The sequence below is a fragment of the Sarcophilus harrisii genome, chromosome 1 (assembly GCF_902635505.1).
Source record: "Sarcophilus harrisii chromosome 1, mSarHar1.11, whole genome shotgun sequence".
Classification (NCBI taxonomy): Eukaryota; Metazoa; Chordata; class Mammalia; order Dasyuromorphia; family Dasyuridae; genus Sarcophilus; species Sarcophilus harrisii.
The window spans coordinates 20,249,693-20,321,781 of NC_045426.1; positions in this window are offsets into that span (position 1 = coordinate 20,249,693).

Genomic DNA, 72,089 nt, shown 5'->3' on the forward strand with positions numbered 1-72,089 from the left:
GTAGAGCACTTATTGGAGACACTACAAAGGTCTTGGTCAGCTATAGGTTACATTAAATGGCCTCGAAAGTTCTTCTAGCTCTGATATTACAGCCTTATTTTTGTTAATGACTTAACATAAAACATTGACAGAGCCACTTCATTACTTGGTCTCTCAATTTTATGTTCTGTAAAGTGGGGATAATGATCTATCTTCTTCCTTTTAGCAAAGGAGTCTGGAATACAAACATACCAACTCATTACATGACATGGCAATGATTTGTAATAGTTGAAACCAAGAATTTAATCTACCTTTTAAATAGCTAATTCAAAGTTGGACAATTAGTGGATAGAGTGATAGAATCCAGGTCTAGAGTCAGGAAGAACTGAGTTCAAATATGGCCTCAGATACTTACTAGTAATGTGACCCTGGGCAAGTCACTTAACACTGTTTTGCCTCAGTCTCTTCATCTGTAAAATGAGCTGGAGAAGGAAATGTCAAACCAGGTTAATACAATCCCAAGTGGGGTCATTGGATATGACTAAAAAATAACTGAGCAGTTTAAGGAAAGGGGGAATCATCTCATATTTTTAGACAAGTTTTCAAGCCTTCTGTTTCCTGTTCTAAGGCAGAGATTGCTTAGAAAAAAAATCTTCTTTTACTTTGGCCTCTCTTTTTTTTTTTTTTTGGAAGTTATATTCCATGAATTTTTTGAAGGGGGCATACCACATGTAGTACTAATCCTCCCAGTTCTCCTTCATAATAAAGAAATCAACTTAAGCAAATCCAACAAGGTAATGACTGTCAGATGGGTGTGTGTGTGAGCACTTAATATCCACAATCCCTTGCCTGGTTATCAAAAGAAAGGGAGGAATATTTCATTATTTCTTCTTCATGTTCAATATTGGGCATTGATTACTTAGAAACTTGCTTCTTTTTACAATTCTTGCCATCATGAATCTGTAAAATCTCTTGGTTCTGCATTCTATGCTCTTCAACAGTTCATCTGGATCATCCCATGTTTCTATGGATTCCTCAGATTTGCTGGGTTTTTTTTTTACTGATTAGTAATATTCCATGGTATTGTATTCATCATCAACCAGTTTAGTCATCTGTCGACAGACCAGCACCAAGTTTTCAGTCACGAAAGGGATGCTACAGATATGTTGCCTGTTTTTGTTCTTTTTGACCACTTTGGGTTATATGTCTAACAGTGGATTCCCTCAGTTCATATCAGAACTCCATGAAGTTGGATGAGAAAAAAATATATATCTTTATTCTAATGTAATTAATAGTCTGTTTGCCTATATATTTTATTTTATTCATTGATAAGCATTATTTTAAGGTTGAGTCCAGGGGTTTCACCAAATTAACCAGAGGATTCTATGAGACAAAAAAGTTTTAAGAGCATCTGCTTTATCCTATCTTTTGACAATATTTTTTCTAGGCCTTTAATTACCCTTAATTTGAGGAATGTTCTATCTAAAAATCACCCCTAGTACACAATAAACAATAACTTCTGTCTTTCTCTCTGAGTGTCTCTCTCTCCTCTCTTTTTGTCCTGTCTGTCTTTCTCTGTCTTTGGCTCTGTCTCTCTGTCTTTGCCTATTTCCCTTTCTGTCTCTGTCTCTCTCTCTTTTTCTTTCTTTCTCTCTCTCCCATTTTCTTCTTTCTTTTAGACTTAATTTTCTGAGAGGGTGAGTCACTTGTCCCTGGTCATTCAGCCATCACACTACCCCCTCTGAGGTTTAGGAACAAAATGCTATTTAATTCCATTTGTTTGGATTTAGACTAATGAAAAGGAAATTCTTGTGTTCTGGGTTGGGATGGGAAAGGGTTCATCCCAGGATATTTCTTCCTATGGCACTGGAGTAGAAGGCAGGAAGTTCCATAATTCTAGATATTATGAAACAAGATCCCAAAAGATGAGGACATTAGTGTAACTTAAGGGAGTATTATATAATTCCTATCTAAGGAATTGAGAAGGGAAAGGATTCTGCAATGCTTAAAATGCTCGTTTAACTCACTTTGGGCAAGGATTGGTGCATTGAGAAAAGCAGAAGAATGCTCCTGGCAGCCATGCTTCCATGGAACATAGACCATGTGTGTCCTACTCTTTGACCTCTGGCCAGAGAAGGCATGATGGCAGATTGTTCATATTTCTATTTACCTACGTTTTTATCATCAATTTTTCACGGGCTGAGGCAGAAGCATGAGCTTGAGGTTTGCTTTGTGAAGGATCAGCTGACCTGCCCACGCTAAGGGAATGGCCTGAGTTCATCATAATGAAACAGAATATTTACCCATTCTCTTATGAGACTTTGTGGCAGAGTTTATAGGGAACCAGCCAGGAGGAGCAGAGTTCAAGTCTTGTTTCTAGCTGTGTGAATCTGGGCAAATCACTTAATCCAAGTAGATATCCAAGACGGAATTGCAGAGAAAGTACTCCATTTCCTCATCTAAAAGGTTATTATACCAATGAAATAATAAGTCCTGTCCCTTTCCTTTTGCTAGAGAGCTAGCATGCCACCACCACCACCACCACCATCACCATCATCATCATCATCATCATCACTATCACCACCATCATACCTAGCATTTCAATATTGCTTTACATATGGCAGCTAGGTGACACAGTGGACAGATTGTCAGGCCTAGAGTCATGCAGATTCCACTTTATGAGTTCAAACCTGACCTCAAACACTTACTAGCTGTGTGACTCTGGGCAAGCCACTTGATCATCTTTGCCTCAGTTTCTTCATTTGGAGAAGGCAATGACAAACCGCTCCAGTGTCTTTACTCAATGAGTTGGACATGATTGAAAAGCCGCTGAACAAAAAACATCTCATTTCATCATCATGATGAAAACCCTATGAAGCAGGTGCTATCATCAGCCCCATTTTTCCTCAGGAAACTTGAACTTAGAAAGATTAAAGATCAAATAGCTAATTAGTGTTCAAATCAGGATTTGAACTCAGGTCTTCTTGCCTCCAGGTCCAACACTTTATTCATTGTGCTTTTTCACTGCTTAGTGAAAAGGAGCTAGCTCCTGAGTCAGGGAATTCCTTAGTTAAAATCCATCCTCTGACACTTATCAGGTGTTTGTAGGCAATTTACTATAACTCCCTAGGTTTCAATTTCCTTATTTGTAAAATCAGGATAGTAATTTTAAGGAGAGCAGTGATATCTGTAGGAATGTCAAATGAAATCATCAGATCTACCCCACTCCTAATTTGTGAGAGTGAAGCCCCAAAGTTAGCTCATAGTGTGGAGAAAGCTACCAGATGTATGCAATGCCCACATCATAAGACTTTTGAGGGATTCAATTAAGCTGATGGATACAGAGTTCTCTGCAAATCTTCAAGTGCCATCCAACTGAGGAATATCATCCTGGAGCTGTTTTCTGTGAGCAGCAGGCACAGAGGCACAACTGAGCAGTCTGTGTGCTCCGAGGATCAGTCTGGATCTTTCTGAAGTCACCTGTCAATTCACTTTTGATTTGCCTTTTCCAGCTTTAATTAGGCTTCACTTAACATTGACAGGGCATGATCCTGTCTTCTTCCAAGAGAAGGAAAATAAGACAAAGTACAAATGAGGAGGAGAGAAAGTAAGAAGAGAAAAACATTGGAGCATAAATATAAAATAGGAAGGGATCTTAGAAACCCTCTCACTTTATAGAAGAAATTGGATCTGAAGGAAATGAAGGGACTTGTTCCAAGTCTTACAGCTTGTAATGATGATAATGCTGATTATGATGATGATAGGAACTTTAAAATTTGTCAAATACTTTCAAAATATAAACATCAGAGATAAGGTTTGAACTCAATTCCTCTGATTCCAGACTCAATGCTCCTTCATTGCCTCAGTTCAAGATTTATTACTAATTGAAATTTTGTTTTGCTTTTAATTTCTTCAGAATGGAAACTCCATGAGGGTAGGGAAGGTGTTTTCATGAGTTACAGTCTTTCATAGTGATGCTAAGTAAAAAAAAAAAAAAAACACTGTATACAGTAGATATTAGGCAGTTCATTCTTATTCTCCATAGTATTCTCCCTGTGAACTAAATTCATTTGCATTACTAATTAGCAAAACACAGACAATGATAAACTTCTTAATTCATCAATCGGTGACAAGGTAGATAGAGTGTATTCTGATAGTCCAGCAATGTGTAACATGGTAAACAGAGGTTCTGTCTGAGATTTCCTTTGGAAGTCTGGGTTTCAAATGAGGGTCATCCTCATTAGCTCAACTAGGTCTTCATTTGTTTTTAAGATATAGGAGTATTGAATTAGAGCTGGAACGACTCTTTAAGCTCATCTGGTTTGATTTTCTTATTTTACACATGAGAAGATTCAGTTCAAGGACAGTGAAATGAATTGCCTGAGATTCTACAGGGAGTATGGCCAAATTAGGAGCCCCTGCCATGCTTTTTTTTAATCTCTCAAAGTTTGTAGAGTTGGATGAGAGGGTTCATTCCATTCCTGGAGAGATATTTGCATGGAAAAGAGGCAGTGGGTTCCTATGCAACTCAAATTCCAATGTAGACACATCATTTAATACATTTAAAATGTATTAAATATAGATCACTATTCTAAATATGGTTCTCATGGAAGTTATAGTAGGAGGGAAAAATACATACTCAGAAATCTCTATGCAGAAAAACCTAGGTTTTCCCCTGGCAAGGCTTTTCTTCCAGCAGACATAATAATAAGGCAAGAATATAAACTAAGAAGGTGGGGAAAATAATCTTGCCTCCTTCATTTAACTTTTGTTCTTGCTCAGATTCATTTGAATGCCAAGACAGAAAGACTCAGGAATTTCTAACCCCAATTCTGGCAGCTGTGTGGGAAAGGATTGGGATCTTAGATAAAGAGATCAAAAGATAAGACTTAACTGTCTAGGACAGCTCTCACCAGATTTTGTTAGCTGGTTGTGATGCTTCCTAGCTGGTCAATAGAAAATCCAGCTGTTTACCCACATATAATACACAATGATGTATGAAAAAATGCATTGCAAAAGTGTGGACTCTGTTGAGTGAGGACTAACCATTAAAAGGAGGATGGGATGAATGAAAATGGGATTTTAACGGATAGGGGGAAATGTAATAAGGGGAAGGAAGGCATTTTAGGTATGTGAGGAAAACCATGAGCAAAGGCACAGGAGCAGGAAAATGCTGCAGAGTCTGAGCGACCCAGAAAATAGTTTAAGGAGATAATGTATGAAAAGCATAACACTGCAAAATTTAAAGTTAATGGCACCTTATATACACCAGCTCTAAAGCACAACTATTAGCATGAGGCAGTATAATACAATGGTCAAGGTAGCAGGAGCAGCAGCTCTAATAATATTAGCATTTATATAGCACTTTAAACTTTACAAAGGACTTTATATTCATTATTAACTAAGGGATCAGTGAGAATACTTGAATTAAAATTTCATTTTTTTGTTCTTTACTACACATGGAACTTTGAACAAGTCTCTCCACTCCATTGGGTCTCAGTTTCCTTATATAAATGGAGGAGGTTGGACTAGATGGCCTTTTCTGCTCAAGAGATAGAATCCTATCAGCCTCACCATCCTTTACTAGCTTTTTACTACTACTAGAAGGGGGGGGTCTAGTCAATTTACTAAATGATTCTCAAAGACCACTTTTGTTTTTGCCAAGATGAGCTGAATTCTTTTTGATTACACAAGAAACTGACACAATAAATAAGCCATTTGGTAACGAATTAGCATAGACATTTCTGTATTTTTCTCTGCATTCTCTCTTCTCAACAAATACAGATGCACAAATATCCATTTATACTTTCCAATCCAAGCTTCCAAATGATGCCCACCTCTAACCATCAAATCTCTGCTTAGCTTGCCTTACCTGGATTTGGTCCTGTCCATGCTTATGTTTCTTTATGTATTGTTATCTAAGGAAGAGTGGAATATGATATATGCCCCAAAGTGTCTCATCCATCTCTGATCTGGTGCCTCCACATCTCAGATGGCCAGACTGAACAAAAGCCAGGGGGAAAAAAAGCAACCTATGGTCCCATTTATTTTTCAGGGATTCATGTGAAATGTTAGTAGATTATCCTATCAATCTTTGGTCAAAAACAATTACTTCTCTCTTACCTCTACCTCTTCAATAAATGACACCACATTTCACTTTCAAGAGACACCTTTGAAATGCGGATGTCTGGAGCTGTGAATAGACTTCTAAACACAATGCAAGCTAAGGACAAGATTTAATCCAAAGAGATTGATTATAGGATATGCTGTAAGTAGCAAAGGACGCAGACTTCTAAGAATACTAACATTTCTTTTCAAAACAGTTTTCCACTCACCAGAAATTACAGACACTGTCACATAACATTGTTACCAACAATGCAAATTATATACATTTTACTCAGCGATGGGGCTTTAACTGGTAGCAGCTGGGGAAAAAAGGTCTGCAAAAAGTTTCCTGCTTTAATAAGACTTTCCCAGTATTGAATGATTTTATGAAGGCTTGGGAACATATGGTTTAAATGCATTGTCTCTGCATTCCATTAGGCTTTGAAGGCTTGATAATACAATGATGTCATGGACCAATCAAACGATGGAGTTTTACCAGAGACAGCTGGGAAGAAAAAAGAGATTATGAAAGAATGTATAATTCTATGGATTGCCGTGACTTGAGTAACTGATGTAATAAGGAAGTTCACTCTTTTGACCAAGGTCATGGGGTCAGATTTTGGGAAAAGTATGAAATTAAATTTCATTTATTGAAAATATTTATTGATTGATTGACTGTTTGGTGTTTGGCTGATTGACTATTGGTAGACAAGTATCCCTGTAGTCTATTGGGTGATTAGAGAAAGCCAATTTTTACCTTTTTCTTTCAGCCCTTTTTTTTGAAGAATTAATCAGTCATACTCTGTTTTTTGTTTGTTTGTTTGTTTTTGTTTTTGTTTTTGCTGAGGCAATTGAGGTCAAGTGACTTGCCCAGGGTCAAACAGCTAGGAAGAGTCAAGTGTCTGAGACCAGATTTGAACTCAGATCCAAGGCTGGTGTTCTATCCACTGTGCCATCTTGCTGTCCCGAACCATACCCTGTTATAATTATCAGTCCCCCACATTTTTCAAAGGATATTAATTCTGGAGCTGGAAGAGTTCTTTAAAAACTATCTACTCTAACCCCATCACATGGGGTTAACTCTCAAAAGAGCATGCATCATTATTGATTGTCCAGGTTGTCCAGGACAGAGACTCTGAATTTGGCTCCTCTTAAATATTCTTTTCATCTACATGCTAAGTATTCTTTGATAGCTCATTTGCCTAGCTCTTCTTATATTCATACTCCATCAATGTACACACATATTTTCCTATTTGTGACTTCTTCATATTTGTAATTTCTCATGATGCAATAATTATTTGATAATATCCAAATCAATCAAAGAATGATCACTTATTGAGCTCTTATTGTTGTTACTAGGTTATGTCCTAGGCACACAGAAATTCAACATTCCCATATATATAACTACAAAATAAAAACAAGGTCTTTTTTTCCAGAGTAGAGAAGCATTAGTAGCCGCAGGAAGTTTATGGGAAAATCTCATAGAAAGTCACATATGAAATGAACTTAGAATGAAAATAAGGTTTCCTAGAGGTAGCGATGAAGAGAGAATGCACATCCAGCATGTATGGGGGATAGTCATTGCAAAGGGATTGACAAGAGAGATGAAATTTTGCATTTGAGGAAGAGCAAGAAGATCAAGTGTCTGGAATTTGTTCAATCACTTCCCAATAATTCTAATTAATAAATAATTTAATAAATTAATTAATAAAAATTTCTAATTTTTATTGATATTAAAAATCTGTTATGGATGTCTTATTATATAGGGGTCCTTTTTGTCTTTGACTTCCTTGGGAATATGTCTAATAGAGGTAACATTGCATCCAAGAACATGAGTAATACTGTGTCTTTTCTTGTATAATTGTAAGTTATTAACTAGAATATTTGGGCCAGTTTCCAATGCTAGTGATGCATTGTTATGCTTTTCTTACCACAGCCCCTCCCACATTGAATATTTATATCTATTGACATTCCCATCAAGTTGTTGGGTCTGAGATAACCAGGCAAGAAGTTGAATGGTCAGTGGCCTATCTGTCTTCAGCTGTCACCTAACCTACCCCATAGAAAAGAGATTGGAGTCTATCATTAAAGATTTTAGAGGAAAAAATATTCTTTTCTGTTTCTGCCTAAGGGCAAGGTTCAGATAGGTCTTGTTAAGCCTAGATATAAGGAGCAAATTAGGTGTATTTGGCTTGAATATTAGGTGAAGTTAAATCCCAGAAAATTATGCTGGGGATGTGGGATGATTGGGTATAAACATTGAATTGGTTATACAAACCCAGGGATCAGTTACCAGAAACTCAGGGAATAAAGTAAAGAGATACAAGGTAAAGTCAGGATCAGAAATATGAATCAATGTTAGAGAATCAATAGTGTTCAAAAATAGGGACAAAGATTGGATTTAGTATCCGATAAATTGAGAAAGGTCCAAGTAAAAAGCAATCTGTCATACTCAGCATCTTGTGGGCACATGATGTTTTCCTGCTCAGGTGCATGAGGCTAGATCTACCATCTGGCTTCCTTTTAAATAAATGACTTTGGTCTGCTCTAAGTACACGGCAAAAGAAGGTGGCTAGCCTCATGGCTTCTGTGTTGTATAACCTAAGATCATGTTCATGGGAGTTGGGAGGCATTTAGGATTAGGGTTAACCCTAATTAGGGTGTTGCATAAGTGGGTCATCAAAACATTACATGGATCTCAAATATTAAAGTTGAGGCTTGTGTCATGAGGTTTCCTCAATATCTAAACAGCTCTTCGAGACACAATATGGTTTGAATGAAAAATATATCGTTGTTGGATTTGGAGGTCCCAAGATTGAATTCTTACTTCTTACTAGTTGTGTGATCTTGGCAAAATAATTTATCTGCTCTGAGTCTCAGTTTCCTCATCTATAAAAGGAAGAATTTAGACTTTAGAACTTCTAATGTTTTCAAGATTCCTAAGACCTACAGTTGAAATGCTGTTGTGATTAACATGTACTCATGACCTACATATCATCTATGTACGAGCAATATATTTTTAAAAACACCCCTTAGGATCTTTGTCTTCAGCTTTCCAACAGAGCTTTGGCTTTCTTCATCCTCTCCGCTATACATCCACTGGCTCCTGATTCTGGGTTCTTAGATTCACTCTCAGATGCTGATTGATCGGACTTTTCACTGGGGGATTGGTAAGAGGCTGAACCATGACATTCATTATTCATCACGGGCCTTCCTTAAGTCAGTGAGAATAGGATTTTCCTTCTTTCAAGCAGCCCATGGGGTTGATCCATATAAAATGAAAGGGCTGAAGTTTGGTTACCAGCAGATTTACCCCACCCAGCTGCTTACATTTTTCTTCTTTCAAATGGACTCCTTTTAGATTCATGTGTTTTAATTACAATGATTATTTCTGATTTAGCTGACAGGTAATAATCCATTTGTATCACATTTGTTATGTTATAATAAGAATATGAGATCAATTGAGTAGGGGATAGCTAAAAATGATTTGTATGTTGGAATTTTAAGGAAAAGATATAAGAAGAAGGAAGGGGATATAATGCTGTTTGTGAACATCACTTAAGAAAACATATGCTCCAATACTTCAATGTTTATGATTCATTGTTATGGGTTGCAATTAGCCCCTTGAATAGGATTAATTGCAGTCCATTATTGCTTTCTCATTCTTTCTAACAGAAATCTTTCTATATATATATCATTCACATGCAGGTCATCACTTTATCTGTAAATTATATTTTTAAACAGTTGCCTAGAGATATGCTGTGACATATTTAACATGTATAGGACTGCTTGCTATCTGGGGAGGGGGTGGAGGGAGGGAGGGGAGAAGTCAGAACAGAAGTGAGTGCAAGGGATAATGTTGTAAAAAAATTACCCAGGCATGGGTTCTGTCAATAAAAAGTTATAATTATTAAAAATAAATAATAAAACAAATAAACAAATAAATAAATAAATTCCCTCAGGGAAAAAATCCCAGTTGCCTAGAGAACTAAAAAGTAGTGTGACATGCCCAAGATTACACAGACAATACATGTTGGGACTGGGACTTGAAACTAGGTCCTCTTGCCTCTAAAGCTGACTCTTAATTCATTGTGCCATGATGTCTCTTAATTACTTGAATATAATAAAAACTATGAGTCCCGTTACTAAATGAATTATTAATTTTTTCATCATGATGGTAATTGCTAGGTCTAAAGGTCATATGATGAAGATGACCTCTGGCCCTTGTTTACTATACCTGTCTTGAGTCTGTGGGGTGCTGTTGTAGTGCCTCTGAAATCAGCACTATGGATAGCGACATCTGTTTGCTATTTAACCAGGTAGTGGCCTCCCTTTACTTAGGTTTGGTGATGAGATGAAGTAGAGATTTTGATGTTTTATGCATACATACGCATATACACATATATCTACATCTATCTATATTTATATCTATATTTATGCATATCTGTCTCTCTATATATCTAACATCTATATGAAGTATTTCCTCATAGCTTTATGGCAGGATTTTTCTCACTTGTTCTCTTAAAACACTTTAGACCACTTTGCATATACAGTGATACCTTGTTAATTGGTTCCAAAAGTCACAATAAGTGATAGGAAACAATGAGTACCAATTGATTTTTTCCCATATGGAGTACATCTCCAATCAGCCGCCTAACTATCCCTTCCCATCCAATTCTTCAAAGGAGCAAGTGGGGCTTTCAGCCTATCTCAGTCCAGTTCCCCGCTTCTTAACCCAACTCACTTTGTATTCTCCTCTAGTCCATGTCATTTAAGTTTCCAAGGCACAGGGTGTCTGAATGTGGATGCTAATACTATGGTCTCCATGCCCTCTGTAGCCCAAGGCTCTGCCCCTTCTGGGGCTTCCAGGAGTCCTGGGTTCTTTTCTTCTGCCACTGCCACTGCTTTAGTGCCCCACCACTGCTGCTCCTGCTTCTGTTGCTTCTCCTCCTGCTGAGCACAGGGTGGCTCTATGTAAATTTTTTTCTTGGTTACATACATTGAAGCAGATGGGTGCCAGGTACTTTGTTTTCACTTTCTGCATATGCATCATATCTCTTCCTTCCAGTTTACTTACTCCCCAGTAAAATATAAACTTCTTGAGGGAAGGAACTCTCATCTGTGGCTTTGGATTTCTAATGCCTTATCTACACTGAACATTAAGTTGAATTAAATTTAATTGACTTTTTTGAAGCTGATTTATGAGAAACAAGGGAAATCATTAGTTATAAACAAGACATGTCAAATGAATAATAAGTAGATAGGTTCAGTGAATGAATTCATCCTTGGTTCTATTTCCCTTCTGAGCAAACAGACTACCTTGGGCTTTTTTGCATTAGTTATGTTAGAAGAAATCAAATGTGTACTTCTAAAAAGCCAAGTCACAAGGCTTCACAAATATAAGTTTACTTTAAAACTTTAACAAAGAAAGGAGAAACTAACTCACAGACTTCGGGCTCCCGGACTCATTTTTAGGACGTATGAATTTGTTAAGTTGTACAAAGCCCTCATCTCCCAGAAAACATTGAAATGGCTCCTTTAACCAGACTCTTCTCTCTCAGACTTAAATTCATCACAATTCTTTTTTTTTCTTTCATTTTGTTTCTCACAAAGATTTTTTTCTCTTATATTCCTTCCTCCATTTTAAAAGGAAAAGAAAGAAAAATAATCCTCCTAACAAATATGCATAGGAATGAAAATAAAATTCCTACATTTTCCATGTCCAAAAATGTACGTCTCATGTTCCATCTTGAATCTATCACCTCTCTGTTAGAAATGAGTGACAGGCTATATTAACAGTCCTCTAGAATTATGGTTGGACACTGCATTGGTCAGAGTTCTTAAACCTATCAAAGTTGTTAATAATAATTCATCCCTTCTCAAAACCCACCTGCCACCATGGTGTGTAAAATAAAATCTAAATCCTATAGTCTGTCATTCAAAGCCTTCCACTTTCTGGTACAGATCTATTATTCCCATCCTACCATCATCTCACATAATGCTCCTTCAAGTCATCCAGGCTCTACTGTAATATCTTTTTTTTCCATTCAAGGCCCATTTCATCTATTACCTTATTTATAATCATATCTCCTTAGCATTTTCCATTAAATTTTCCCTTGTTACAAAGAGAAAGGCTAAAGTAATCATTACCAACAGAGCCATTGCCTCTAATAGCCTATTTGTTTATTCTTTATCCATAATTATGTCCCACATCACCCCAACTTCTCAACTAATGGAAAGGAAGTATATTTAATAATGTGTCCTCTAGAACTGGTATTGGTCATTGTATTTCATCTGATTTCAGTTGCCTTTTGGGTTTGTTTCCATTTAGATTACTGTGGATATTATGTCTTGTTCTCCTAGTATTGCTTTATTTTCTTTGAATCAGCTCATTCAAATCTTTCCATCCCATTTCTATGCTTATGACCTTTGGGAGCTTGGGCAAGTCAATGAATCTCCATGAACCTGCATTTCCATATCTGTCAAATGAAGGGTCTCTAAGCATCCTTCTAGTTCTGAATCTCTGATCTTAGTTTTTACTGGATTCCTTGTGTTTCTCACATAAAGTAAAGTTCCATGATATTCATATATCACAGTTTAGCCATTCCCCAACTAACAGACATCCATTTGGTACCTACTTGCTGTGAACATTGTTGCTGTTGTTTTTGCTAATATAAAAGTGTTTCTATATTGGACTACTTGCCATATAAGGGAGGATGGGGGGGAAGGGAAGGATTTGGAACACAAGGTTTTGCAAGGGCTAATGTTAAAGAATTATCCATGCATATGTTTTGAAAAATAAAAAAGCTTTAATTTAAGAAGTGTTACTAGGAATATTTTGATATGTAGGGGGTCTGGCTTTCTGGCTTTGTCCTTCTTAAATGGTTTGGGGCAATTCAATTCTTCTTTTTCATTCTAATTGATGATTCCATTTAGGAAATATATATATATATATATATATATATATATATATATTCTTCCCTCTATAGAAAAAAAATATCTAGCATTATGCTGAGCTTCTAGTGAGCTCTGAACTCTTGAGCTTCAAATATAAATGTTTGAGAGAAAGGGAAAATGTTTTCTGTGAAAGACTGCCTGTGAGTATCAACTTAGCTCCAGGACAAAGACTGGGATCGGCTGTGCTTGATTCAAACCCGGGGTGGGGAGAGAATGAAAAGTTCCTCCTGTTCTTTAAGAAGTTTTGCTTTTCAGATTTACTATAGTGTACAGATTAAGTGATGGAGGACTTGCTTTAAGCAAAACTTGGCTATGTTTGGCTTAATGAATACGGCAATAAAAATACATATTCATTTTGAAATCATAAATCATAACAATTTAAGTCATCTGCTTTCTAGTCTTGGTATATTGAAGGGAAAATGTACGTGATGATTCCCCCCCCCCCTTTCTTTTTGAATAGAGGAACATTTTTCTTGGGGGAGGAGACACATCTTCATCCTGCACACTGTGGTGTTCATTTATTTCAGTGGCTTTTTCATCAGGGCTGTAGAATGGTGGTGAGTTTATCATTTGGCACATTAAGAAGAGAGCATTGCTGTGATCACAACACCACAGGAAATTAGTCCATTTTAGAAATGCCACTTCCCTCCCTAAGTGCTCCAAAATATACCATCTATGGCTTGAGCCAAATTTATAGAAGCTCCAAATAATAAGAGTTTCCTTAATCTACCCTGGTTCTCAAACTTCAAATAATCCTTCGCTCTTCTCAGATGTTATCAAATGTCAGTCTTGGCAATTCTACTATCATTACATGTGCTGTAGTCTTTTTTCTCCGCTCAAAGTCTCCATTGCAATATCGACCTTTTCTCACTGTGTTATTACTACTAACAATTTGATTTCCATGTTTGTAAAGCTTAGACCATGTCATTCCTCATGGAGAATGTCTCATATTTCCTCCACATGGCAAATCTTTCAAATGATTTGAGGGCTGCAGTCATGTCTTCTCTAAGCCTTCTCTTCTACAGTTTAATTGTCCCTTATTCTTTAATCAATACTTGTGATTCATGGTTTCAGATGTCTTCCCAGACAGTCACTGTCTTCTGGATATCTTCAATATTGTCAATATTGCTCCCAAAACATAATCCAGAGCTGAAGACAATATTCCAGCGGTGTCCTGATCAGATCACAGTGCAGTGGATATATAGTCTCCATTGCTTGGTATTTCTTTTCATGCAGTTAAATTCCCATTTTAGCTGTCATGTCACCTGGTTGACTTGTAGCTATTTCCCTACACTTGAGCTGTTGTTGCCTCCCATACTCTGTACTTTTGGTTTTGGCTTTTTAGGGGCTCAAATTCAGGGCTTCATAATTACTTTTAGTAATTGCTATCTTATTACATTTGGTCAGCTCTTTCAGTTGAATGAGGTCTTTCTGTGTCCTTATTCTGTATGATACTTGGAAAATATGCTAATTTTACTGCCAGAGGACCTGGGTGCAAATCCTGCCTGTCAGACATACCACCTGTGTGATTTTAGTCACTTAACAACCCTGAAACTCAGTTTCCTCATTTTTAAACTAAAGGGATTGGCATCTGAGGGAATTGCCTCTGAGATCTTTTCAAGTGCTAGATCTAGGATACCGTCCCAGAATATTACTTCTCTGTCTCTCTTTTTCTCTGAACTCTGCATTAATCTATAATTTGATAAACATACTACTTACTTCATCCAAGTCAGTGCCAAATGACCCAGTGAATAATGCAGCTGTCTCATTTCATGGGAAGGCTCCTTCCAGGTTATCCCTGGTCTATTCTATCTACCTATACATATTTCACTATCTTGTCTTTGAAGTTATTAAAGTCATAAAATTCTCATTCTATTTCAACATTGAAAAAGATCTACAAAATTATCCAATATAGCTTCCATATTTTATAGGGAAAGAAGCTCAGGCCCAGAGAGAGCTTGTTTGATATAACAGAGGAGATAGTTATGAGAGCCATGATAAGATTCTAAGTACCATTATCACTCTTGCTTAGATAAAATATCAACTGTATTTAGTTTTTAAAACCTTTCCTAAATTGCGCCCAATTTATCTTTTCATCCTTATTGAATCTTATCCTACTTCCCACACTCTGGGATCCAGTCAAATTGGCCACATCTCTGTTCCGTATATATTCCACTGTAGCTTTTATCTCTATGTGTTTGCTTTGGCTGTTCCCCATGCTCATCCTCACCTCTGTCTCATAAAACCCCCCTGTTAAAAATGTGGCTCAACATCAATTGGAGAATGGTTGGGTAAATTGTGGTATATGAATGTTATGGAATATTATTGTTCGGTAAGAAATGACCAGCAGGATGAATACAGAGAGGCTTGGAGAGACTTACATGAACTGATGCCGAGTGAAATGAGCAGAACCAGGAGATCATTATATACTTCAACAACGATACTATATGAAGATGTATTCTGATGGAAGTGGATTTCTTTGACAAAGAGAAGATCTAACTCAGTTTCAATTGATCAATGATGGACAAAAGCAGCTACACTCAAAGAAAGAACAATGAGATATAACAACACACAATGAGATATAACAACATACACACACACACACACACGCACACACACACACACACACACACACACACACACACTGACTCCTTCAGGAGAATATTATTTACTCTCTTTAGGATTCAGGATTGTTTAATTTATTACCTTTGTATCCCCCATGTTTAATGGAATACTTTGGCAAACTTTTAGTTTCTTCTCTATCCAATGTCCTTCACCCTTGTTATTATGTTTACCCAAAGAGAGTGATTCTATTCTTTTCTTATTTTTCTTTTCATCTCCAACATCAATAAATGCTTGTAGAAAGCAGTGGGTTAGTGAATATGGGAAAGAGAAATGATAATAAATTAAATACAGTCATTACTCTCAAAGACATGATAGATATATCATATAATAGATATGTGAATAATTATAATGCAGAATAAGAATAATTTATATTTAAGAGAAGTACAGCAGATTCATCTGAAAAGAATTTGGGTAGGATGAGAGCTTAATGACTACATAAGTTCAATATGAATTGACAATGAGATATAATACCCTGAAAAACTAATGCTAATATTTTCAAGATTAAGGAGGTCATACTATAACTGCTAACTTCTGTCCAGATCACACTATAGCTGGAGTATTATGTTACATTTTATGCATTACAATTTAAAAAGGGCATTGAAAAAGTGAAAAATATCCATAGGATATTTTTAACGTGGTGGCAAAAGGTCTTAATATAACAATGAATTAAAGGAAGTTGTGATATTTAGTCTGGAACAATTAAGAGTGGTACAAAGCTGGCATATAGTAACTGGGACATCTTCAGACATTCAAAGGACATTTTCAGTGCAATATGAATTTTACTTGTTCTGCATGACCCTAAAGGACAACATAGAATTAGGAAAAAAAGAGTCCAAGATACAAATATAATTTTCCTTTTATGATCTTTCAGGAGATAGTAGGTCCCTCCTCAATGAAGGGTATCCAGCCTAAATAACCAACTAATGGGTATTCTCTAGAAGAGATTCTTTTTAGGATGTGGACCCGAATATATGGCCTTTGAGGTCTTTTCAATTTTTATATTTTGTCATTCTGCAAAAAGAATACTTTAGTTTTTCAAGCAAAATGCTGCTTAAAAACTTTAGTACTGGAATCAGTGTTGGAGATCATAAGATTACCAAAGTAAAGATGAAAAGAACTTTAGAGGCTATCCTATTAAGTAAGGACCACAGAGATGAAGTTATTTGTCCAAGTTTACACAGGGATTAAGTAAGAGCATTGGGATTGCAACGCAAGTCTTCTGTAGCCAAACCCAGTCATTTTTCACCACACTATGCTGTTTCTGAAAAAAATAAACCAATACAACTAAAACAAATATCTCAAATAATCATTCCTGAAATTGGAGCCAATTTAGTTGAATCCCAACTGGAGTTGAGCCTCTTCTCCTACTTCCCCCACACTTCAGGTGGTGTTTTCCATCACTATCAGTTTTTTTTTCCTTTAATTATTATTAACTTGCTCTCAGGCTAATTTTGGTCTCAGAGAGCACAGAGCAAAATAATTTATGGGTTCATGTCCCTGTCTTTGAAATTTATTTATAACTGTTTAGGGATCATATTTTCCAGGAAGGAGGAGGGAGATTTAGCTGAAAGGGGTTGGGAGCAAACTTCAAAAGAACATTTGAAAATAGGAAGCAGGATCACACGTCATCCTAATTAGCGAGGTGGGATAGTGAAAACCCTACACTTCTGTCATGTTGCGACTGTGCAAGAGCAAACTGTGACATTACTTTAATTACAATATATTTATGAGATGAAAGGAATAGCTTTGGTAATCATTCAGGCAGTGTTAGGGCCTTGTTAGGGCAGTGAATAGAGAGTGGTAAATTTGGTTTATTTTATTATTTTAACTTTTATCATCACCCTTTTTATAGCATAGTTATTTTCCCTTTATTCCTTAACTCCATCCCAATGAACATTTCTGTGAAACAAGGAACAAGATTTAAGTAAAGTGAACTGACAGCTAATGTATTTAACATTTCGGATCACATTCCTCATTCTTTCCCTTTACCCAGTACTTCCCTATAGAGAGAAAGAGAATTTGTGTTTTTTTTAAATAGCCTTTTATTTACAGGTTATATATATATAGGTAACTTTACAGCATTGACAATTGCCAAACCTCTTGTTCCAATTTTTCCCCTCCTTCCCCCGACCCCCTCCCCCAGATGGCAGGATGACCAGTAGATGTTAAATATATTAAAATATAAATTAGATTGTGTTTGTTTTTCAAATAGTTTTCCAGGACTTTTGTTAAAATTAAAATTTGTGAGTTTTACCAATTTTTAATTTTTTAAAAAACATTTATTGTAGTCATGATATATATTGTTCTTTGCTTCTATATTCTTCATCCCTTCCTCTCATGTTTCTCTGATTTTCTTGTATTCATTTTTGTGCACAATAATATTCCATTATTCTCACATATTTTGTGAACAATAATATCCATTATTCTCACATTTGATCATTTGATCAACTGTTTCACAGACAATGGTCATATATTTTATGTCCAATTTCTTTGTTAACACAAAAAAGTGCTAATAGAAATATTTTTATCATATGAAAATCCTGTCTGTCATTACCTTTTGAAGAATTTACCCTATAAGGGAAGAACTAAGTTAAAGAATTCTATAACGCTCCTAAAGAGTGTATATTGTATCTGAGGAAATGGTGAGCCACTGAAGTTCTTGAGGACGAGAGTGACATGGTCAGAACTGGTTTTTAAGAACCCAGTTTTTCTAGGGTCTCTTTTGTTTATAGATTCTAAATTTCTTTGTTCCCATGAAGGGAAGGGGAGTTTCTGTTGCTCCCATAGCCACTACCTGGGGTAAATTATCAGAGGGTCATAGATTTAAAGCTGGCAAAGACCTCAGAGGTCATCTATCCATCATTATATTCATTATAGATGAATAGACTCAAGCTCAAAGAGGTAACAACAACTATTTTTGAATACAAATCTCCTGACTCCAAGTCTTTTTTCATCCTTGAGATCATACAAGATGGTTTCAACATACTTTTACTTATTGAAGAGGCAGTACAGTAGAATAATTGGGGAATATAGTCAGGAAGACTAGGTACAAGTCTTACTTCTGGCACATGACCTTGGACAAGTCACAACTCTCTAAGACTATAAATAGCCAAGAACATGCCAGTCTATTTTAGTAGAAAGACTTATCTCATGTTGGAGTTCCCTATACCAGTAAAATCATAGCTCTACATCTTGTCTTTGTCCTTATTTACAAAGTTAATATTTAAAACTATATGATATGGTTTCCACCAGTGCTTATTTTTGTTTTTTTAATGTGTAGTATTTAGTATATAGTTTTTTCTTTTTTCTTTATTTTATTCCAAAATAAAACATTTTCATAACATGGTAGAATAGGAAAAAAAGGGATGATTGCACATGACACTTCAAATCTATTATGTACAACTTGTTATTCCTTTTAAATATATAATAAAGTTATGTAAATTTCTTGTTTTCCTTTTTCCCCCTTCTATTGCCTTTTCTCACACATTAAACATGAATGTGTGTGCATATGTATGTAGGTATATATGTAAAATCCTTTTATACATCTGCTTGTCAGTTATAAATAGTAGTTCCACCCATTCCATTTGTCCATTTGGATTCCCTCTCCCCTCCCAATTTCCACATGTAATTGAATTCTCTTTTTCTATTTATCTTTTATGACTCTGGAGGCTGAAAGCTTGACACTACCATTTGCTGGATGGCTTCTTTGGGACTCTTGAGTGTGTAGTAAGAAGTGTATTCTCCATAGTAAGATAGAAAGAGGTCTGAATCTTCTGAAACTAGGTTTAAACTTTTGATCTTCCACTTGCTATGTCCATGTGAAATGAGTAGCTCTCTTATCCTTTCTAGGCTTCCTATCTCCTCTAACCTATGACTCAATGATTTCCAAATTTCTTTTTCTATGAAATTTTTGTGAGGATCAACACTCTTGGCTTTTATTCTCTATTCTTGTTGACAATGAAAATTCTTTTGTTACAAGTATGTGCTTTGTCTTCTCTTTCATTCAGTTCTTCAAGTTTTCTATCATTTCCTTAGAGTTTTCTGTCTAGGAAAGACTTTGATATATGGTTTGGATTTAATGTCATTTGACCATTTTATCAACAAATTTCATTCATAAACTTGAGACCCTTAGGAATAATTTTAGGTATTTAAAAGTAAGTTCTATCTGATGAGAGCAAAATACGTGACCCTAAAACTAGAAGGTACAACCATTTAGTTCATCTTTCTCATTTTACAGATAAAGAAATCAGGTCCTAGAAGGTGAATTTAAATGTCTATATGTGCTCATATTCCCTGAAAATCCTTGTGGCAGCATCCATGGATGCACACATATAAGTTTTGTGAAGATTATTTCTAGTAGAGGGTCACTGTAGATGTTCTGGTAATTCCCATCCTTGCCCAGACTTTCCCTTCCCTATTTGCCAGGAAGTTGGCAGGATTTTGCTTAATCTATGATTGGTTCTGGCTACAACTACCTGATCTTTTCTCCAATAATGACTGGCTTTTAGATAAGTGAACATGACTTGAGAAACTGATCAAAAATGGGCAAAATCTTGGAGGCAAAAAATAGTAGAAAGTGGCAGAATTCACACTTAGCTTAGCCACTTCCTATTTCCCATGACAAGGGTGAGAAAAAAGATGTGTGTCACAGAATTATATTAGGGCAAAAGTGAAGAAAATACAGTTTTATTTTTCAAATATTTTGCTCAAGGCAGTATTTTCTAATATTCTCACAATGCACTGAACATTTAAGGCAGTTATGGATTTTCCCAAACATTGTGACTCTAGACCCATTACCCAGGCTTTGAGCTATTTCTGTTGATCTTTATTCTTTCCCTGCCCTTTCCACTTTCCTTCTGTACTTCCCATGGATTCATAGAAAAGGATATTTCTGAATTTTATTTTTCTCTGGAGAGAGCTGATATTTTGACCTTTCTAATACCAAATCAAAAAAAAAAAATGCAGCAAACTGCAGCTGAGTTTGAGAACAGAGATTTCATGAAATTCCAAGAAACTTGAGATACATTTGTATAATTGTTGTGCTACAGAGACCACATTTAGTGATTTGTCCACAAATACAGCCAGCCAATGTCCCAAAGATTGGAATGACACAATCAACAAGCATTTATTAATTGCCTCCTATGTGCCAGACACTATGTTAAATACTGATGATAAAAATACAATAAATGAAACCACCTCTGTTCACAAGGAAAAGAGAGTAATTGGTCAGTTCTAAAAATGGATAGGAGACTGGACTTAAGAGTCAAAAAGCCTGGGTTGAAATCCAATTTGAGGCTCTTATTAGCTGTGTGATCCTGGACAAGTCACTTGAAATCCTGAATCTCAGTTTCCTCATCTATAATATGAGAAGAGCAACATCATCTCCCTCACATGATTGTAAGGCTCAAATGAGATAATATTTGTGTTTTGTAAATCTTAACATACTATATTGGTATCAATATACTTTGGTATCAAGTACTGCCATGGTGATCATTTTCCTTGGCAATGATAATGAAGGATGAAGTGGTGGACTGGATGACCTTTAAGGTCTTTTCCAGCTCTAATTGTATGATCCTATGATTCTTTATGGAAAATAAAATGGAAAAGTAGTCTAGTATCTTTGCAAGAAAACTCCAAATGACTGAACAATAACAAATGATCCTTTAAGGAATCTTTTTATAACATGGACTGAGGGTCTGCATTTTGGTTAAACTGAACCTGCTCTATTCAGCAGGACTTCCAGAGAAAATAGCCCTTGGGAAAAAGAGTAAAATGAAATATAATCGTAGAATAGGGCATATACCCGAATGTGGATACTCATAGCTAATTTCAAAGATAATTGTAAAGTATTGAAATGAAAATTGGTTTGCTAGCCTTTCCAAAGAAATGAATACCTACAGTATAGCCTCCTCACCCTACCAGGAAAATTTAATGGCTATTGTCTACAGACCTGAAATATATATATTAATGTATTTGCACTGATAATCTGCACTATTGTCAACATCTGAAATGATAGAGGATAATTGATAATCAAACTTTGTCAGTTGCTTAGTTTTCTTAGAATATGGTGGCATTTTTCAAAATTACTCATTTTGCCCAGATCAACAAACAGCCACAAGATTTTGAAGAAAATCTTTAGCTGAAGAAAGACCCCGTGTTCAGTTACTGCTTCCAGTGTGGTTGCCTTTTTCCCAACACCAAATGTGAGCTTCACTCTAGTAAGATGTGAATTTATATTGCTATTCTACAAAGAGAGAAATTGGATATCATGAAAATATTGGTGATGACATCTTTTCTGAAATACTTATGGTTACTAAATATAATCACCTTAGGGATTTGTATTGAAATAGTGGTTTTTCCTGTGAGAATGTTTAAGGATCTAGCAATCTAAACAAAGAGGAAAGATTTCATTTTTCTTTTTTACCATCATCTAGAATCCCCATTCCAATTGACATTGATATAGTGCTCTAGAGTTTTAAAAGAGCTTTGTACATAGCCCATCTAATCCTTACACTAATCCTATTCAATAAGTATTATAAACATCTCTCATCTCAGAGATGAAAAGTCTCAGAGATGTTGTTAATCAATGGTAATATTCCATCACAAACATATACCACACTTTATCGAGCCATTCCTTAATTGATGGGCATCCTCTCAATTTCCCCTTTTCTTTACCCTGAGAAGAGAGCTGCCATTAATATTTTTGCACATATAGCATAGTTTCCTTTAAAAAAAATCTCTTTTGGTATTCATGCCTAGTAGTGGTATGTACAAATATTTTAATTATGAAGCACACCATATTTATTTAAACTATAACCTGTCCTACTGATATAAAGGAAAGCAGCTGGAACAGATTACTAGCATCAAATTTAGGTATGACTGGGATTTCTTAGTTCCCCATGGTTCTTAAAGGAAGAAACATCAGCTGAGAACTCAACCAACCTTTGTGAGTAGAACCGCTGTTTTTCTTCCTTCATTCCCTTTCTATCTCAATGGTTATTTTTCTTAAAACATATTTTCATTTATATTGTTAAATATTTACAAATTATATTCAAAAAATTTAATATTCACTAAAAATTGAGATCCAAAGTCTTTCTTTCTCTTCTACCACTTCAGAAAGCAAACAACATGATATGGATTAATTGTGTGAAGTCATTCAAAACATATTTCTGTATTAACCCTGTTGTAAAAGAAAATATCCCTACCTCCCACAAAAACCCAGAAAAATAAAGTGAAAAAGTATGCTTCAATCTCCAATCAGATTTCATCAATTCTCTCTCTGAAAGTGGATAGCATTTTTGTTATATGTCTTTTGGAATTGCTTTGGAACATTATCTTGATCTGAATAACTGAGTCTTTCACAATTGATGATTCTTATAATATTGCTGTTACTATGTACAAGATTCTCCCTGTTCTATTCATTTCACTTTGAATCATTTCCTATAAGACTTTACAGTTTTTTTCTGAAATCATCCTGCTCATCATTTCCTATATAGCAATAATATTCCCATAATCACATAATATACCTCATTCACCCATTCTCCAATGGCAGGGTATCCCCTTAATTTCCAATTCTTTGCTACCACAAAAGGAGCTGCTATAAATATTTTTGTATGGTTAAAACTTACCCCCTTTTCTTTGATCTCTTTGGGATATAGATCTATTATTGGTATTTCTGGGCCTAAAATATGCACAATTTTATAGCACTTTGATTTCTAGAATGATTGGACTCAATTGTATTGACAGAACATTAATGACCTTGTGTTTTCCCCACATCCTCTCCAGGACTTTATTCTTCTACATGTTATCTGATAGGTGTTTCTCTAACCAAGAGTGATTTAGAGAATTTTTAAAAATGTGATTATTGATAACTGGTTTTTTTTTCCTACAAAAACTGCCTGTTCATATTCTTTGATTAGTTATTAATTGGAGAATGGCAGTTGTTTTAGAAAAAATAAATTTGGCTCAATCCCTATATATTTGAGAAATGAGGCTTTTGTCAGAGAAACTTGTCAGAATTGGTTTCTGAGTTTCCTGCATTCTTTCTAATTTTGGTTATATTAATTTTGTTTGTGCAAAACCTTTTAATTTCATGTAATCAAAATTGTCCACTTTACTTCCCTTGATTCATTCTATCTCTTGTTTAATAATAAACATTTTTCTTATTTGAGATCTTTCAGGTAATTTTTTTCATGCTTCACTAATTTACTTACATATAATTATATATATATCATTTATTCATTTTGACTTATTTTTGCATATGGTAGAAGATGTTAGGTAAGGCCTATTTTCTACCAAACTGCTTTTCAGTTTTCCCAGAAATCTTTGTCAGATGGTAAGTTCTTTCTTACAAAACTTGGATCTTTGAATTTATCAAACACTAGATTACTAGGGTAATTTACTACTATGTATTGTGTATCTAATTAATTCCACTGAACCACCATAACTATTTCTTAACCCAGTACCAGATTGTTTTGATGATTATTGCTTTGTAATGTAGTTTGACCTCTGGTGCTAATAGGATACCTTCCTTTATATTTTATTTTCATTGATTCCCCCATCTCTGTGTTTTAACAGTTGGCTCTACTTTATTTTTTGCCTGAAAAGCAGGACTTTTATAAAAGCATATTATCCTATCTTAATAGTTTCTTCTACTGCATATACCTGTATGCATTCAGCATCCAGGGTTGAAGTCCACTCATCAAATGTCCTTAAAATTGTATAAAGAAACAGGGAGGGTCAGGTGATGTGTGTATGGGTGGGTGTGCCTACATTTGTGCTGAGGATTATAATGCATCACTATTATTAATGCAGATTGGCTGAAATAAGAGAGAGAAGTAGAAGATAAAGAAAGTTTGAATGTCAGGCCAAAGACTTTAAATCTTATTTATGAGGCAATTGGAAGTCATTAAAATATTTTGGACACTGTTCAGATGCTCAGGTACAAAGAACAAAAAATGAAATGCTCTCTCCTAGCAAGAAGCTTGATTCCATTAGAGGAGATATAAGACATACAATAATATATATATATATATATATATATATATATATATATATATATATGCCTTTTTTAAAAGTGAGAGTCCTAACTAGTGAGGGGAGAGAGTTAAAATAAAGTCCCAATGATCATTTCTGCTGGCCTTTAATCTCCAATGCATCCATGCATTTTGTACTCTATTTTGAGTGGATTGTGACATAGTCATACTTTTTTATCCTGGGACAGCTAAATGATTCAGTGGATAGAGTACTGAGTCTAGACTTAGGAAATCCAATTTCAGATTTAGTTTCAGGGGCTTCCTAGGCCAGTCATTTAACCTCTGCCACAGTTTGCTTGGATTAAAAATGGTAATAATAGCGATTACCTCATAGGCTTGTTGTGAGTATCAAATGAATTAATTGTTTTTTTTTAATTATTAAAGCTTTTTATTTTCAAAACATATGACAATTTTCAACATTCACCCTTGCAAAATCTTGTGTTCCAATTTTTTTCTCCTTTCCTTCCCTCATCCCCTTTCCTAGAAGGTAAGCAATCCAATATATGTTAAATATGTGCAATTTTTCTACACATATTCACAAAAATGTCATGCTGCACAAGAAAAATCAGATCAAAAAGGGAAAAAATGAGAAAGGAAACAAAATGCAACAAATAACAACAAAAATATGAAAATACTATGTTAAGATCCACCCTCAGTTCCCACAGTCTTCTCTCTAGGTGCAGATGGCTCTCTCCATCACAAGGCCATTGGAACTGACCTGAGTCATCTCATTTTTGAAGAGAGCCATGTCCATCTGAATTGATCAGCATATAATTTTGTTTTTGTTGTGTACAATGATCTCTTGGTTCTACTCACTTCACTAAATATCAGTTAATATAAGTTCTCTTCATCCTATTGAAGTCATCCTACTACTCATTTCTTATAGAACAATAATATTCCATTACATTCATATACCATAACTTATTTAGTCATTTTCCCAACTGATGGGCATCCCCTCATTTTCCAGTTTCTTGCCACTACAAAAAGGGCTGCTACAAACATTTTTGTTCATGTGGGTCCTTTTTTCCTTTTTTATGATCTCTTTTGGGTACAGGCCCAGTTGAGAAGGTCAAAGGGTATGCACACTTTGCTAGGCCTTTAGGCATAGTTCAACATTGTTCTGCAGAATGATTGGCTCAGTTCATAACTCCACCAACAATGTATCAGTGCCCCAATTTTCCCATGTTCCCTCCAACAGTCATCATTATCTTTTCCTATCATCTTAGCCAACCTGAGAGGTATATAATGGTATCTCAGAGTTGTCGTAATTGGCATTTCTCTGATCAATAGTGATTTAGAGCATTTTTTCATAGGACTACAAATGGTTTTAATTTCTTCATCTGAAAAGTGTTTGTTCATATCCTTTGACCACTTGTCAATTGGAGAATGGCTTGAATTCTTATAGATTTGAATCAATTCTCTCTATATTTTAGATTTTTGTATATATTCTAGAAATGAACACTTGAATGTAAAGTTTTTCCCCAGGTTAATGATTCCATTCTAATCTTGTCTGCATTGGTTTTGTTTGTACGAAAGCTTTTTAATTTAACATAATCAAAATCATCTAATTTGTGTTCAATAATGTACTTCAGTTCTTCTTTGGCCATAAATTCCCTTCTTCTCCTAGATCTGAGAGGTAGACTAGCCTTTGTTCTAATTTGCTTATAATATCACTCTTTATCTCTAAATCATTAACCCATTTTGATGTTATCTTGATATAGGGTGTTTAGGTGTGGGTCAGTGCTTAGCTTCTGTCATACTAATTTCCAATTTTCCTGGCAATTTTTGTCAAATAGTGAGTTCTTATCCCGGAAGTTGGGTTTTTGGGTTTATCAAACACTAGATTACCATAGTCATTGATTATTGTCTTGTCAACCTAACCTATTCCACTAATCAACTACTCTATTTCTTAGCCAGTACCAGATATTTTTGATGACTGCTGCTTTATATTATAGTTTTAGGTCTGGTACAGCTAGACCGTCTTCATTTGCATTTTTCATTAATTCTCTTGAAATTCTTGAGCTTTTGGTCTCCCTGATTAACTTCGTCAAATACTCTATTTCTTAGTCAGTACCAAATGTTTCTGATGACTGCTGCTTTAGATCTGCTAGGTTACCTTCAACAAATGAGCTATTTGTAAGGCTCTTAGCACAGTGCCTGATACATAGTAGACATTATATAGGAGTTTACTCACTCCTTTGCCTCCTCTGTATAGTTTCTAGTTATTCTTCCATAGAACCTCCCAGAAGGTCATCCCAATGTGTTGAGTCTATCCTTCCAGTCAGTGAAATACTGGAAAATATTTAACAATAAATTCTCCAGGAAAAAAGATTGTAAATGACACACATTAAGTTTAATTTCCATAATTGTTTCCACCATTTTTAAAGTCTATACATTCAATAATCAATTGGTGAAGTAGGGAAATGTCCATCTCCAGTATATAAAGACTTCCCTTGATGGAATGGGTGAATGAGAACTTGTCCTAATGATCATGAAGGTAAGCATTTTGGTTAGACATCAAAGGTGTCAAGGTCATCCTGAGCCATCTTTGTTTATCCTGAGTCATTTCTAGTTATGCTGACTTTTACCTTGCCACTGGACTTTAATGACTCTTGAAGTGAGAGTAAGGCTGATGAATTTGTTTAATTCTGCTTTATTTCAATCTAATTCTCATGCAATCATACAGATTCAACTACTATCTCAATTCTGCTGATTCCAAAATCTATTTTATCCAACTCTAATTTCTCTCCTAATTTCTAGACTTACTTCTATGTCTATTTGAAATCTCAAACTGAGTGTCCTGAAGATATCCTAACTTCTATATATCCCAAATTGAACTCATTAACTCTACTACCTGTCAGTTCTTCCCTCTTGCTAATTTTCCTATCTATCAAGGACATTACTATCCTCTCAGACAGCCAGCCTCACAAACCAAGGTGTAATCTTTGACTGTTCATTCTCACCCACCATGGCCCTCTCTTTATTAATTCTAATGCCACAGCATGTTCTTATTACTCCCTATATTCTCAGTAGCCCCTTAATAAGCCACCCCATTCCCAGTCTATCCCCATGCTGTTCATACTGCTATCTTATTAATCTTCTTTTTTCATAGTTCTGATCATGTGATACAACTCTCCAAAAACCTTCAGGGACTTTTTGTTTACTACTAACTAACTACAATCTAAGTCTTTTAGTTTGGCATTCAATGTCCCCTCTGCCCACTGATTTTTTTTTTTTTATCTACTGCTAGCCTGATTAATATAGGCTTATAATCTAAAACTAGAAGGAATTTAGGTCATCTATTCTAACCTTCCACAAATGCAGAAACTGAAGTTTAGGGAAGTTAAGTGAGTTGCCAAAGTCATACAGATAATAACCATCCAATCAAAATGGCCTGCTTCTCCTGTGTGTGTTTCCCTTTTCCATGCTCACGCTGATGTCTCTCTCTTTATCTTCATCTTTTTTTCTTTCATTCATTCTTTAAGGCCCAATTTAAATTTCACTTCCTCCTAGAAGCCTTCATCTTGGCAAAATAATTGGATCTGGAATCCTAAAACATGGCCTAGGATGATGGATGAATTTAATGTCTCTGGGATTTTGGACACATCATTTAAACTCTCTGGCTCTAAGGGTATTCAGTTATCTAAAGAACGGTTGACCTTTATGATCGGTAAAGTTTTGGCCAATGATACTATGATGAAAATGGTGAAGTCAAATAAGTTAGGATAAGAAAAAGTGGGATAGGCTCTCAGAAGACTTACAGCCTACTGAAATATTTATTCTATCAACTAACACTTAAAATTGGTCAGCACAAAAATAGTATAGTAGCTACCAGTGGCAACCATAAAGGGAGAGCTACACGGCTTCTCTCTGAAGTTGCCCTAGTTGAGAAAGAATTAATCCAATTTCTCCTATGGTCTCCATTTATTTACTCAACAAGATGATCTTCAGGGCTTTCTCCTTTATTTGGCTTCTCACTTAAACCTACCAAGTTTTCATCATGCTGATACTATTGAATTTTTATTTTTCTTAATGACTCCACATTACCCTTTCCTGAGTGATCCTGATAATTTGGTATTCATTTTGAGATTTTCCATTGTAAAAAGTTGTGAGCACAACACTGAGGGCAAATCTTTAGGGAGATCTGAAGACAAGACCAGAGCCATTTACCTAGTTCTGAGCAGCTGACAGACCCAAACAATTAAGCTTGGGGAAACCTGCAGTGCCACCGATATTCTGAAAGAAATGGATAAATTCAAACACCAAAGAAGAAAAGGAACATCACTGAAGAGCAATGGGCTCCCTAACACTAATAGAAGAATAATCTATTATTAGGGGTGGGGGAATAATTGCCCACGGACTCACCTCCTCAATACTTTTTTGTCTAGCCAATACCAACTACGAACACATTCACAGCCGAACCTTGATCCTAACTCAAGGGCTCCAAATAATTCTTCCACTAATATGTGCCTGATGACTATTAGTAAGTCTTGCTAACCTATGTAACTTCCTTGAGAAAGGAAATATTTAATGTTTGTCTTACTATCTTTAGTGTTAGAATACACGAGAGAGCTGTTGGAATACATGGGAGCCACCTGACAGTGTCTGTTGGAGATCCAACCCAGAATGGATCTCCTCTTGTGAGAGGATGATACAAGGAGACTGAGAGGCAGTTGCTGTTCTCTGACCGAGAGGCCGTTGCATTGTCTAACCTCTCTCCACTTCTCTCTGCCTCCAATTTATCTCATTTCCAGTCCACAACACCTGGGTCAGCAAAGGCTGCCCTGCAGCTCCTTCAGCTGTTATGGTCCACAGCTGTAGAGGCTATCGGAGAATTGACCTGCCCCTTAACACTTTAGCATTTAGCATAGTTCTTGGCACATAGTAGGTACCTAATAAATGCTTCCTGATTGAGCTATTGATTGATTCACAGTGACATGGGGCTTCACTTAGCTCAGGTCAAAAGCCAACTCTTTCTGTATCACCCCTATTTGCAGAAATGATGATTTTCTACCAATGGAAGAATGAAAACAACTAAAAGTGGCATTCAAAGCTATTCCATTTATGAGCATTTACTTAAATGTGCCAGTCATTTCCTTTTTCGAGGGTATGTAGTCCCATCAGATGAGAAGTACTGCTAACTTTTTTCCAAATGGATCCTCACTGCTCATACTCTTTGACACCCAATATCTCTGAGTTGACAAAAACAACTCATTTCTATAGCACATTATTGTGTATTCTTTACAACAGTTCAATAAGGCAAGTATTATTATTACTGTTTTATAAATGAGAAAGCCAAGATTCAGAGAGTTTAGGGTTTACTCAAATTTACACAGTTAATAATTTGTTGAGCAGGGACTCCAAGCCAGGTTTTCTGCCTCAATGTTCTTCCCAGGATACCATGCTATAATAGAAGTGTTATAGAAGTGAAACTTCCTGGGATTAGGTGTCCAGATAATTAGGTTCACTTTACATTTTTTTGTGCATTATAATTTTCCTCCTTGTACCACAACTTTTCTAAGTCAACTTAGAAAATAATCTCAACTCAAGTTGAGGGCTTCAATCTTCCTCCCCTCCTTATTTCCATTCTTGTTAATTTTTGTCTTTTCATTTCTCAAATATGAAAAGCATTAAGTTCCTTCCATCTCTTCATTACTTCATTACTTTTCCCTTTCCTTTATTCCTTTTACATTTGTTTATTTTTTTTATTTCAGAAGCTACTCACCTTTATCAGTTTTAAAAGTTTAATTTGTTTAAGAAAAGGGTAAAGGTAATGAATATTATAGAGATGAAGTAATGAAGAGTATCCTCATGATATTTTCTGCCCCACTTCATTTTCCTTGGTTTTTTTTTTTTTTTTTTCTGAGGCAATTGGAGTTAAGTGACCTTGTTCAGGGTCACACATTTAGGAAGTATTAAGTATCTGAGATTGGATTTGAACTCAGATCCTCCTGACTTCAGGGTTGGTGCTTTATCCACTGTGCCACCTAGTTGCCCCTCCTTACCTTTTTTCCTCTAATGACTGATAAAGGTGATGGACTTTTGAAACAAAGGATAAATATGAAAAATAAAGAAAATAAAGGAAAAATATCTATATTAAAATAATCTTCATAAAAAGAAAAAAAGAGCCTTATTATTGGTCTAGATCACACACCTGTTTATTCTCAGCCAGCTTTGATGGGGAAGTTATATAGCTACTGTCTCAGAAACCTGTTTTATCTGAAACTGTGCCATTGGATGACCATGATTATTTGAGCCAGCCCCTACCTCATCTGGGCATGTTCATACAATAAAATTGTAGATTCAGCTTCAAAGTGTGAAGTGTGTATTTTTAATCAGGTCCTTATTTTCAGGGTGCAAATGCTCACACTGGAAATTTAATTATTAGTTCATTCCTGGTCAAGTAACAAAAACTTTGCCCAGGACGACTATTTATAGATTGGGAGAGGGGAGAAAGAGAAGAAGCAAAACTTCTTAATTTTGATGGTTGAGGAACAGGGGAGATTTGGATCAGACTTTTTTCATTAAAGATAGCACTAATTTCATTCTCTTCCCCCCTTTCCTTTTTTACAAGAATGGTTTAAGTTGCAAAGTGACAAAATATCAAAATATAAAATGAATGAATGAAAACCAACATACTTATTAGAATTTTAAATGGGATGAGGTTACACACAAAACAGAGAAAGGTGACAAAATGAATTAGAAAGCAAGACATAGCAATTTTTTTTTAACAAGAAATATGGAAAATGTAAATATTCAAAGTTACACTGAAGATTTAGAATAGTACCTTCACTGAATCTAAAGAAAATTAGAGATGGCATTCACAATCTGTCACAAAGCAATAGTAAAATGGACATGATTAAAAAGGATAAAAAAGAAAATTGCATCATAATTTAAAATGCTGCAAATGATAAAGCAATATTATTATTAAATAAATAATGATCAGCATAGCATGCAAGCACTTAAGTCCAAGACCAGCTGAACTATAGAGAAATACCATAATAATTGGGGATTTCAATAAGCTTATTTCAGACTTAGATCTTATAGAAAGAAGATAGAAATTAAGAATATTAGAAACATAGTTATGATCAATCCGAGGAAACAATGTTAAAACATGAAAAATTATTGTAACAAATGAATATTCCTTTAAAATGATATCTATTTAAAACTGAGCCAATGGTATTTATAGTAGCATAATTATTAGCCTTTATAGTAAGATCAAAGGAAAGGATGCCTGTTGTCATCATTATTTATTATAATATTAGAAATGCTAGTTGCACTAATGACAAGAAAAATGAATTGTAAATAAATATAGAAAAAATAGAAGTAAAATATTCTCTATATGGAAATAATATGATGGTTTACAGACATTCCCAGAATTTCAACCAAAAATTTATTGAAATAATTTCAGTCAAATAGATGTTTAAAAAACAAACTCACAAAGTCATTAGCCTTTCACATGTTGCTGAGCAAAAAAAAGAGATGAGAGAAAAAGTAATTTCTTTCAAAATAACTAAGTAATCCATATGAATACAGGAGGTTACCTCATAAGACATATTCAGGTGTTACTGCATATAAATATTACTATAAATACACTTTATAAGGAAGCAGTAGAAATATAGAAGATTGAAAATAGTTACATCAACGAGGAAACAATGTTAACATGAAATGTTTTAATTGAATATTCCTAAATGATATCATTTTAAACTGAGCCAATGATTTATAGTAGCATAACTTAATTACTTTAGTAAGATCATGACAATGATGCCATTTGATATATGCTATTATAAGTACTAGAAATGCTATGTGCACTAATGACAAGAAATGAATTGTAATAAAGAAAATCAAAGTCTCAAACATATTCTCTATATGCAAATATATGATTAAGACTCCAAATTAACCACAAATTTATTGAAATAATTTATCAGAAAGATGTTTCAAAAGAAACTCAAGTCATTAGCTTCACATGTTAGTACAAAGATGAGAAAAGTAATTTCTTCAAAACTGGGAGATATCATAAGAAGTACTGATGTGGGACTCCAAGCTTTGAGTATAGCCTTCAGGGAAAGTAGGAGATCTAAAAGGAAGAAATGAGGAGAATGAGTGCATTCCAGATTCGGAACAGCTCGAGAAAAGATGTTTGTTGTTAGTTTGTCCAAGTCAAATGTTTAATATGGTAGATCGTTTGGGGCGTAGCTTCGAAGATTTAGGGACATGAAATGACACCGTCTTGATAAGCTATTCTTACCCTCTATGTCAAGCATTGGGGTATGGGTGAGCCTCAAAATAGTCTTGAACTGCATATTGTAATAGATAAGATATAACAACCACGCAAGAAAATTCATGAAAAGTCGCCAAAAGAAAGGTATGAGTACTGGCCTATGGAGGAAGTTACTCACAACTGGGAGATATCAAGAAGTGTCTGATGGAGAGTCTCAAAGCTGAGGGCTGAAGCCATCTCAGGGAAAGCTAGGAGCATCTAAACAGCAGAAATGAGGAATTGCTTCCGATCTGGGACAGCTTGAAGATGGAGTTCCATGAACAGCAGAAGGACGCAGCCCGGGTAGCCTCAATGCGCAGGAGAAGATCCTGTCTCTGCCTAGAGCTCTTCTCTAGGCCGATCTTTCAATTTAGTCGAGACGCTCGAAATAGTCTTGACTGCATATCTGAGTATAAGAGTCTGACACTCAGCGGCTGAAATATCTGCAGTCCCACAAGAAAGGTTGTGTCCTGGGCGGTGGGGAGACTCACGCAGATTGGAGAGAAATTCTATGCCGAGAGAGCAAGCGAGTGAAGGTCCAGATCTCAGCCAAGCTCAGCTCAACCTTGATAGCTTCTCCGGCCAGTGCTGAATCCACTCCTGCTAGCAGGAAGGACGCAGCCCGTTAGCTCCAGATACTCGCAGTGGAGCGCTTGGAGGCCAGAGACGGTTTACCAGGGTCGATTCCGCATTCTGCAGAGACGCTGGCAAGCTTGGTAACGCGTTCCTGTCTGCGCCAGCGCAGACCTACAGTCCCTAAGAGGCTCGCTGGTGAACTTGCACCATTAGACAAGCTGAGAAAGGATAATCGACTCAGCTTCCTACTAGCAGATTGATAGCTGCAGTGCGCAACACTCCTGTTGGGAAGGGAACCTCACACAGCAACAATGCACCTCAGACTGAAATCCTCTTACATCAATGCTCCTATTCTGCAGAGGAAGCATTAAACGTCCTTAAGCCTAGAGTTAGACACATAAATGGGGAAAGGACATAGAAGCTAAAAGATGAGCAACACAAGCTTCTATGAAAAGAGCAGGTCAGCAAACCTGAAGAGATCCTCAGAAGCAGGGAAACAAATGCATCAGATGTCCTCTTTAATAATGCTAAGAAGAGAACCATTCAAAAGCAAAAGAGAGTTAGAAGAAATGGAAAGGAAAGAAGCTCTTACAGACGCAAAACAATCTTCCTGAAAACTACGAATTGGACAAATTAAGAATTCAGAAGTAGAAACAAAATGCTGAATTGAAAAAAAATAATTCTATTAAAAATTAGAACTATGAAATTGAAACTAATGATGCATTGAGACACAAGAATCAATAATCAAAACCAAAATGACAAACTAAAACCAGAATTATAAAACTAATAAGCAAAACGATCAGACTTGTAAAAATTAGAACTGAGAATAATCTGAAGATTATTGATGCATTGAGCAAGAATCAGTCAAGATGAAACCAAAAAAATGAGCAAACTGAAGATACCAATTATCTACTAAGAAATCGACAAGACTTGAAATAGCTCTAGATGTAGATAATCTGAGGATTATTGGACTATCTGAAAACTATGATGAAAAAAGATCCTAGATACCATTCTGACAAGAAATCCTAAAAGAGAACGCCAGATGTATTAGCAATCAGAAGTAAAATAGGATTGAAAGGAATCGAAATTTTACAAGAAATCCTAAAAAACCCAAGAATATTGCCAAATTTCAGAAGGTGCCATCAGATTAAGGAAAATTTACACAACCATTAAGATCTGAGCATGATCAGCTGCCTCTACATTAAAGGAAAGAAGGGCCTGAATATGATATTCTGAAAGGCACAAGAACTTGAGATGCAGCCAAGAATAAACTACCCAGCTAAGTTGAGCATTTTCTTCCAGGGAAGAAGATGGATATTTAATGAAACAAATGAATTCCATTTGTTTCTGAAGAAAACCAGAACTAAACAAAAATTTGATCTCCAAGCATAGAACTCAAGAGATGCAGAAAAGGTAAAATAACTCTTGAGAATTGTATTTCTGTTGTGGATATACAAAAAGAATACATGTATAATTTGATTGTACTGATATAACATAAAAAAGGGAAGTAGATATGGAAAAGGGATGATGGCAGAATAAGGTGGGAAGGAGGGATAAAAAGAGGGAAACCACATCCCACAAAGAGGCTAAGGAAACTTATCATATCTGAGGGAATTTAGAGAGGGGGAGGAACATTGTGGAATCTTACTCTCATCAGAGTTGGCTCAAAGAAAAAATAATTGACATTTGTTTTAGAGAAAATTCTCTCTCGCCTCATTAAAAATGGGGGAGAGGAAAAGGGAAAAGAAAAAAGAGTAATAAGGGAAGGAAGGGGGAAAGACTCAAAGGGGGTGAGGGAGGGATTATAAAGAGGATAAGTATCGTGATACAAGAGGGGTACATAAGTTTAAAAGGGGGAAAGAGGGTTGGGGAAGGCAAGAATAAGTAAAGCACAATCTGGGGGTTATTAGGATGGCAGGAAATACAGATTTAGTAATTCTAACTGTAAATGTAATGGGATGAACTCCTCATAAAGAGGAGGCAGATAGCAGACTGGATCAAAAGTCAGAACCCTACAATATGTTGTTTACAAGAAACACATTTAAAGCAGGGGGATGCATATAGAGTAAAAGTAAAAGGCTGGAGCAAAATCTATTATGCTCAGGTGAAGTCAAAAAGTAGGTAGCCATCCTTATCTCAGATCAAGCAAAAGTAAAAATTGATCTAATTAAAAAAGATAAGGAAGGAAACTACATCCTGCTAAAGGGTAGCATAAACAACGAAGCAATATCAATAGTAAACATATATGCACCAAGTGGTATGGCACTCAACTTCCTAAAGGAGAAGTTAAGAGAGTTGCAAGAAGAAATAGACAACAAAACTGTAATAGTAGGAGATCTCAACCTTGCACTCTCAGAATTAGACAATCAAACCACAAAACAAATAAGAAAGAAATTAAAGAAGTAAATATAATATTAGAAAAATTAGGTATGTTGGATCTTTGGAGAAAATTGAATGGAGATAGAAGAGAATATACTTTCTTCTCAGCAGTTCATGGAACCTATTCAAAATTGACCATATATTAGGACATAAAGACCCTTAAAATTAAATGCAAGAAAGCAGAAATAGTAAATGCTTTCTTTTCAGATCATGATGCAATAAAACTACATTCAACAAAAAGTTAGGGGAAATAGACCAAAAAGTAATTGGAAACTAAACAATCTTCATCTTAAAGAATGATTGGGTGAAGCAGCAAATTATAGATACAATTAATAATTTCACTCAAGATAATGACAATGATGAGACATCATACCAAAATTTGTGGGATGCAGCCAAAGCGGTAATAAGAGGGAATTTATATCCTTAGAGGCTTACTTGAATAAACAGAGAAAGAAAAGATTAATGAATTGGCTTGCAACTAAAAAAACTAAAAAAGACCAAATTAAAAAGCCCCAATCAAATACTAAATTGGAAATTTAAAATTAAAAGGAGAAATTAAAATATTGAAAGTAAAAAACTATTGAGCTAATTAATAAAACTAAGAGTTGGTTCTATGAAAAAGCCAATAAAATAGATAAGCCTTTGGTAAATCTGATTAGAAAAGGAGGGAGGAAAATGAAATTAGTAGTCTTAAAAATGAAAAGGGAGAACTTTCCACCAATGAAGAGGAAATTAGAGAAATAATAAGGAGTTATTTTGCTCAACTTTATGCCAATAAATTTGATAACCTAAGTGAAATGGATGACTACCTCAAAAATACAGACTTCCTCAGACTAATAGAGGAAGAAGTAAATTGCTTGAATAGTCCCATTTCAGAAAAAGAAATAGAACAGACAATTAAACAACTCCCTAAGAAAAATCCCCAGGACCAGATGGATTTACATGTGAATTTTACCAAACATTTAAAGAACAATTGGCCCCAATGCTATATAAATTATTTGATAAAATAGGGAACGAAGGAGTCCTACCAAATTCCTTCTATGACACAGAAATGGTACTGATACCTAAACCAGGTAGGCTGAAAACAGAGAAAGAAAATTATAGACCAATCTCCTAATGAATATTGATGCTAAAATCTTAAATAAGATATTAGCAAAAAGACTACAGAAAATCATCTCCAAGATAATACACTATGATCAAGTAGGATTTATACCAGGAATGCAGGGCTGGTTCAATATTAGAAAACTATCAATATAATTGGCCATGTCAATAACCAAATTAACAAAAACCATATGATCATCTCAATAGATGCAGAAAAGCATTTGATAAAATCCAACATCCATTCCTATTAAAAACACTTGAGAGTATAGGAATAAATGGATTTTCCTTAAAATAATCAGCAGCATCTATTTAAAACCATCAGTAAGCATCATATGTAATGGAGACAAACTGCAACCATTCCTAATAAGATGTGGAGTGAAACAAGGTTGCCTACATCACCGTTACTATTTAATATTGTATTAGAAACACTAGCTATAGCAATAAGAGCTGAGAAAGAGATTGGAATAAGAATAGGCAATGAGGAAGCCAAATTATCACTCTTTGCCGATGACATGATGGTATACTTAGAGAACCCCTAGAGATTCTCAAAAAGTTATTAGAAATAATCCACAACTTTAGCAAAGTTGCTGGTTATAAAATAAACCCACATAAGTCATTCAGCATTCTTATATATCACTAATAAAATCCAACAGTCAGAGTTACAAAGAGAAATCTTTAAAGTAACTACTGATAATATAAAATATTTAGGAATCTATCTGCCAAGGGAAAATCAGAAACTTTATGAGCAAAATTACAGACCACTTTTAACACAAATTAAGTCTGATCTAACCAATTGAAAATATTAAATGCTCTTGGATAGCGAGCAAACATAATAAAGATGACATATTACCTAAACTAATCTATTTATTTAGCGCTATACCAATCAGACTCCCAAAAACTATTTTAATGACCTAGAAAATAACAACAAAGTTCATATGGAAAACAAAAGGTCAAGAATTTCAAGGGAATTAATGAAAAAAATCAAATGATGGTGGCTTAGCTGTACCAGATCTAAAACTATACTATAGAGCAGCAGTTACCAAAACTATTTGGTATTGGCTAAGGAATAGATTAGTTGATCAGTGGAATAGATTAGTTCAATGGATAAAACAGTCAACAAATATAGCAACCTAGTCTCTTGACAAACCCAAAGATCCCAGCTTTTGGGATAAGAACTTACTGTTTGATAAAAATCTGGGAAAATTGGAAACTAATATGGCAGAAACTAGGCATTGATCCATACTTAACGCCGTACACCAAGATAAGGTCAAAATGGGTCTCATGACCTAGGCATAAAGAATGAAATTATTAATAAATTAGAGGAACATAGGATAGTTTACCCTCCAGACCTCTGAAGGGGAAGGTTTTTATGACCAAGAGAACTAGAGATCATTACTGATCACAAAATAGAAAATTTCGATTATACTAAACTGAAAAGTTTTGTACAAACAAAACTAATGCAGACAAGATTAGAAGGAAGCAATAAACTGGGAAAATATTTTTACAGTCAAAGGTCTGATAAAGGGCCTCATTTCCAAAATATATAGAGAATTAACTCTAATTTATAAAAAATCGCTCATTCTCCAACTTGAAAATGGTCAAGTTGATATGAACAGACAATTCTCAGATGAAGAAATTGAAACTATTTCTAGTCATATGAAAAGATGCTCCAAGTCATTATTAATCAGAGAAATGCAAATTAAGACAACTCTAAGATACCACTACACACCTGTCTGATTGGCTAAGATGACAGGAAAAATAATGATGATTGTTGAGGATGTGGGAAAACTGGGACATTGATCTCATTGTTGGTGGAGTTGTGAACGAATCCAACCATTTTGAGAGTAGTTTGAACTATGCCTCAAAAAGTTATCAAACTGTGCATACCCTTTGATCCAGCAGTGTTACTACTGGGATTATATCCCAAAGAGATTATAAAGAAGGGAAAGGACCTGTATGTGCACGAATGTTTGTGGCAGCCCTTTTGTAGTGGTAGAAACTGGAAACTGAATGGATGTCCATCAGTTGGAGAATGGCTGAATAAATTGTGGTATATGAAAATTATGGAATATTACTGTTCTGTAAGAAATGACCAACAGGATGATTTCAGAAAGGCCTGAGAGATTTACATCGAACTGATGCTAAGTGAAATGAGCAGGACCAGGAGATCATTATATACTCAACAAATACTAGATGATGACCAGTCCTGATGGATCAGGCCATCCTCAGCAACGAGATCAACCAAATCATTTCTAATGGAGCAGTAATGAACTGAACTAGCTATACCCAGAAAAAGAACCTGGGAGATGACTAAAACCATTACATTGAATTCTCAGTCCCTATATTTATGCACACCTACATCTTTGATTTCCTTCACAAGCTAATTGTACAATAATTCAGAGTCTGATTCTTTTTGTACAGCAAAATAATGTTGTGGTCATGTATACTTATTGTGTATCTAAGTTATATTTTAATATATTTAACATCTACTGGTCATCCTGCCATTTAGGGAGGTGGTGGGGGGTAAGAGGGAAAATTGGAACAAGAGGTTTGGCAATTGTTAATGCTGTAAAGTTACCCATGTATATATATCCTGTAAATTAAAGGCTATTAAATAAAAAAAAAATAAATAAAAATAAAAAAATAAATTTAAAAAAAAAAAAAAAGAAGATCAGTTTGATTAAATTGTAATATATGTGAAGGAGAACAAATATGTTTGTAAATAGAATGGAGAAACTTGAAATGGCTCAAAATAACTAATGGGGAAGTTTATATTTGATACTAGGAGCAACTGGAAACAATTAGAGATTAATTACTTGGGGATTTAGAAGAGTGTCTGTGGCATGGGAAGACATGTTCTTCACAAACATCACTTTGGCAACTATGTGGATGATGTTTTTGTGGGAGGAAATAAGGCAGGAACACAATTAGAAGGTTATTGCAATAATCTTGGTGAGAAGCCATGAGGGCTTGAATCAGGGTGATGATTGCTTGATAGAAGGGAAGGGGTTAGAGGTGAGATAGGTAGATAGAATTAACGAATTTTTACAAATGGTTGGTTATAAGTATATGTAGGGAGAAGATTTCCATTACCTATTGTCCAATCTCAAAGTACAATATAAAGCAATGACCTCTAAAGTACTTCATGCTGGGAAAGAAAGAGAAAGAGAGGGAAAAAGAAAGAAAGAGAGAGAGAAATAGAGAGAGAAAAAAAGAAAAAGAGAGAAAGAGAGAAAAAGAAAGAAAGAAGGAAGGAAGAAAGAAAGGAAGGAAGAAAGGAAGGAAGGAAGGGAAAAGAAAGCTGATCACTGATATAGCCTAGGTGGAAGTACAAGACTCACAAACAATTTTGAGTCAGTAAATACCAGGCTACAAACTACTGTTTTATGCAAGATGGTGCTGATGATTACTATGTTTCCCCAGAAAACTACAGATTTAAGGATAACCATTGGATCTATTGCTGTGTTGTTTAGTCACACACACACACACACACACACACCCCTCCCACAAAATTCAATAAAAAAAACTTCCCTCTCTCCAAAACCAAGGCATCACATAAATCCAAACACACATGCTAAAAACAAAGCCTGCATCTCACAGGCAAGTAGTTTATAATATGAACAAGACATTATATTCTTAAAGATGGGAAAAAAATGGAAAGAAAAGTCTCTAAAAGCCAAAGAAATATAGAAATATATCTCATGTAATTGTGATTAGGGGATAATTCTTGATTTAAAAAAGATAGAAAGGATCATAAAAGATAAAAGAAATAATGTTAATTTCTCTAAAATAAAAAGCTTTTATGGAGATAAAAAACATTGCAGCTAAAATGTGAAGAGAACTCGATTGGTTAAAAAACCTTCATAGCAAGTATCTTGACAAAATTTTGATACCCGAGATAACATGAGGAAATATATAAGGATGAGTTATACATGTGAACAATGTACATGGGTGGGAAGTTTTCAATAAAAGAGAGATTAAAACTAAATACAATCTATGAAAGAATGTTTCTGTCAGCTAATACAAAGAAAAATAAAATGAAGCTATCTGGGATGTTTTGTTTTCTAGCCACCCATTTGGCAAAATAAATAAATAAATAAATAAAGTCAATCATGAAAGGATTATGGGAGGGCAGACACACTAATGAACTATTGGTGGTGATATGAACCTGCCCAACTATTCTGAAAAGCAGGATGAAATGATACCAGAAAAATCAATAAACTCTATGTACTTTTTGACCCAGTGATGCTTTTATTAGGCATATATGCCAAGGTAGTCAAAGAAAGTGGGAAAGATCCCAGATAAATCAAAATATTTTTATCAGCATTTTTTGTGATAGAAAAGAATTAGGCACAAGGCAGTGCTGATTGATTTGGAGTACAAATAAATAAATTTTGATATTAATGTAGAATATTATTATGCTACAAGAAACAATAAGTATCAAAAATTCAGATTAACAAGATAAATTTCATACAAATTGAAACAGAGTGAAGAAAGGGGATCTAAGAAAATAATTTGTAAAACAAGGAAAAGGAATAAGCATTTATTAAGAATCTGCTTGCTACATGTCGAGCACTGTCCTAAGTGATTTACATGTATTATATCATTTGATTCACAATCACAATAATGCAAAGAAAAGCAATATTGAAAACATTCAGCACTATGGTTAGCACCATTACCCATGATATTTTTAGAAGACAATGAAGTATTATCTTCCAGTGCTTGGCAGAAAGTTGGTGGCCCACATGTGCAAAATGTAGCATTTGTTACCCTACATGCCCAATGTGGTGATTGATTTTGTTTAACTGTGCTTTGTTGCAAGGGAGGATTCTGTTAGAGATGAAAGGAATAATTGAATGGTAACACTAATAATAAAAAGCAGTAATAAAGCATTAAAAAAAACAAAATAAAGCAGTTGGACTATAAAGGTCTTTTCATACATGAATCTATTCCCTCATTGTTATTGTTTCAGGACAATATAAACACTGAGAAAAAATGACTTTTCCCCCCTCTTTCCATTACAAATATTTCACATGGTGCCTGACACATAGGCACTTAATAAATGCTTATAGACTTTAATTGAATTGCACTTGTAAAATAAATGGTGATTTTTTTTTTGGATGCTTTTAAGGAGGTGCAGGTAGGAAGCAAAGAACCAAGGCAATTTTTTAAATTGGAAAACCATTTTGAAGGACTAGTTAAATCATCCACATTTTGAATATGGTGTAGAGTACCCTATATCCATATATAATATATATGGATATATGATATATATCCATATATAATCCTATATCCTATTGATATTTACAAAGTTGAAACCCAGATTCCATAACCTTGGAAATTTGCTCCTCATTATCATATATACTCAAAGAATTCTGTGCCTCCCATTTACTTTCTCTTTTCTTCTCGTTTTAAAATTCAAGTCTGGAAGAATTGTTTTTTGATTTTGTTTTGTTTTTCTTTTTCTTTTCTTTTTTTTTTCTAAAACAAATTTCCTTCATGTTTCAGGATGGGAAATATGTCTATCCATCAATTGAGAAACATTTTTCATTATCTTCCATGTGCCAAAAACTGTGTTATAAACACAAAAATCAAATAGTCTTTGTTCTCAAGGAGAGCACATTTTAAAAGAATAGAAAACATATAAAGGTATGTACAAAACATGCTTTGGCTGGAAACAATTTTCATTTGTTTGTTATTTGCTGTTCTGACTGAGATGTAAGAAGGAACATTCTAGGTATAAGGCACAGCCAGTGCAAAGGGAAAACATGGGAAAAGCAGTATTGTCTATAAGGCACTGTAACAAGGCCAGTGGACTATAGAGTGCACAAAAGGGAGTGATGCATAATCAGGTTGGAAAAATTGGTTGGTGGAAGTTGTGAAGAGTTTTATATGTCAAGTGTAAAAGTTTCTATTTGAAGTAATCAGTATAAGTATCATTCATTGGTAGTACTTCAAGATTTTCTCAAATGCCCATGGGAAGAAAACAGTAAGAATGATAAGATGAGGGATAATGGTGGATTAGATCTGTGCTTTGGGAAGCTTTGTGATTTATCTGCAGTGTTTAAAGATATACTATTGGTCTGGAAGAGACTGAAGGTCAGAGTCCCCTCTTTCAGCAAATCCTTCTCACTCCCAAGGCTCTTTTTCCAATGCCAGAGGGTTGACTAGCATCATTTTGCATATATCTGTTCTCTTTTCATTTCATTTATTTGCTCTCTCTTCTGTACTCCCACTTAGCTATTCTTAATATCATTTCCTTTGTATTCTCTCCACACCATATTTAGCACACTGAGTACCTTTCCTCTATTAACCAAGAAGGGAAATAAATGTATGACTTAATTGATGAAGATATTATAATGGAAGAGTGTCCCTTTGCTTAAAGTGTATTCTTGAGCATTACCTTGCTCTGTAATCTAATTGGATTGGATTGTGACAACTGCTGACGTTGTTAGGGTTAATGACCCAATGATTTACAAGACAAGCCACATTTACTGGCAAATGGTTTTTAGTAATTGTTCTACTCAGGAATGAGAATAACAATTTTCACATTGATTCACAAAGTCCTAAGGTAAAGACTGCCATTTAAGTGTAATGGTGACTGAACTTCATGATCACATGAATGGATTTTTGGAGTTTCGTTAGAGATATTGATAGTGGTGGTAATAATTAATGATGAATAATCTTTATATAGGACTTTACAACATACTTCTCATACATGACCTTATCTGTATCTCCTGACATCTCCATAGAGTGATTAATGCAGGTATTGTCATCCTATTTTATAGAGAGGGAAATTGAGGCACAGAGAAGTTTTGACTAGGCCAGGGTCACAAAGCTAGTGAATATGAGTATTAGGATTTGCAACCAGGTCTGTATGATTCTAAGACCAGCATCCTATCCTCTTCTCCCCATTGCTTTAAATTCATCTGCGTTTTTGGAACCAAGAATTTCTTCTTGCTTTGATCCATAGTGTACAATGAGTCCTTCTAATATTATGGGAGAGTAATAAGGAAATATGTTTTGTAGGGGGAATGGCTTCTGCAGGTGGCAGAATTCAACAAAACAAAGATGGCAGTCGTGTGACTGAGCAAGGGACTTAATTTATCTCAATCTCAGTTTTCTCATCAATGAAGTGGGAGTCATAATAGCATAGTGTTCATAAAGTGTTTTGCATATGATGCATATGATTTCCAACTAATATATATGTATATATATAATATCTGCCATCATTATTATTACTGGAAATAATAATAAACATCATAGGTTCATAGAATTAGAGTTAAAATAGTCGTCAAAGACTTTTACATTAAATACTTTCATTTACACTTGAATAAATTAAGGCTGAGATGAAGTGACTTGCCCAAAGTGACATATAATCAGAAAGGATCAGAGATTTACTTTGAATCTAAAATTTCCTAACTTCAAGCTCAACATTTTAGCTACTGTACACACGAGTTTGGGACATTTTAAAATGTGAGATGGTGGGATGAAGAATCCTACTGTGGCAGTTTAATTTCCCTTTTTGATCTCTTTGAAAACAATGTCAGTTGTTTTTTGCTTCCATGAAACCTAACTAAATGCCTTACACAAAGAGTGGTGGGTATTTAATGTGTGTTGAATTGAAATTTAACTTTTCAATATTATAATTGGTTTTATCTTGACTGGTGTGAGACTAGACACACTTCTTTGTTGAATGACTTGTCAGAAAAAACATAACTAGGAATATTTTCACTGGGAGCAAAATTTTAAGAAATATATTTATGCAGCAAAGCAGAAGATGGTCCAACTGTGGGTGCAGGAAAGGGTAGTATTTACCCTCTGCCTATTGGCTTACAGAGAGTCCACAAGGTAAGTTGTGAATGTGGTGATCAGAGCAGAGAAATTTCCTGGAGAAAAAGGAGGAACTTCTTTCACTCCCATCCCTCCACCTGAAGCCCAGAGAGAAGGAAATACATCCCTTGGATGCCAGATCTCAGGATGTCTGTTTCATGATAGGTATAGATTTATCTTCCTGAGTTATTGAATTTGTCATTTTTTGAAACTAGAGTTTCAATATTTCATCAGAAATGACTTTATGGTAATTTGGCCACTTCAAATTATTGCCCAAGAAAAATCTATTATTTCATTTGTGGCTGTATCTCAAAGGCAGGCATTGTGATACAATGGAAATGGCACGTGAGGAGTCAGATGACTGCTGATTTCATATGCAAGCTCTGCAATTTACTTCCCATGTAACCGTGGATGATACCTGACTTCTATGGGTCTCAATGTCTTCACATATTACATGAGAGAGTTAGACTGGAAGATCTTTAAGGTCCCTTCCAACTCTAAATCTCTGAGTCTATGAAAACGTTGAAAGAGAATTTCAATTTTTGTCTGAAACCTTAGTTTAAAAAAAAAGAAAAACTAAAGCCATATTGGAGAGAAAGAGCCTGAAGGACTGAGCCATTAAGAATGGTGAGACAAATTCACATCACCACCAATTCATTAGAGTATCTGCCCTAAAGATTTACCATGTTGGTGTTGTATTTGTCAAATGGATGGGTAGGGGATAAAACTCAAAGGTGTTTTTAATTTTCATTTCTCTTGTTAATGTCATAACGTTGCCTTTAATTTTAATTTCTTTTGAAAACATCCTGCTCATGCCTCTTGGCCACATGTATTCCAGAATGGCAAATTGAATAATCCATTATGGTACCACTCCCAAATGTTTGCTTCCTCCTGATTTTCTTATATCTGGGCTTATTCCCAGTTGTGGTCATAGGTCCATACAATCAGAGATCTGGAGCTGAAAGGAACATTCATCCAGCTCTCTTATTTTATAGATGAGGAAATCAAGGTTTAGAGAGGTTATGGGACTTGGTCAGGATCAGATGACTAATAAACACCATATTTGTTTTAGACAATGTTGGGTGAAAGGAAATGTATCTGCTGAGTTGATTCAGTACCCAGAATCCCTTTATCTTATTTATGGGATTGTTGTTTATACTTTGTGCGGGGAATAGAATTCAGAGAACTTTGAATCCCACTGGAGGTGGAAGACTGACAGTTCAGTGAAAATAAAGAACATCACCAACCTCCCTCTCTCTTCTAGTAGATTGGCAGGTATGCTGAGAGCAGTGTTGGCACTTGGTTGTACAATCACAGATATCTCTTCATACAAGAATGTATCATCCATCAGTGAGTTTGGAGAAATAATAGATAAAGACACAGAGTTCAGAAATATCCATGGGAAACATCCAAATAATACATTTGGAAATTAATGATTTTTTTTTTAAAAAATTGTCTTGAAATACAATTAGTAATCTGGAATAATTCATATAGCAGTAGTCTTTAACAAAAAGAGAGTTGGATTTGAGATAGCTCTTTGGTCAAGTCTGTGATCTGCTTCTTATTACCTGTTTGATTTTGGAAAGGTGAAGAAAGGGGAATGGGAAGGAATAAACATTTAAATAATGTCTACTCTGTCCCAATAATATGCTTTTATAATAATATGTGCTAATAATAAATATTAACCATATGATTCTCAGAACAATCCTGCAATGTAATTGGCATTATTATCCTTTTTATAGTTGGGGAAACTGAGAAAAAACTCCTTTTTTTAGAATCTCATAAGTGGTGAGTATATAAAAGGGATATGAATTAAGTTCATCTTGCTTCCAGGCCCAGAATTTTTCTTATCTTCATTTTGAGTAAACTGTTCAAAGGGATTACATGAGTTACCCAAGGTTGCATAGGCAATAAGAATAAGTGGTAAAGATAAAATCTGAATTGAGAACTTTTGACTCAAGATCCAGTATTCTCTGATAGGTGAAGAGGATACTTTGGAAGGAATTCTTTTTGCATTTGGTGTGTTGGGTGCACAAATTCTGGACTAGCTTCTACAATTGTATAGATTAGAGGAATAATATCTAAGAACAAGAGGTAAGATTTATAGTTTCTTCCTGGATCAGTTTGGCTGGAGGAATTCATTATTCATATACAGATTGTGATAATTACCTTGGTCACATCCATGTGATATGACTCCAAGTACAAGGTACATCTGTGAATGATTTTGAGCATTTACAAATGCTACTTTGTGACATTTCAGAATAGAGCATACCCTTGATCCTGACCTTCCACTGCTTCCCATAACTATTCATTCAGTATGACTTTCATTTCAGCTCTGAATCTTGGTAGAATTGAAGTCCTTATACTTCATTAGGAAATCTTTGCCCTGTCCCTGAAAAGAAAACCATTGGGTATTTATGCGTGGCATATTGACAATGAAGAACTTTCAAAATAATGCTGATTATGGTCCTTGGATTTTGATGGAACATACAACAAAGATCTATACCAATGTCTTATCCTTGTGTCTGAGTGATCCTTGGTCTTTCAAGGTTATTTCAGTTAAGAATAAATACCAACAGATATTAGGTAAGAAAGGCTTTCTTTAATAGACTTCTATATTTGTTATCGTAGATAAATGAGAAGTTTAGAGAGAACAATTTTTAAATCCATAGCAAATAATGAATTAATTCTTGAATTAATATGAACAGAATTATACATAAGAAAAGTTAATATAATAGCAGGACCAAATCAGGAAAGCTGAGTGCTAAAGAGGATAAAGTGCCAGATGTAGAGTCAGGAAGAACTAAATTCAAATATGGCCTTAACCATTAGTTGTGTGACCCTGGAAAGTTTGGCTTTGGTTTCCTCATCTATAAAATGAGCTGCAGAAGGAAATGGCAAACCACCCCAGTATTTTTGACAAGAAAATTCCAAACATAGTCATAAACAGTCAAACATGACTGAAACAGCTCACCACTACCATCAAAGACTAAACTGCTATCAACCCTACAAAAGAATAGAATAAGAGAAGTGTACTTCAAAACATTCAGCAAATTGACAAAGATGACAAAAATGGGAATCTTTTCCTGTGCCCCAAACCACAGAGAAGGCAGCTTAGAACCAAGAAATGAAGTATCAGAATTATATAGTGAGAGCAAGACTCTTGACTCCTCCATCATGGTTCCTGCAGTTATGCTGCCATCTCTCTAAGTTCTGTTACCCAAAACTATCCCATGCTCATCATTTTCACCAATAACATACACTCACTGAGTACCTGATTTATGCAGAAGATTTTGTTTATAATTCTTGCGCATGATTAACAAACATACATTAAACACATAATATGAACACCTATAGTATTCTATGCATAATGGAGATGTAAAGACAAAAGTGAAATGAAACAATACTTGTCTTCAAATAGCTTCCATTTTATCATTTGGACATGATACACATACATATGTTTATGAAACAATTCAGATGAATATAATGAAATAGGAAGATTATTAGTTGGAAGTGCCTTAATTAAATCATCAGAAAAGGTTTCACAAGAAAAGGAGGACTTGCACTAAATCTAGAAAGAAATAAGAGATTGTAAGAAAGGGAAGACAGTTGTCCAGTTGCTTGGAGGTGTAGTCCACATCTGAAACATTCTCCATCTTCTATCCTGAGAAAGGTCCATTGGTTAGCACTGAATCTGGTCCACAGAAAACACCTAATAAATGCCTGTTGGGTTGACAAAGTTGAGGGCATCCTAAATATCTGTAATGGTCCATTAGAAAATGACTGTTTTTTGTCAAAGCATCTAGTTATTAAGTGATCAGGAGAAGAAAAACAGATATAACCCCCTCCCCAATATCAACAAATAATAAAGGAATCAAAATGATTAAAAAGATAGAGATTTCTGACCCAAAGCATTCAGGTAGAAGAGTTCTAGGTGGAGCTTGGGTTTTATAACAAGACTCAATATTTGGAAATTTTTCTACAATGAGAACTCTTGAGCTGAAGAGAGGGCTCCCAAGTGTCTCTTAGATGAAGAGAGGGACTCCCAATGGTCTCTTAAACTGATAAAAAAAGTCCAATGTTCAGGTCCTTTAAAACTAAACTGAGCAAAGCAATTGACAGGGAGTTTGCAGGGAGTCCTTCATTTGCCATCTTGTGCAATGGATTAGAGAGCCTCAAAAGCCTTTGCTTTCCTGGTTCCTGGGACCTTCCAGTTCATTTTACAACATGACAGGGCATACTTTTCATTAAACATAAACTTGAGGGCTTAAATAGAGGTAATTTTTAGTAAAGGGGAACTTTATTTGAAAAGTGACTATTTCTAAAACTGGCTATATGGTATTTTTTTTAAATTGAGGGGAAAATGGATAAAGATGGAAAAAATTATTTATTCTTTTAAAAACACAAACTTGGAAACAAAGTGGGCTTTTGAATTTTTAACAATAATGAGCAGTTACTATTACTAGCTTTTTGTTCCAATTTGTTTTTACATGACACTTACATACATAATCATGCTGATCTGGATTTCCTGATGCCAGAGGCTATTTAAACTTATCTTTTTATCTTCATTGCCTAGTAGGTAGTCCCTATAGGGACTTAGTAGGTACCTAATTAATATTTCATATTTGATTAATTCTTTTCCCCCTTCTATATGAATTATCTTTTTAGAATACATAGATCTCTCAAAGGCTCAAGATACTGATTTCAAACCCCATCCCAAACTTACTAAGTAGTGTAAAACTGATCACATCAGTCTTTAAAAAAATTATTGTAGAAAGTTAATTTTTAATACATGATGCTTTATGAATCATAGTGGGAGAGAAAAATCAGAGCAAAAGGGAAAAAAAAAAACATAGGAGAAGGGAAAAAAGCAGAAAAAAGAAAGGAACATAGCCATGTGTTGATTTACATTCAATCTCCTTAACTCTTTTTCTGGATGCAGATGATATTTTCTATCCAAAGTCTATCGGGATTGCATTGGATCACAGAACCACTGAGAATAACTAAGTCTTTCATAGTTGATCATCACACATCCTTACAGTTATTGTGTACACTATATTCCTGGTTCTGCTTGTTTTGCTCAGCATCAGTTCATGTAAATCTTCTCAGGACTTTTTATAATCAGATCATTTTTATCATTTTTATAGAACAATAATATTCCATACACTTTCACATACCACAGTTTGTTCAGTCATTCCCCAATGGATGAGCATCTACTCCTTTTCCAATTCTTTGCTACCACAATAAAAGAGCTGCCACAAACATTTTTGGACATGTGAGTCTTTTCCCCTTCTTTATGATTTACTTGGAATGAAAACCCAATAATGGCACTACTGGGTTAAAGTATATTTTTACTTTTATAACCCTTTCGGCATAGTTCCAGATTGCTCTCCAGAATGATCGGATTGTTTCACAATTCCACCACAAAGCATTAGTGCCCCAGTTTTCCCACATCCCCTCCAACATTTATCATTTTTTTCTCTCATTTTATTCAACCTGAGAGGTGTGAAGTGGTACCTCAGAGATTTTTAAATTTCATTTCCCTAATTAATTGTGAGTTAGAGCATTTTTATATACCTATAAATGGCTTTAATTTCATCATCTGAAAATTGTGTATTCAGATCTTTTGACCATTTATCAACTGAGGAATGACTTGTACTCTTGTAAATTTGACAGTTCTTTATACATTTTAGAAATGAGACATTTATCAGAAATATTGGCTGTAAAGATTTTCCCCCAGCTTTGAACTTTACTTTTAACCTTGTTTCTGTTGGTTTTGTTTGAACAAATTATTTTTAATTTAATGTCATCAAAATTGTCCATTTTGTCTTTCAGAATGGTCTTTAATTCTTCTTTAGTCATAAATTCCTCCCTTCTCCAAAGATCTGATGGGTAAATTATGCCTTGTTCTTCTAATCTGTTGATGGTATCATCCTTTATTCCCAAATAGTGTATCTATTTTGATCTTATTTTGGTATGAGATGTGAGATGTAGGTGTATGCCAAATTTCTGACATTATTTTCCAGTTTCTTATTCCAGAAACTAAAGTTTGGAGAGTTATCAGACTCAATTTCTATAAACCTTGATTATTGTGACATATAAATCTAATCTAGTCCTCTGATCTACCACTCTATTTCTTAGCCAGTGCCAAATGACTATTGCTTTATAATATAGTTCTAGGTTTAGTACTGCTAAACCACCATCCTTTATACTTTTTTTCATTAATTTCCTTGATCTTCTTGACTTTTTGTTCTTTCAGATGAATTTTGTTTTTATTTTTTCTAGTTCTACAAAATAATGTTTTGACAGTTTGGTATGGTACTGAACATGTAGATCACTTTAGGCAGACTTGTCATTTTTATTATATTAGCTCATACTAGCCATGCACAATTGATATTTTTCCAATTGTTTAGGTCTGATTTTCTTTGTGTGAGAAGTGTTTTGAAATTGTGTTCACATAGTTCTTTGGTTTGTCTTGGCAGATGGACCCCCAAGTATTTTATTTTGTCTACAGTAATTTTGAATTGAATTTCTCTTTATATCTCTTGCTAATGGGCTTTGTCAATAATACATAGAAAAGCTGATGAATTGTGAGTTTATTTTATATACTGCAATTTTGCTAAAGCTGTGAATTGTTTCCAGTAGGTTTTTGGATGATTTTCTAGGATTCTCTAAGTTTATCATCATATTATCTGCCAAGTGTGATAGCTTTATTTCCTCATTGCCTATTCTAATTTCTTTTTCTTTTCTTTTTGGTAATGTCAAGATTTCTAATACAGTGTTGAATAATAGTGATAATGAGAATCCTTTTTTCACCTCTGATCTTACTGGGAATGCTTCCAGCTTCTCTCAATTACAAATAATTCTTGCTGTAGATTTTAGATAGATATTGTTCATTATTTTAAGGAAAGCTCCCTTTATTCCTATGCTCTCTAGTGTTTTTAATAGGAATGGGTGCTGTAATTTGTCAAAAGCTTTTCCTGCATCATCGTATGATTTCTATTGGCTTTGTTATTGATATGGTTGATTATGGTAATAGTTTTCTTGATACTGAACCAGCTCTGCATTCCTGATATAAATCCTACTTAGTCATAGTATATTATTCTGCTGATAAATTGCTATAATCTCTTTGCTAATATTGTATTTAAAATTTTTGCATCACTGTTCATTAGGGAGATAGGTCTGTATTTTTCTTTCTCTGTTTTGGCCTTTTCTGATTTAGGTATCAGTGCTACATTTGTGTCACAAAAGGAATATGGCAGGAGTCCTTTACATATTTTTGCAAATAGTTTAAATAGTATTGGAATTAATTGTTTTTTTTTTAATGTTTGGTAGAATTCACTTGTGATTACATTTAACCCTGGAGATTTTTTCTTAAGGAGTTCATTAATGACTTGTTCTTTTTCTAAAATAGGACTATTTAAGTATTTTATTTCATCTTCTGTTAACCTGGGTAATTTATATTTTTGCAAATATTCATCCATTTTAATTAGATTGTCAGATTGGTGCCATAGAGTTGGGCAAACTAGGTCCTAATTATTTATTTTTTTCCCATTGGTAGTGAATTCACCCCTTTAATTTTTGATGCTGCTGATTTGTTTTTTTTTTTTCTTTCCTTTTTCTGATCAAAGGTTTATCTATTGTGTTACTTTTTCATAACACCAACTCTTAATTTTGTTTATTAGTTCAATAGCTTTCTTTATCTCCATTTTATAATCTTTCTTCTGAATTTCAAAATTTCTAATTTGATTTAATTGTGTTTTTAAATTTTTTTCTTTAGCCTTTTTAGTTGAATGCCTGATTCATAGAACTCCTCTTTCTCTATTTTGCTTATGTAGCTATTTAGAGATGAAAAATTTCCCCTAAGGATTGCTTTGACTGCACCCCTTAAGTTTTGGTATGTTGTCTCCTTATTGTCATTTTCTTGGATAAAATTATGGATTGTTTCTGTGATTTGGTGTTTGAACCACTCGTTCTTTAGAATTATATTAATTTTCAATTGGTTTTTAGTCTATCTTTCTCTAGCCCTTTAATGAATATAATTTTTGTTGCATTGTGGTCTGAAAAGGAAGCATTTACTACTTCTGCCTTTTATTGATTGTGAGGTTTTTATGCTCTAATGGTCAATTTTTCTGTAGGTGCTGTGTACTGGGGAGAAAATGGTGTATTCCTTTCTGTCCCTATTCAATTTTCTCCAGAGTTCTATCATATCTAGGTTTTCTAGGATCCTATTAACCTACCTAGCTTCTTTCTTGTTTATTTTGTGATTAGATTTATCTGTTTCTGAGAGGAGAGGTTGAAGTCCCCTACTAGAATAGTTTTGCTTCCTATTTCTTCCTGTAATTGACTTAAAAGCTTCTTTAGGAATGGTCTGCTCTATCACTTGGTCCATACACATTTAGTATTCTTTACTATTTTATTATTTACTTACTTTTTATCAAGAAGTATTTTCCATCCTAATCTCTTTCAATAAGATGTTTTTTTTCATCTGAAATCAGATTTGCTACCCCTGCTTTTTTTCCTTCAGCTGAAACATAATAAATTCTGTTCCAGTCTTTGAATTTTACTCTGTATCTCTGTGTCAAATATGTTTCATGTAAACAACATATTGTAGGACTCTGTTTTTTAATCTACTCTGCTATTTGCTTCCATTTTATGGGAGAGTTCATTTCATTAACATTAACAGTTATGATTACCAGATCTATATTACCCTCCATTCTATTTTCTCAGGCAATGTCTTATCTCCTATTACCCCTCCCCCCTTCTCTTAGTAGTATTTTTAAACACACTCCACCCACTACCTTATCTTCTATCAGCCCTTCCCTCCTTCTTTTATCTTTTTTCCTAGTCTTTCTGCCCAGGCTTCTATTCTGTTCCTCTCATTTTTTTTCCTTTTTCTCCTTCTTCTTTATAGGATTAAATAAATTTCTATACCCAACTGAATGATTGTTATTCTTTTTTAGAGAGAAAACTGATGAGATCAAGCTTCAAACAATGCTCATCCCTCTCCCTTTTTCTCCTTGACTGTAACAGGTCTTTTGAGCCTCTTGGTGTGAACTAATTGTCCCATCATACCTTCCCTTTCCTCTTTTTCCAATTCAGAACTTTTCCCATTTCTTAATGTTTTTGATGTAACCGCATCAGAGTTCATTCACAATCACACCCTCAGTCCATGTGATGCTCCTCTTTGTCTGCCCCAGAGTTACCGATATTGGTTTTCCATTTAGGGATGCAAACAGTTTTTACTTTAAATATATATCTCCCCCATTTACCTTTCCATCTTTCCATGGTTTTCTTGAGTCCTGTGTTTCTAGATTAAATTTTCTGTTTAATTATTCGTTTTTCCAATAGAAATGATTGAAAGTCTCTTACTTCATTGAAGCTCCATCTCCTCCCCTGAAAGATGATGTAGAATCTTGATGGGTAGTTAATTCTTGGTTGTAACCCCAGTTCCTTTGCCTTCCAGAATATGGTATTCCTAACTGTTGCTCCTTGATATTTGAATTATTTTTGTTTGGAAGCTTGCAGTATTTTTTTCTTGAGTTATTAGTTTTGGCATTTTGCTACTATGTTCCTTGGGGTTTTCCTTGTGGAATCTCTTTTCCAGAGATGATTGATGAATTCTTTCAATGAGTATTTTCCAAACTGTCTCTAGAATATTGGGACAGTTTTCCTTAATGACTTCTTGTGGAATGCTATCCAGGCTCTTTTTTTAGTCAAAGCCTTCAAGGAGGCCAATAATTTTTAAATTGTGTCTTCTGGATCGATTTTCCAGATCAGCTATTTTGTCAATGAGATATTTCACATTTTCTTCCATTTTTCATTCTTTTTAAGTTTGACTGATTCTTGCTGTCTCACAGAGTCATTAGCTTCCATTTGTCCTGTTCTAGTTTTTAATGTGTGATTTTCTTCAGTTATCTTTTGTATTTCTTTGTCCATTTGGTTTATTCTACTGTTTAAGGAGTTATTTTCTTCAGACATTTTTTCCTTCCTTTTCCAGACTGTTGACTTTATCATTGCATATTTCACATTTCTTTTCTCATTTTTTCTTCTTTCTCTTTTATTTGCCTTTTGGAAACTTTTATGAGCATTTCCAAGAAGCCTCTTTTGGTTTTAGACCAATTTATCTCACTTTTTGAGATTTTTTTTTTTCTATGAACATTCTGTCCTCCTCTGATTTGTGTTTTGGTCTTCCCTGTCATCATAGTAGCTTTCTATGGCCAAGCTTCTTTTCTGTTTCTTCCTCAGTTTCTTTCCTTTTCTTTTGGTATTTCCTCTTTTTTTACTTTTAAGGTGGAACTCTGCTCCTGGGATAAAGGCAGTGATATCCCAAGCTTCCTATGCAACTCTGAGTCTTGGTTTTGAGCACAGGAGTCCCTTGTGTTTATAGGGGATAGCTTCGCCTGCTCTTTTCAGGAAACAGCCAGGTTTTCCAGATTTTGCCTTTCAAACTGGGACTGGAAGCTGCCGAACTAATTTGATTCTCTATTGAGCCAGGACTCAGGTCTTAGTTGCTGATTTGCTGAAGTCCCTCTCACCTGCTTTTCCAGAGTCAGTTTGACCTGGGCTGAACACCCTTTTTACCCCAGTGAGACTGACCTTTCTTGAAGTTTTTTCAGTCTATCTTAAGCTGGAGAGTGATTTCAGTCCATCAGACTGTTCAGAGGCTTGGTTTATGTGGTTTTTCCAGAGAGCTGCTTTCTGACTACTCTGCCATCTTGGCTCTATATCCCCACATCATTCAGTCTTAACTAGCTTCAGTTTCCTCACTTGTGAAAGGGAGTAGTAATAGAACTTGGCTCACAAGATTGTTGCAGGCTCAAATGTGGTAGCTTATAAGCCCAAAGTGCTATAACAATGTGTGGTACCCAGGCTTGTTTCACTTGACTTCCTCCTCCACAATCAGCTTTTTAACAGTTTCCCAAGTTATTTGGCCACCCGGATCAGAGACCACCTCCATGTCCCTGCAGGTTTTAACCCTTTCATCTCCAGAACTTTCATTGGGTGCTAACACCGTTTGTGAGCAATTAAGTTACTTCTTCACTGGTATCTTTTAAAATTATTCCGTAATTATTTATTCATTTTGCCAACTCCATTAAATTCTACATTGCACCTGCACCCTATTTCCTTGTTTTAGAATCATAACCAAAATAATTCTGACATTGCCATTGGAAATGGGGTTTCCTTCTATTCTCCTACAACTTCACTCATCATCCTTGTAAATTTCCAAACTGACACACCCCTCTCTGACCACCACTCTTCTATATATTTTGACTCTATTAGAATTAAAAGCCCTTTGGGAAGGGACAGTCTATTTTTATATTTCTATACCCAGAGATTAGCACAATGTTTGGCACATAGTTAGCACTTAATAAATGCCTTCTCCCTCCTTTACTTCTTTCCCCCTCCCTTATTTTCTTCTTTTATCCCTTCCTCCCTCATTTCTTCTCTCCCTCATTTCCTCTCTTCTTTAATTCCTCCCTCTATCCCTTCCTTTCTTCCCTCCCCCTCCTCCTCACTCCCTTCATGCTTTTCACCCTTCCTTCCAAATATGAAAATTGGACTCACAATATCACACTACAAGTCTGATTGACCTCTCTGTTTATTCCACTGCCAATCTGAAAAACAAACACAGATGTTTAGGAGAAACAGCAGACATTAGTTTATATTAGATTGATGTTCACATTTTTCCTTCTTCACAAATGACCACACATGAGATGAGTTTTATAGCACACTACCCAGTAGCCAGGCTTCAATTACTGTTGCTTCTAGCTTTGATTCCAGTTTTTATATTCCTGGTGATAGCTACAGCTTAAAAACACCCCTCATCATTATGATTGGAGTTGTTGCCTTTTGCTATAGGATAATCATGTACTTTATTTCTTATTTTAAAAATAATAATAGCAGATATTTATTTAGAACTTTAAGATCTGTTAAGTTCTTACATATATTATTTCATCTGAACATCCCAACAACTCTTAGAGGTAGCTCATACAAATATCATTTCTCATTTTATAAATGAGGCAAACTGAGACTCAGAGAGTTAAGTGACTTGCTCATGGTCACAAAGTTAATGTCAGAGACAAAATTTTGAGCTCAGATCTGTCTTCCTAATAACAAGTTCATCATTCTCTCCTCTATACCATTATGTCCTATTGGACTTAGAATTTGGAAGATATGTTCAAATATTGTCTCTGATGTTATCAGTGTGATCCTTAGCAGATGACTTTTCTGAGTCTCAGTTTACTCAGAGTACAAAATGGGATCACAATAGCCTTAACTTCATCAGTGAAAATTAAATGAGACAATGTATATACAACCCTTAGAAAAACCCCATAAAATATTATATTAACGACAGCTAATGTGCTAAGCTAGCCTTTTAGGACTTTCTTCCTTTGCTTTCTCAATGAATTTAGTCACATCATAAGTTTAGTTCTGATGGTGACCTTGGAGACCAAGTCATCCAATGCTTTCATTTTATGGATGAGATCATTGAAGCTGAGAGATTGCTGAAGTCTCACAGAAATTGCTAGAACTCATGAAGTAGTGAAACCAGGTCCAAACAAATCAAAATTTGCAATGAAAACAATACAGGATTTTAACCCCATCTCTACTATGTTTCTATATATTTCTGTGACCTCTCTGGGTTTTTTCATCTATTAAAAGAGGGGTAATAATGACTGATCTGAAGTAGAAATGTGACATATTACTCTATGAATATATTCAAAAAATTTCAATTTCAAAATGTTTTATTGTGTGCACAGTATTCTTTGATATTGAATATAACAATATAGTCCCTGTCTTCAAGGTACTTATATTCTACCAGAGAAAGACAGGACATGAGCTCTACATATTTAAGTAAATACAAAATGATTTCAAGAAGAAAAGTGTTAATAACTATCTTTCCTCCTCCTCTCCTCCTCCTCTCCTTCTCCTTCTTCTTCCTCTTATTCTTCTTCTTCCTCTTCTCCTTCTACTTTTCTGTCTGTCCCTCTCTCTGTCCCTTCTTGTGTGTGTGAATGTGAGTGTGTGTGTGAGAGAGAGAGAGAGAGAGAAAGAGAGAGAGAGAGAGAGAGAGAGAGAGAGAGAGAGAGAGAGAGAGAGGAAGAGAGGGAGAGAAGGAGAGGGAGGGAGGGAGGGAGAGAGAGAGAAGGGAGAGGGAGAGATCAGGAAAGGCTTTGAGTAGGAGATGACAGCTGAACTATGTTTTAAAAAGGAGAAAGAATACTGACTTTGGCCAAAGGCTTTTTTTGTTGCTGTTGCTGTTGAGATCATCTCCAACTCTTCAGGACTATATTTTTTAGGGGTTTGGGGGCGGGGCAAAAGTATTAGAGTGATTTCCCATTTTTTTCTCCAGCTCATTTTACAAATGAAGAAATGAAGCATCCGGCAATAAGTGACTTGCTTGGGGTCACAGAGAGCAAAGAAGCATTTAAGGCTGGATTTGAACTCATGAAGAGAAATCTTCCTGATTCCAAGCCTGCTGTTCTATCTACAACATCACCAAGCTGCCCATAGTTGGTCAAAGGATCGGAATTCAAATTCCAGCTTTTGCAGTTAGTCTCTGGGTGGTTTTGAACAATTTGATTTCATTTTTTGCTACTTCAATTCCTCATCTGCAAAATGAGGGGGTGCATTAGATGACCTCGAATAACCCTTCTAGTTCTGAGACACCCTGTGTTAATGCCAGGAAGGAAGTAATGGTGATCCTGTAATTTTATCACTAATATCCAATCTGCTGTCAACTCTGATCATCTCCACTGTTAGAGCATCTATCCGTTTATGTTGCCACCACCCTAGGTTCAGTCTTCACCTCTCACCTAGAATACTGTAATAGCCTTCAAGTTGGTGACTTACCTTCACAGCTCTTCTTACTCTAATCCATTATCTCCTCACCTGCCAAAATGATTTTCGTAAAATACAAATATGATTAGGACACCCCTCACATTATATTCAATTAACTCCAATGACTCTCCTTTAGTCCCAGTTTCCAGTGTAACATATTAAATCCCCTAATTCTTTCCCACTTCAAACATCTTTATTATTGTCAGAGGCTCTGTCATTCACCCAGTCCCTTGGGTCTGTTGTTTCATTGGTGACATCCTGGACTCCTCTTACTCCCCATATTCAATCTATGGCCAAGGTTATCTTTGAAACAACTCTTGAATATCCTACCTTTTCCCCCTCTAACAGTACTACAATCCCATTGCAGAGCTTCATCATGTCTGGAATAGTGCAATGGCACCTGATGGGTCTGCCTGCCTCATGTCTCTCCCCACTCCACTCCACTCCACCCATCCTCCATTCATCCATTAATATGATTTTCCTAAAGCACAGGTCTGATTATATCACTCCTCTTCTCAGTAAGCTACTGAGTCCCCATGACCTTTAGGATCAAGTACAGAATACTCTGTTTGGCATTTAAGTCCCTTCAAAACCTGGCTCTCTCCTTTCTTTTCAGACTGCTTATATTGTACACCCTTCAATATACTCTTGGATCCTGTAACACTGGAATATTGGCTGTCCATGAACAAGATCCTCCATCTCTTGGCTTTGTGCATTTTCTCTGGCTGTGCCCCATGCCTTGGAAGCTCTTTCTTGTCTGAATCTACTGACTTCCTTCAAGTAAATTACTGCTTCCTTCCAGCCCAAGTTCCCCTTCAAGAAGCCTTTCCCAATCCCTATTCATTCTAATGCCTCCCTAAATAATTTCCATTTTTATCACAGACATAGCTTGTTTGTTCTATGTGGCTGCCTGTTTTCTCCACCATGAGATTGTGAGCTCCTCTAGGATAGGGACTATGTTTTGCATCTGCTGGCATCTATAGCACTTAGCACAGTTCTTGACACATAGCATGGACTTAATAAATGCTTCCTGTCTATTTGACTTTTAAAACAGATTTTATGACTTGACCCCTTCCATCATTTCCAGCCTTATTACATTTTATTCTCCTTCAGGTGCTTTGTGATCCAGAGAAATCTGCCTCCTTCTCACACAACACTCCATCTCCCAAATCCCAAATTTGTACTAGCTGTGCTCACTTTCTGGACCACTCTTCCTTCTCACCTCTGCTTCCTGACTTCCTTTAAACCTCACCTCAAATCTTGCCTTCTTTTGAAGACCTTTCTCTTCTACCTTTTTAATACTTTAATTACCTTTTCTTTACATATATATATATATATATATATATATATATATATATATATAATAGTCTGCATGTTGTCTCCTCATTGAAATGAGAACTCCTTGAGGGCAGGGCACTCTGTGAAAGGCATTACCTTATTTCTTGGCACTAACACTTTATCACAGTGCCTGGCACAGCGTAAGCACCTCACCAATACCTGCCTGACTCATGGCTCCCATCTGTCCAGGTACTCTGTAAAAATGTACCAGTTACTCTTGCTTCTGGTCTCCTGGCTTGGATAAGAAGGCCCTGGGCTACCCGGAAACATTCCTTCATGCAAAAGCAAAAGGCAATTTTCTTCTTGAACACTAGTACAGCTCAATTCTGCCTACCACACATAACCCCTTCCAACTGTCCCCAGACACAACAGATGTACCATCAGGAGAGCTCCCGTTTCTCTAGTCTTTTTTGCCATTTGCCAGCTGACTTTGCTAGAGCTAACAAAGCTTGTGCATTAACTCTGCAGGTGTGAGACTAACCTGGGTGACCAAGGAAGTGTGAAGTCCCATCAAGTCAAGCTGAAAGCTATTCTAGCTGGGCCAACTGGTGTTGAGATTAGTGGGTATCACAGGGTCTTGGTAGCTTTGTGGAGCGAATCGGGTTATTTATATCAATTTGCTGATGAATTTTTATTTTAACATTCCAGCAAACTTTAAATCTCTCCATGGTTTTGATTTTATCAAGCATTTATTAAATGCCTACTATGTGCCAGATGACGTGCTAAGTACTAGAGATACAATGAAAGGCAAAAATAGTCCCTACTTTCAAGGAGCTCATAGTCTAAGGTGGGAAGCAATTGATCATGTTATTGGTCTGTTATCACTAGAATGTGTGCTCAGAATTGTCTTCCTTTTATTAAGTGATATAGTGCACTAGGAGTGCTATGAGTCATTCCCTTCCCAAACCATCCTTCATTTGCTGCCAGAGTATTCTTTCTAAAGCACAGATGTCAGTCTCCATTCCCGAAGCTTAAATGGCTTCCAGTTGCCTACAGTATAAACTATGAACTCTTCATCTCAGCTTCTAAAGCCCTCCAGAAGCTGGCCTCAGCCAACCTTCACCCATCCATCTCCCTTTCATACATGCTCTATTCTAACCGAAGTGGTCGGTTTACTACTCTCTGACCTCAGCAGTCTTTTTTTTTTTAATAGCCTTTTATTTACAGGATTTATACATGGGTAACTTTACAGCATTAACAATTGCCAAACCTCTTGTTCCAATTTTTCACCTCTTACCTCCCCCCCCCCCCTCCCCTAGATGGCAGGATGACCAGTAGATGTTAAATATATTAAAATATAACTTAGATACACAATAAGTATACATGACCGAAACATTATTTTGCTGTACAAAAAGAATCAGACTCTGAATTATTGTACAATTAGCTTGTGAAGGAAATCAAAAATGCATGTGTGCATAAATATAGGGATTGGGAATTTAATGTAATAGTTTTTAGTCATCTCCCAGAGTTATTTTTCTGGGCATAGCTAGCTCAGTTCATTACTGCTCCATTAGAAATGATTTGGTTGATCTCGTTGCTGAGGATGGCCTGATCCATCAGAACTGGTCATCATCTAGTATTGTTGTTGAAGTATATAATGATCTCCTGGTCCTGCTCATTTCACTCAGCATCAGTTCGTGTAAGTCTCTCCAGGCCTTTCTGAAATCATCCTGTTGGTCATTTCTTACAGAACAGTAATATTCCATAATTTTCATATACCACAATTTATTCAGCCATTCTCCAACTGATGGACATCCATTCAGTTTCCAGTTTCTAGCCACTACAAAAAGGGCTGCCACAAACATTCGTGCACATCCAGGTCCCTTTCCCTTCTTTATAATCTCTTTGGGATATAATCCCAGTAGTAACACTGCTGGATCAAAGGGTATGCACAGTTTGATAACTTTTTGAGCATAGTTCCAAACTACTCTCCAAAATGGTTGGATTCGTTCACAACTCCACCAACAATGCATCAATGTCCCAGTTTTCCCGCATCCCCTCCAACAATCATCATTATTTTTTCCTGTCATCTTAGCCAATCTGACAGGTGTGTAGTGGTATCTTAGAGTTGTCTTAATTTGCATTTCTCTGATTAATAATGACTTGGAGCATCTTTTCATATGACTAGAAATAGTTTCAATTTCTTCATCTGAGAATTGTCTGTTCATATCCTTTGACCATTTTTCAATTGGAGAATGGCTTGATTTTTTATAAATTAGAGTTAATTCTCTATATATTTTGGAAATGAGGCCTTTATCAGAACCTTTGACTGTAAAAATATTTTCCCAGTTTATTGCTTCCCTTCTAATCTTGTCTGCATTAGTTTTGTTTGTACAAAAACTTTTCAGTTTGGTATAATCGAAATTTTCTATTTTGTGATCAGTAATGATCTCTAGTTCTGCTTTGGTCATAAAGACCTTCCCCTTCCACAGGTCTGAGAGGTAAACTATCCTATGTTCCTCTAATTTATTAATAATTTCATTCTTTATGCCTAGGTCATGAACCCATTTTGACCTTATCTTGGTGTACGGCGTTAAGTATGGATCAATGCCTAGTTTCTGCCATATTAGTTTCCAATTTTCCCAGCAATTTTTATCAAACAGTAAGTTCTTATCCCAAAAGCTGGGATCTTTGGGTTTGTCAAAGACTAGGTTGCTATATTTGTTGACTGTTTTATCCCTTGAACCTAATCTATTCCACTGATCAACTAATCTATTCCTTAGCCAATACCAAATAGTTTTGGTAACTGCTGCTCTATAATATAATTTTAGATCTGGTACAGCTAAGCCACCATCATTTGATTTTTTTTTCATTAATTCCCTTGAAATTCTTGACCTTTTGTTTTTCCATATGAACTTTGTTGTTATTTTTTCTAGGTCATTAAAATAGTTTTTTGGGAGTCTGATTGGTATAGCGCTAAATAAATAGATTAGTTTAGGTAATATTGTCATCTTTATTATATTTGCTCGCCCTATCCAAGAGCATTTAATATTTTTCCAATTGGTTAGATCAGACTTAATTTGTGTGAAAAGTGGTCTGTAATTTTGCTCATAAAGTTTCTGATTTTCCCTTGGCAGATAGATTCCTAAATATTTTATATTATCAGTAGTTACTTTAAATGGAATTTCTCTTTGTAACTCTGACTGTTGGATTTTGTTAGTGATATATAAGAATGCTGATGACTTATGTGGGTTTATTTTATAACCAGCAACTTTGCTAAAGTTGTGGATTATTTCTAATAACTTTTTAGCAGAATCTCTGGGGTTCTCTAAGTATACCATCATGTCATCGGCAAAGAGTGATAATTTGGCTTCCTCATTGCCTATTCTTATTCCTTTAATCTCTTTCTCAGCTCTTATTGCTATAGCTAGCGTTTCTAATACAATATTAAATAGTAACGGTGATAGTGGGCAACCTTGTTTCACTCCAGATCTTATTGGGAATGGTTGCAGTTTGTCTCCATTACATATGATGCTTACTGATGGTTTTAAATAGATGCTGCTGATTATTTTAAGGAAAAGTCCATTTATTCCTATACTCTCAAGTGTTTTTAATAGGAATGGATGTTGGATTTTATCAAATGCTTTTTCTGCATCTATTGAGATGATCATATGGTTTTTGTTAATTTGGTTATTAACATGGCCAATTATATTGATAGTTTTCCTAATATTGAACCAGCCCTGCATTCCTGGTATAAATCCTACTTGATCATAGTGTATTATCTTGGAGATGATTTTCTGTAGTCTTTTTGCTAATATCTTATTTAAGATTTTAGCATCAATATTCATTAGGGAGATTGGTCTATAATTTTCTTTCTCTGTTTTCAGCCTACCTGGTTTAGGTATCAGTACCATGTCTGTGTCATAGAAGGAATTTGGTAGGACTCCTTCATTCCCTATTTTATCAAATAATTTATATAGCATTGGGGCCAATTGTTCTTTAAATGTTTGGTAAAATTCACATGTAAATCCATCTGGTCCTGGGGATTTTTTCTTAGGGAGTTGTTTAATTGCCTGTTCTATTTCTTTTTCTGAAATGGGACTATTCAAGCAATTTACTTCCTCCTCTGTTAGTCTGGGAAGTCTATATTTTTGGAGGTAGTCATCCATTTCACTTAGGTTATCAAATTTATTGGCATAAAGTTGAGCAAAATAACTCCTTATTATTTCTCTAATTTCCTCTTCATTGGTGGAAAGTTCTCCCTTTTCATTTTTAAGACTACTAATTTCATTTTCCTCCCTCCTTTTTCTAATCAGATTTACCAAAGGCTTATCTATTTTATTGGCTTTTTCATAGAACCAACTCTTAGTTTTATTAATTAGTTCAATAGTTTTTTTACTTTCAATATTTTTAATTTCTCCTTTTAATTTTAGAATTTCCAATTTAGTATTTGATTGGGGCTTTTTAATTTGGTCTTTTTTTAGTTTTTTTAGTTGCAAGCCCAATTCATTAATCTTTTCTTTCTCTGTTTTATTCAAGTAAGCCTCTAAGGATATAAAATTCCCTCTTATTACCGCTTTGGCTGCATCCCACAAATTTTGGTATGATGTCTCATCATTGTCATTATCTTGAGTGAAATTATTAATTGTATCTATAATTTGCTGCTTCACCCAATCATTTTTTAAGATGAGATTGTTTAGTTTCCAATTACTTTTTGGTCTATTTCCCCCTAATTTTTTGTTGAATGTAGTTTTTATTGCATCATGATCTGAAAAGAAAGCATTTACTATTTCTGCTTTCTTGCACTTAATTTTGAGGTCTTTATGTACTAATATATGGTCAATTTTTGAATAGGTTCCATGAACTACCTCAGCAGTCTTTAGTTCCACCTCCATGCATTTGCACAAGACTGCGTTCCATGCTTGACATGCATTCCCTCCTTCTCTTTGCCTGTTAGAATTCTGATATTTCTCCAAGGCTCCATTCAGAGTCTCCTCCCCCTGCTCCTGAAATCATCCTTCATCTTCTTATCCTTTTTCATGTTTTATCCTCCAGTAGATCTAATATCCTTCAGAGTAGAAAGTGTCTTTCAGTTCTTTGTATTTCTGGTAACTAGGACAGCAACTGCTAGTGGAGGTTTCCTCTTCTCTCTCTCTCTCTCTCTCTCTGTCTTTCTCTGTCTTCTCTGTCTCTCTGTTTCTCTGTCTCTTTCTGTCTCTGTCTCTATCTCTCTGTGTCTCTGTATCTCTCTGTCTCTCTTTCTCTCTCCTTCTTTCCCTTCCTCTTCACATATATATCAGAGATAGATAAACACATATATATGCATATATAATACACTTATTTTCATATACACACATATATATGAAAATAAGTGTATTATATATGCATATATATGTGTATATGCATATACACACATATATATGAAAATAAGTGTATTATATACATACATATATGTATATAGAGAGAGGGTGCACAAGTGTCTAAGGCTGACTTTGAAATCAGGTTTTCCTGACTCCAGACTTGGCCACCTACCTGCTTTTATGTGTATATGTGTGTGTCATACATATCATGCATATACATATATCTGCATGTGGAATTCAAAAATGCTTATTGATAGAATGAAATTGATTTGAATTGAGTTTGAATTCTACTCCCCTTATGATCAATAGGGCACATTTGGGTAAATTTAATGTGACATGCAATTTGGATAATTTGTCCACATAGATATTGTTCCCAGGAACCTGTCTTCATTCACTTCCTACGCAGTTCCCTTAAATTAACTGATCATGGATTACTCTAGCAAAATGCAATTTATTTTTAATTCGTTTTTAATTGTTTTATTGATGCATTTTGTTTTTACTTAATTTCCATTTATGCTTCACCATCCCTCAATAAACCATCCTTTGTAAAAAGAAAAAACCATGAGTGACATGGCATGTCAATTCCACCATGACAAGGAGTCCACAGTCTTGCCCACAGGATCAGAACCTCCTCTTTCGTCTCTGCATTATAACTGGGTGTCCCTTTCTCCTTCATTCCCCATTCTCCTTTTCTTTCCCTCCTTTACTAGGCCTGTCATCAAGGACTCAGATCAAGAGACTCCGCAGCTGGTTGATTTTGAATTAGTAAGCTTGACAAATGTTTTCATTTGAGCAGGCAAACGGCCTCATTTTGCCTTGTTTAACATGGACCACGCCTGAATGACAGTGCTTGTGCCAGCTTTTTTATCAACACTTGGGGCTTTGCATTGGGCTACGTAATTGTCCTGTTTATACTTTGACAGGTTAAAATGTATTCGAGAGTGAGGGTGGCTCTGCAGGAGAGGAAAGGAGGCCCGAGAGGGTTAGGAGCTCCTACCGGCAGTGACAAGCCATGTAAGCTAGATGTATGGATAAATTACTCCTGCTCCAGAGGTTATTCCTATTAGTAGGAGGTAGAGAAAAAAGTCCTAACAAGGTCTTAATACCACACAGGCAGTAGGAGAAGCTTATCTGGTCTGTCTGGGCTAGGCCAAGGGGTCCTGCCAGCATTTTGATAATAATCCCTATTCACAGATGTCCTTTATAGTAGGAAATGGATCATGGAATCAGGAGATAATAGATTAAGAACTTAAAGTTATCTTAGAGGTCACTGAGCCTGAACTCCTCTATTTACATATGAGAAAATGGTGGCCCATATGGGTTAATTGAATTGCTCAAGGTTATTGTGAGTAGCAGGAATGGGATTCAAATCCAGAGCCTCTTCCTCCAAAGCCAACAGACTTTCCACAGTACCAAGCTGCCATGTTTCAAAGGAAACAAGCTGAGCAGTACCAAAAATTGAGGGACAGATTTAAGAAAATAATAGAAAGTCATTTCAAAGAAACTTCAGTAACTCAATGCTCCTAACGTTTTTCACTATCATAGACCGACCCCTATGGCTGTTTAGCAGAGTTTATGGATTGCTTTCTTAAATTGGTTCTAAATGCATAAAGTAAAATATATAAGGTTACAAAGCAAAACTATTTTATTGAAAAACAATTATGAAAATAAAATCTTGGTGAAGTTCGTGTTTCTCTATGTTAAAAACCCATCCATGTTATGTAGTGATTAGGAATTCTCTTTCCATCATAAATGACAAATCATTAGCCATTTTTGAGATTCTAGGTTCCAGGATCCTATCCTGCTGTGACATTCTATAAGTTTGTGTTTTGTTGTCTGACTAGGAAAAAATTTCGAAGATCTGATGGCCCATTCTTTCATAAACTGGTTTCAGAAAGCTTTGTACCATCAGCTGTGGGATTTAGAAAATTTTAGGTCTATGAGAATCAAATCAAACTCCAAGTTGTCATTTTCACAGCTTTCTCAGCTACTCTGCTCCTTCCTTTATTTTGCTCGTGAGTTATTTTATTCCCCAATGGACTCTTTCAGCTCTACCCAAGCACACCCTGTGTTATTGTCCTTCATTCCTTTTTCTCCTTTACCTCATACCAATTACCTCTTCCCCGATACTCCCCCAGATTCATGATTTCATTGTCATGAGTCCTCCCTCTATGTGGCCCAATGACTCCATGGTTCTGCTGACAGGTTCATGAGTGGCAGTGGCTACTGCAGTAATCTCCAGTGGCCAAACCTCAGCCAATGAGCCCGTCTGGATGGAGACATGTGTCTTTTATGGAAAAAGTGCTGGCTTGCAAGACCCAGACACTCTGACTGTAATTTTGGACTCTGCCATCTGCACAAGGCTATTCCCTTCTCTGTGACTCAATTTCCTCACCATCAGTGAGAGAAATTTTATTAGATGGCCTTTAAAGTCACTTCTAACTTTAAATATTCATGACCTAAGGTTTAAAAACACTGGGATTAAAATTTGTGACCTGTGTTTGAATCTTACAGTTTCTAACCTGTGTGATGTTTGACAACTCATATCATCTTTTTCTCACTCAATTTCTTTATCTGTGAAGTGAATAGGAATGTACAATAGGCCTTCTCAGTTCTCTTCCAAGTCTAAATTGATGGTCCAATGGTAAAGAATTCTAAATTCGGGATTAAGGGGACTTAAATTTGGATCTTGACTCTATCACTTGCTATCCTTGCAATCTTGGGTACTTTCCCACTTAACTTCCCAGGGCTTCACTTTCCGCCTCTGTAACATAAGAGAGTTGAATTAGATAACTTGTAAAGTTCCTTTCAGCTAAGATCAAAAGTCGATAAACATTTATTAAGTGCCTACTATTTGCCAGACACTGCAGGTTGCAATGGTACTAAAAGTAGGGATATTGGCATCACCTTATTATTACCAGAATTTTATTATTACCCCCATTTAACAGATGAGAAAACTGCTGGGGGATATGATTATGACAAAAGAAAGATAATCCCTGCCCTCAAGGAGTTTATAATAGAATTGGGGAAGACAAAAGGCAAACGGAAGCTGAAAAGGGGGATGAGTATGGAAAAGGTATCAAACATGGTAGAAAAATCTGTCAAAGAAGTCCCAAGATAGTGCAACCAGGTGGTAAAGATGAAGATGGCTGAACAGAACTCTCTCCTTAAATATCAGTTTGGAGTTCATTATCCCACCCTCCAATCAGAGAGGCAGAAGGTAATGAGGTGGAGTCTTTATGGTGATGAAGGTATTGCAAAAACAAGATTCCTGGAAGAAGTCAGAGACTTCTCCAAAGAATCCAGTCAGGTGGAGAAAGGTCTCTCTTTCCAATACAACTCTGGGGTAAATACTAGGATTTCAGCAAAACAAGCAAAAGAGCAAACTCTGGAAACTGCTTATGATTTTATAATGGCAGACCCATTGCCAATCATATGCCCTTTCTAATTTGGCAGGATCTGTTGAATTCCCCCTCGACCTTCACCTTTAAGAGCTCTGGGGCATGCTAACATACCAATGAGACATCAGAGGAAGACTTTCCCAGATCTCTCCTGGTTGATCCAGCAATGGTTGTCTTGTGGATCACCTGCTGCCTTGTCTTCTCTATCAAGCTTTTCTGAGAATGAGACATTACAGAAGTCTCTTCTTTAAATTGCTTCTCAAGACTCCCTCTTTCTGCATTCCCTTTCCCATTCCCCAGAGAGACCAAGAAAATGAACTAAACTTAGAGGTGCAAGACCTTCAGTCTTAGATTTCATTCCCCTCCCCAAAGAATATTCTATACACTTGTTTTATGATATGATTCAATCTGATTATGGGACCCAGAGGTACTATAACTAACCAGCACAGTTTCTAGTTCTCTGTGGGATTCAGTAAATAAAAGGATGAAAGATAGCAGTAATAAAGTGGACCTGGTTGAGTTATAGTACATGTGCTAGGTAGTTTTAGACTAGCTTCCTTTTTCTGAAGAGAAAAAGAAAAGTATCCCTGGCGCTGAGGAGAAGTGAGGTTCCTTCTTCACTAGTAGAACCACATGGAGAAGATCATGGATCCATGGTAGTCTCAGAGAAAGATCCCAGAACAGTTTAACCCTGAAGCACCAATGGAAAGTAAATGCCTCATACACTTAACACTTTCTAGCTGTGTGACTCTAAGTCACTTAACCCCAATTGCCTCAGCAAAACAAAACAAAACAAAAAACCCTGAAGTTTGATGGGAATGCTGTCTCATGTTTTAACAATGGGGCATATTTCAGGGTCTTGACTGATTCCAATCATTCTTGATGGTTATTCAAACTTTTCTTGCCTTTCAATGGCTGGCCTTAAGGCAATACCAGAGGGAGCATGCTGAAAGGTCTAGTTATGCTTCACAACACATTCAATTTTGCTCATGGCTATCACCTCCAAAAATCCTGAAGGATGCTTGGAAATGAATTAAAAGGAGCTCATCATGATTGGAAGAGAACTTTCCTAGTGCCCTGAAAATTAGCTACAGTAGTAACATGTTTCTCTCGCAAAGGAAACTCTTACACAGGTAATTATATGATTATGGACATTCTCTTGAATGGTCTGGCTTTAATAGGGGTAGAGTTGACATGAAAAGTGTAGGGAGAGAGTGAGGGTAGAGACAGAAACTGGAGCAGGAACCCAAATTTCTACAGGAAACAATGGATAAGTAAATATAAGTTGATAGATGTCTCCACTGTTTTATCTTCTCTCTCTATCTTTGTCTGTCCCTATCTCTGTTTCTGTGTCTCTGTGTCTCTGTCTCTTTCTGAAAATGACTGATAAAGAAAAGGAGGTGAATGAGACTGAACTATTTAACAAGAAATTCAACTCTGGACTGGTGCTGCCCCTAAGATTTGATGTTCTAGTTTATGGGCTACTGTGCTTCCATCTACTGTGTTCTCAACAAACAGACTGAGGTAGATAGAAAGCTTTAATAGAATAATTAAATATTTAATCAGGACAGAAAATCCAGGTAAATAATAGGAAAAAAAACAGAGAATAGAATCATTTTTGAGCTCTCCCATTAATAAAAGGATATGATTTCTCACAGATGCCTATCCCAAGCTAGTCTTCCTCAAAGCTAATGTTTTTCTTCTGAGATGATTTTTAGTTTATCCTGTCTATATCTTGCATGTACATAGGGGTTCTCATTTTCTCCTCCCCATTCCTTGAAAACAGGGGATGTTTTTGCCTTTCTTTGTATCCCTAACACTTGACACCCATGTTTGGAATATAGGAAGCTCTCAAATACAAATATATCTGTGTACTGTTGGGGAGGGGAACAGATCCCTAGAAGACTCATGTTAGAGAATTGAAATGTCTCTACTACTAGGGCTCTTTCCCCACTCTTCCAAGGTCTCTGGGGGCTTCCCTGCTCTCCAGATTTGCTTCATCTCTGCTTCTAGTAAAATGTTAGACCCCAGCTTTCTGCCATATTGCTGCCATGGCTGTCATATGATGAAGCTCCCCTGTCTGCTGCTGTTCCTTCCTGCTCTTTGGACTTCTCGGCTGTTGCCATTATTTCCTTGGGGAAAAATAAATACTCTTCTACATGGAACAATTTAAGCACCTCTACTTCTTCTCCCTCATTTTACAAATGAGGAAATAATCATTTGTTTCTTGTCACATGGATATTAACAGACAGAAGTAATGTCTCTATCTCTTAGATTCTTTCTATCATTTCAATGGACAAAGGAATTTGGGACTAGAGAACGTCTGACCTACTTTTTATAGTTGTTTCTCTCATCCAATTATGTACTGCTGGGTACCTCCATCATGATACTTCCCTCTAGTCTAAGCTATGCTCAGCTCCCTATTGAGTGGTTAGAAGACAACCAGTTATTTACTACATTTCTTGTGGCTCTGTGAGATATCTGGGAGGAAAGCTCTGTGCAGTTTATTTTGCAAAGTAGCAAGACTTGGATCTGAGCTCCATGAACAGCTGAGTTCTAGCCACAATGCAGAATCTTCTCGAATGGATGGCTATTTTCCCTCATTTTCATTCTAATGATCTGATACCCTGAAAGAGATGCTGAAAATTAGAGATACCAGAGAACTAAATCATTAAGAGTCAAGAATCTGAGATCGAGCCCCAATATCCCTATTTATAGGCAGTATAACTTTGGGCAAGGAGCTCCTGCCCTGAGCTGTAATCATATCACAGCTTGGGGCCATAGAAAGAGATAGATTGGGATTTAGAGTTCAAATTATGGTTTTGCCATAGATTATCTGTGTGAACATGGATAAGTTAGTTGTTCTTTCTGAATGATAGCTTCCTCAACTAGAAGAAGGCATGAAGAACCAGAGCCAGGCTCAAAAAGACTTGGCTTTATTGCATTTCTGACACATCCTGGCTATGTGATCTTGGACAGGTCACTTGATGTCTCAATGGCCCAGAAAGTCTGGAAGATTATACATTTCAGAGATTATACATTATCAATCTGCACTGGGACAAGGAGAGCTCCCTCTACAAGTTCCCCAAACCAGAGAGTCACAAGTCCAATCCCCATTCTCCTGAAATGACATTGGGCTAGATGACTTTTAAGATCTAACAAGCCCAATGAGGGGTTAATGGTGGCAAAGATGTTGCCTACTTCCTAACAGAAAGTTTACAAAATCAGGATACAGAATAAAACACTCACAGAAACATACATATATACAGGCACATGTACATATATATATACATACACATATATACCTCTATATAGCTGTCTGTCTACCTACCTGTCTACCTACCTACCTACAGAC